Raw genomic sequence first — 72089 nt, forward strand, 5'->3', positions numbered from 1 at the left:
ACGTGCCCGAGCTTGCAGGGGCCGGGGTGAGCAATGATGGTGTTGCCAGCAGTTAGAAATATCAAGAAGCCCTTGCTTTAGACGCCTCCCCACTCTAGGTCCCCAGTCTCCTCCCTGGAGCCGCTAATGAATAACCCATCTTCACACCCAAGTTCAACCCCCTCCCTAGGCACCTCTCGGGCTGGGGTGCTGCTCGGGCCGAGGCCCCGGCTGCGGGACATTCCCAGCAGATGCTTAGCTGGGTGGTGGAGGCAACCTTGCAGCCTAATTGGTCGGTGGCCTTTTCTAGTGAATGAAGGAGGTTTCTGTTTTAAGAAATAAAGTGACTCCTCGGCTGTTGATTCACTGCCCACAGGGAGCCTTGAGAGCTGAGGCTTCCTAGCCCCGGTAGAAATTTGCATACAACTTCCACTTCCTGCTTCGGAGCCGGTTCCGCCGCTTACCTGGGCCTGGAGGGCGGCGGCGGCGGCGGGAGCGGCCCAGGTGCAGGCACCGGCAAGGAGAGCGCGACCACCTGCGGCAGGTCTGCCCGCCGCGGTCCGCAGGTAAGTGCTCCGACGGGGCGCTGCCCGGCCCGGCTCCGTCCCCACTGACCCACTTTCAAACGCCCGCGCCCTCCTGTCCTGAAGGTGCTGCCTTCCTCTCCCCTCCTCCCTCTCCCCACCTTGTGCTTGTGCTTGGAGACCAAGTCGCGCCGAGAGAAGGACCGTGACGTCTCTGCTGTGGAAAGGGCGGGGGGTGGGGGGGCTGGCACTCCAGACCGGCCCGGGAGATGAGGGCTGCGGCTGGAGGCTCGCACACGGGCGGTTCGAAGCTGCCCGCGACCCACTTGCGGGAGCACTTCGCGTCCCCACGAGTTTCCATGCAGAATGCAGGCCCCCTCCTCCCCCGAGAGCCCGGGCTGGCGGAGACTCTCCGTCATTGGCCTCCGGCCCCGGGAGGCGTCCGTGGCTGAGGTGGGAAGGGAACGCCCAAGTGTTCTTGATCCCTGTTTCCTGCAGGGGAGAGATCAGCGCTCCTTCTGGGCCTGAAATGCGGCTCCGCTCCGTGCTGGCTCCGGCCGCCCCCAGCCCCTCTCCCCCGCCCCCCTCCCCGCCAACCACCCAGACATCTGCTGGCCCTGGACAGAGCTCAGGGAGAAACAGCAGGAAATGCTATTACTTTATCTTAGAAGGTAATCAAGCTCCTGGTGTCTTTTAAGTTTAAGATGGTCTCTTAGAATAAGGGGTTATTTTTAAATGAGCAGGGGAAAAAGAGAGCAAATAAGAATGATAAAAAGAGGACAAAAAAAAACTTGGTTCCAAGTTCTCGCTCCGCATCCTGCCGGCTCTGAGTCTTCGGCAATTCCCTTCGGTTTCCCTAGGCCTGGATTTCTTCATCAATAAAATGTGTGGGGCTGAGGGGTGGTGGTGGTGAACTAACATGATTTCGTCTAAATTCCTCTCTAATAAAATAAAACTAGGGTAATGGGAGTCCCAGAGGGGAGCCGTGATGGGTGGTCTTAGAAGCCTTGTTTACGGCTTCTTCAAATATATTAATTTTTACCTCCTGCTGCTAGATGGTTAGTCCCTGGAGGACAAGGATGTTTCTTAATCCTTTTCGACCCCCTGGCCCCCATGATACTATCAAACAGCCCCTCCGTGCTCAGGATCCTTCCAGAGGAGCTGCTTTCATTTCTGTGTCGCTCGTCTGCTCTCAAGGCAAAAGGTAAACCCGTGGTCTGGCTGTAAGGCTTTGAGAAAGCTGGGCAGCCACAGGGCTCTGCGGGAGGGCTGCCTGGAATTTAGGCAGTCATCCTGGCTCTAGCTCCCTAGGAGAAAACAGGGGATTCCTGGAGTTAGTTCATATCCTGTTCGTTCGGGGTACGCAGGAAGAGCTGTCCTGTGCACTTGCCGAGAGTCAGGCAGGCCAGAGAGCTGGCAGAGGCGGCGTTGCTGGAAACACGCCTGGGGAGGCCAGTCACTGTGTGGGGGGCCTCTCCTGGGAGCCGAAAGGAAGCTGCAAAGCACATCCTGATACCATGTGAGGGTGATGACTATGACAGGACCCACAGAATCCTTACCCTTTCCAAACCACTCCTTTCTGTTGTCGTTTGTGTTTCTTTTGGGCAATGACTGTCAGACCAGTTCAGACGGGCCGTGGCTGACTGGGATGGCTGACTCAGGGCTTCTGGTATTGCTCCACCGTTTCTGTGAAATATCCAGGCCCCGGTATAGTCCTCATCATGTTTTCAAATGGCTCGCCCTATGCCCCTGGGATGAGAGGTCAGGAATTTCAAGATGTTTTCCTTGTGACGAGTGACTGATTTTATTTTCAAGTAATGATGCTCCATTATCTGAAATCAGGCTAACGGTTGTTCGGCCGCCAGCCAGCCTCGTTTTGATCCAGGGAGACCACCCACAGTTACTCTTAACCTGGCGTTGCAGCTCCAAGGCAGTCCGCGGGGGGAGCCTGCGGAGCTGGACAGTGCGTGGCTGCTCTGCTCATTTCGTGGGGCGGACTGACTAGAAGTGAGGTCTGGGCAGTGAACCAGCTTGTCCGGGAAAAGGTTCTTAACTCTGGGACACTCACTTCTGGAGGGTGCAAAGCCAGTTTCTCTTAGGATTAAGGAGTTGGTGACTTTAAAATGCCCTGAAAATGAAAGGATCCCTGGTTGGTGTGGCTCAGTTGGTTGGAGCTTCGTCCTGTGCACCAAAAGGTGGTGGTGGTTCTGGTCAGGGCACATACCTGGGTGTGTGCTGCAGGCAGCCAATGATGTTTCTCTCACATTGATGTTTCTCTCTCTCTCTCTCTCTCTCTCTCCCTCTCTCTCCCACTCTCCCTTCCTCTCTCTTAAATCAATCTTAAAATAAATAAAAGTGAAAAATTAAATTCATTAAAAAATAAAAGGAAGAGGAGAAGGCAGTCATGTTTGCAGGCTTTCTTTAATAGACACTCAGAAAGATAGATTAGGTGGGTAGTTTGTCTAAATGAAATCTATGTGTTTTTACACATTGTAGAATCGAAATCTCAGAAATATCTTGAATTCAAATCACTTTTCTGCTGTGGGCAATTTTAGATTGGTCTTAAAAAACATGACAACTGATGCAGAAAAGAACACCAATGAGGCACTTTACACTTTAAATTCCTTTCACATCCCAGGAAATGACCCCTAATGTTTGATCACATTTCCTTATCAAAACAATCCTGCAGTCTTTGGTGCAAAAGCATCTGAGGATCCGAATCAAGAAGCTCCCACCGCGGGCCTCTCTCATTTCTTCCCCGTGAATTGTCACAAGATATTTTTAGTTCGTGAAACCCAGGCTGTCCTTTCTCCCTCTGACATTCTTTGTGTCTCTGGCCCCGCAGGCCTCCTGCTCCGCCACACGTGCTTCTAGGTCTGAGTGCTCGGCTTGCTCTGTGCGTGCATGTGTGTATGTGCGTGTGAGTGCGCGCACGTGTGTGTGCCTGTGTGTGTGCCTGTGTGTGTGTGTGCACATGCGCAGATGTGTACACAGACCTTCCAGGAGACCAGAAGTTATGAACTGGCCAGGGGAGGTGAGTGGGCTCTCACCTGTGACCCTCTGAGCTGTGCCAGTTTGGCTGGGTTCCCTGATAAGGCAGCTGTAATCAAGCTGTTTGGGACTGACCAGGCCCCCAGCCCGTGTGTCCCCCTCCCTTCCAGTCCACAGGCCTGGCTGGCTGGCGTCTCAGCAGCTCCTTCGTGGGTGAAGGAAACTCGGCTCTTCTCTCCTCGCGGTTTTCCTGTGCTCAGGTTTCGGGTGTTTTTCCTTCTCCCCTCCCGGGGTCACCAGGTCTCTCTCAGTGCCTGAACTCGCTTCCCCCTCTGTGATGTCTGCTCAGGCTCTTCCTGGCTTACCAGCTTACCTCTAACACTCTTACCCTCGATTCCCTCTTTCCTTTCCTTCCCACTGCCACTTCTCACACCCACAAATACATAAAAATCGCAGTTAAGTGTCTCCTACACCAACAAAAGGCAAATTTTTACAAATGTCCTTCAAGGTTTCTCCACTGTCCTTGTTTCTCTTCTCTTCTGTTCTCCTTTCTTCCTTCCTCTCCCTTCCTCTTTCTCTCCTGATTTTTCCCTTCTGCCCCTTCTTCTTCACTCTGGGTCCTGGACTGAATTAAGAATCACAAATGTGTGGGTAGAGAAGTCTTATCTGAAACAAGCAAACAAACAAACAAACATCCCCTGGGCTGTTTCGAGGTTGTTCTCTAAATATTTATTATCAGTGTCCAACGTGGCGTAGACAGCCCGTTCCCATTAGCCCATCGCCTCCTTGTCTAACAGCTCAGGGGAGTTCCAGGGCGGACTTCTTCAAATCAGGCCTGGTCGCGCTGTGCTGCCCTTAGCCTGACGCTGAGGCGTACAGTGCTGGGTCTGAACAAGGGCCAGTAAATGTTCCCTGGTCTCCAGGGCTCACCACTGTTTCTAATCCTCTGGCAAACCAAGTGGAAGAACTGTTCTGTCTGGGAAATTCTGCAAGTAAACTTGGAAGTATTTTTTCACTGGAATTTGACCCTGAGCCAAACAGTTCACTCTAAACCAACTTCCACTAAGCAAGCCAATGTCATGAAAGTTTGCATGCATTTGGACAGTAAACAAAGAACATTAACGAGTTTAAATCTTTTTTGTTAAAATCCATGACTTTTAGACGTAAGAAAACTACTCCTTGGGAAGTAAGACCTGTAGTGTCTGTAATTAGAAGTATTTGTAATTGGATCCGAGGATCGTCCTAGCTATAAATTTATATATTTATTTTTGAAGCCCACCTGAAATATTCATGCTCTTTGACCCTATGGTTGACCCAAAGAATGCTTTAAAAAGATCCAAGCAGCTGGTGAACAGCCGCAAGCCTTGATTGTTTGGAGCTGCTGACGTGGTTTATTAGTTACTCAGGCAGCTCACTGCTGCCCTTCCTCTGTTCCTTGCTCTGCTATTTGTCTTCTTCCGGGGACATAACACCTTCATTAAATCCCATCCGTCCTCGCCTCAGAGGCGTCCCCTGGAAGGTATCCCCTCGCTAGATGCATCACCATTTATCATCACCCTTTGTTTGTGCTCTGTCAACCAGTTTTCAATTTATTTTGAATTCAGTTTATGATTAAAATTTAATGAGATCCAATCAAGTGCTTTTCCCCAATCAAGATGCCTGAGCAGTCTCGTCCAGACCCTCTACTGTCACGGCATGAAGGAAAGCCGCCACAGGTTTGCAGCCTGGCGATTCACCGTATCACACGGGTGGCCTGTATCCACACCTCCTCACCTTCAAGGTGAATGGCGCTAAAACACGTTCATTTCAGAAGCTCCCCCTGCCCCTTTCTCCCCACCAAATAGCTGTATAAATTAATGCTTCTAAATGAGAACATGCTTAAGTGCACAGGCTCTGATGCCGAACTGCTTGCATTTGAATCCTATCTCTGCTTCTTGCCATGTGACCTTAGGAAAGTTACTTAACCTCCCTGCACTTCAGTTTCCCCATCTGTAAAATGGGGCTGACAATAACGCCTACCAAATAGGGTGGCTGTGAGGATGAAATAGGTTAATACATGTAAAGCACTTGGAACAGTATTTGGTGCATAGTAAATATCCAGTGAATAGAAACAATTATGACTAACAAAGCGTAAGGTTTCTTAAGTATATCCATTACATTAGGTGCGTATTTTGATTTAACAGCCTAGACCAGTGGTCGGCAAACTGTGGCTCGCGAGCCACATGCGGCTCTTTGGCCCCTTGAGTGTGGCTCTTCCACAAAATACCATGTGCGGGTGTGCACGTACAGTGCGATTGAAACTTCGTGGCCCATGTGCAGAAGTCGGTTTTCGGCCTGGGCGAGTCTATTTTGAAGAAGTGGCGTTAGAAGAAGTGGGGGGTGTCGGTCGGTCGGTCGGTCGGGTCGGGTCGGGTCGGGCGACAGGAGACGCGGCGCAGGGGAGGCGCGCGCAATTCATGCCCGAGTTGAGTGAGCCCGTCAGTCAGCAGTCTCATTGTGCAGTGGTTAGTGCTAGTCGCGTCTGCAAATCGCGCGTGGGTGACAAAAGATATATGAAACAAGTATACAAGACGAGTGTGGATGGGAGAGTTGGAAGGGGTCGATCTCAGCGAATGTACTTTAATCAGATTGAGGACGTTTTTAGCAAAGGCCAGTTTAGGAGCACCCTAATTAAGTTAATAACAATGTACCTACCTATATAGTTTAAATTTAAAAAATTTGGCTCTCAAAAGAAATTTCAGTCATTGTACTGTTGATATTTGGCTCTGTTGACTAATGAGTTTGCCGACCACTGGCCTAGACTATATCAGAGTTTGGTAAACTACCACCTCAGGCCAAAAGTGGCCCATGGTCTTCTATGTACTAACTAAAATATTACTAAAAATGGTTTTCATATTTTCAAAGGGCTGTTTAAAAACAAACAAACCCTCAAAGGCAGAGTATGAGACATATATGGTCCACAAAGCATGAACTGTTTACTATCTGGACCCTAAGAGAAAAGCCCCAATCTCTATAACTCTAATGGGAAGAGTTAGGAGATGTATAGGCTACAGCTTTGACTAAGAAAGCTACTGAATGTGCCCCTCTCTGCGGCATAGGAATGGTAAAGCGATACCAAGTACACCGCTCGCCCATAATCCAGCTTGTTTTAAGGACCAAGCGAGATATGTATCAAATGTGCCCAAAATATACGTTAGTGAAAAAAGATACGTCTCCAGACATCATGTTTCTGTGCTATTGTGAGCACCCAAGTATAAAACCAGTGAACATAGTGTAGAAAGAGTTCCCAGACCAAAATAATAATTTTGCTGGCCATGTGACCTTAGGAAAGTTACTAAACCTCCCAGTGCCTCAGTTTCCCCATCTTTAAAATGTGACTGGCAATAGTTCCTATCAAATAGGGTGCCCGTGAAAGTGTTGTAAAAATAATAACAAAATAACTTTCTATTTTTTGAGAGTTTGATATGGTCCAGGCGCTGCAGTCAGCACTTTATTTACATCTTCTGTCCTCACAGACGCCTAGGGAGCAGGTGTTGCTAGTTTCCCCATTTGACAGAGGAGAAAAATGAGGCCCAGAGAAGTTAAGTAATTTTCACAAGTTCACACATCTAACCACGCAGCTGGCAGAGAAATAGTTTAAACCTAGGGGGTTTGACTCTGGGGCCCGCGCACTGAAACACACATATTTCCCCACATTCTAGAACCATGTGTTGACTCAGGGCAAGCCCATCTGGAAGACAGCAGGCACGGTTAACTGTGAATGTGCACGGCTTGTTTCCCACATGGGCCAAGCGGGGACTGGTGGGCATGCAGAAAGGGAGGTGGGGAGGATGTGAGGAAAGAAGCTTTTCGATGAACTGTGAGATCAGAAAGGTCATGTTGTGAAGACTAACCGGCTCCGTTTTAAGAAACGAATATAATTTAAGTCAGGGTGTCCTGAAGGAGAAAACGGGTGCTGGCAACAGACATCAGCAAAGAATTGGAGGCAGCTCAGGGGGTTTGACTGAGAGAATGGGGGAGGGAGAGAGGGAGGGAGGGAGGGAGGGAGGGAATGGAAAATTCTATGACGGGGACACTAAGGAGCAGTGTCACATGGGATGTTAAATTGGCTGCCATCTGGGGTAAGATCTTCTCCGCAAATCCAGGGTAGAGCAGAGGAGCTAAGAGGGAGGTCCTAGGCCTGAGGCCGAAAGGAAGCCACAGAGAGAGACCTGGGCAGAGAAAACAAGCAGAGGGATTTGCAGAAAGGTGGGGTCAGAATCCAAGGGCTAGAACCACAGCTCACAGACAAAGAGCAGTGGGTTCCAGAGAAGGAAAATAGCGTCTCTCAGGTCGGATCAAAGAGAGTCAGAACCAGACTGGCCACACAACTGTTTCAGCCTAGTTGTATGTACTTGGGACTGGCCTGCGTTCCTAGCTTGTGCCCACCCCATTCCCACCTGGGACATGCTCTCCCTCTCCTGGGTGGTCTCAGCAGTGCCTCATTCCCACCGGTTCTAATCTTTGTGAACATCAGAATCACTAGAAGAGCTTCTTTATTTTTCTTTCTCTTTTTTAATCCTTTAAGTAGATGCATAGGCACTTGGTACAAAATTTAAAAGGTATAAAATGCTCTGAGAAGCAAGACCCCACTCTGGCCCCTGTTCCCAGTCATCCAGGTCCTTTTCAGAGGCGACCGCTGTGCGGGTTTCTGAAGGGGTGGTGTGCGCACATACAGCTCAGAGGGTACAAAGGGGTGCATACTCTGCCTCCTGCTCGCTTTAACTTCACAATAAATCTTGGAGACAGTTCCACACCAGTTCACACAGCACTTCTTCAGTCTTTTTGAAAAGACACAGTGTTCATTGTACAGCTGGTCCACAGTTTAAAACATCAGACCCTTTTTGGGCATGTGGCTCGTTTCTACTCTTTGCTACTATACACACTGCTGCATCGCCTATCCTCATGGCCGCTTCATTTCACAGGACTTCATTTCACATATCACCGTAGAGGAAATTCTTAAAAGAGAAATTACTAGGTCAAAGGGCAACTGGTTACTGCCAAATTGTACAGATTACACTCCGTTGGCAAAGTCTGAAAGAACCCTTTTCCCAGTGGAACTCAAACAAAAACACACAGGAGCCCCGGCCCCATCTCAGAATCTGCGGGTGTGGAGCCTGGGCGCCTGTGCTGTGGCTCGGAAAGGGGATCTGAGCTGGAAGCCCCCTTGGGTTCCTGCGGACCTCCAGCCTCTCCCTTCCCGCAGGGATTTGCCGCGGTGACCTCTAGGCCCGACAGGCTCAGCGTCTCCCAGGCTTCGAAGCTCAGCATTCGTGTCGGGGTGATGCCAGTACGGGGCTCATGGGGTCCTGGCTGGCAGGTCTCCTGTCCCCCTCAGGGTCGAGCCTTCTAGGTCATAGGTCAGTGATGGCGAACCTATGACACACGAACTCATTTTTTTGGTTGATTTTTTCTTTGTTAAATGGCATTTAAGTATATAAAATAAATATCAAAAATATAAGTCTTTGTTTTACTATGGTTGCAGATATCAAAAAATTTCTATATGTGACATGGCACCAGAGTTAAGTTAGGGTTTTTCAAAATGCTGACACGCTGAGCTCAAAAGGTTCGCCATCACTGTCATAGGTAGAAGACAGGGTTTTCCACTGTAATCCAAGTGTCACCCTTGTTAGTTGGGGACTGGAGCACCGGCCTTGCAGGGTTACAACCATGTGGACATCATATGGAGAAGTCCTGGAATAAAACAGGGGGAAATGGAAATGGTTAGAAGTGGTGCTGTACTGAGTGACTTTTTTTAATATGAAGTCTTTTTACAATATTGACATTAAAGACCAACAAATAAAAGTGCCAAGAGCTAGAACCACAACACAACCCATTACCCTGCCAGGGTCCTCTGATGTGGCATTTTTGTGTAATTGTTCTCTGTGACACCCTCACAAGGGTCCAGGGCTGGGAGGCACCCACATGGGAGGTGCAGGCCTGCCCCACCCTCTGCTTTTCTGGGCGAAGCTCTGAGGACACATGACTAGACCAGCTGCCCTGCTGTCACATGTTCCTATCACACTGGGTGGTGGAATCACCTTTATTCTGTAAGAGCTATTGTGATCAACTCTACCCATGGGCGGGACCTCTTAGGCATGGCCCAGGGCCACCTTGGGGCCTGACACTGAGTGGGCTTAATACAATATTAGAGAGAAAGAAAGCGAGGGATAGGGAAGGGTACCCATGTGGTATAATTTAGCAAATTCTGAGGACTTGGTCCACCCCATACTCCCTGCTACCTCTCATGGAGCCTGACATTCTCATTGTTCGTGATACTGCCAGCTACATGGGTCTGTCACCTCTTCAAAACAGGCATCAATCATTGATTCATTCAACAAGTATTTATTGAGCACCTACGGGTGCCAGGTACAGTTCTAGGTACTGAGAGTATAGCTGTGAATAGAGCAGTCAAAAATCACACCTTTAAAGTGTGAGCTTTAAATTTGGGGGGGATGGGTGACAAACAAACAAAGAATGTATAAGACATGTGTATTTACAATACACATTTGTAGTACATAAGATGAGGATAACTGCTAGAGAGGACAGTACAGCAGGGAGGAGAGTGAAAGGGGCATGTGAAAAATTCAGAGAGGACAGCCAGGGAGACCTCACTGAGAAAGTGACAGCCGAGGAAAGACCTGAAGGGGAGAGAAGGAAAGCCACACAGATATGTGGGGGAAGAGTGTTCTGAGAAGCAGGAACAATAAGCGCAAAGGCCCTGAGGTAGTTTTGTCTCTTGATCTGGATCACAAGCAACTTAAAGGTAGAAAACATGTTTTATACGTCTCTAGAAATAATTTTGAATATCTTTTGCTCCATACCCATTTGTACTCTTGAATGTTGTATCACTTGTAGGTATTACCTATTGTAAAAAAAAAATTAAGTATGTGCCTAAGCATAGAGTTGGACGCAGCAGGTTTCACTAATTATTTGCTGTTTGGATATTTGATAGGCATATGTTTAAAACATCAGGGTCCTTTTTTTTTTTTAAGGATTATTAATCCCATAGCTTTACTGGGTGGCTGCTCATTACCATGCCAGGTTTATTGACTACCATCCGAGGGGCCCTTTGTGCCTTTCAGACCAGTTTGAACTGTAGAATTGTTGCCGTAAGTTGGGCCTCAGATTTCCAGTTATGTGAGATGTCGGCACTTGTCACCTTTTTTATTGGCTCCTCAGCTAGAAGAGCAGAATCTGCAGCTTTTGTTGTTGTTTAGGGAAGCACTTCTAAGGCTTTCACACTTAAAAACCCAGGGAGATCACCCACAGTGGTACCTGAAGTGTAGGTGATGGGAGAGAACCAAGTAACAAGAAAGGGTTGACAGAATCCTGTCCTCTTGCTGGCTGGCTCACTCGATGCCTCTGTGCCCTCCCATTTGGCTGCACCACAGATGCCAGCGGGAGGTTACACAACACTCAGCCAGCCCTTCAGAAAATGCTTGTGTTTCCTGACCAGCTGAAGAGCACATTGGATGGCATCTCCCATGTCATAGCTGTAGGAAAATTGTAAGAAAGAAAGGCAAGCCATGGTGAGCATTTACACATCACAGCCAGCTGAAATGTGTGTGCTTTGGGTAGGTCCCTAATCAGTTTGGGTGATGAGGTCTCTTTTCTGCAGAGCCGAGGGCGCAGGGACACACACAGCCTAGGCAGGGGTCCTCAAACTTTTTAAACAGGGGACCAGTTCACTGTCCCTCAGACCGTTGGAGGGCCAGACTGTAGTTTAAAAAAAAAACTACGAACAAATTCCTATGCACACTGCACATATCTTATTTTGAAATAAAAAAACAAAACGGGAACAAATACAATATTTGTATTTGCATGTGGCCCGCGGGCCGTAGTTTGAGGACCCTTGGCCTAGTGAGCAGCCTGGAAAGGGGACAGTAGGAAAGTGGAAACTGAGGCAGGAGGGAGGGCCGGCCAGGAAGGAGAGGCGGACGTTTTCAGCTGTGCCAGAACACAGGTCAGAGGTTGTTTGCAGCAGACGGGCACGTTTGTTACCAGGTGCGGGTACAGAGAAGTGCTAGCGTTCATTTGGCACTCAGTGGAGAAGCCAGCTGAGGTGTCTTCCCATAGGCAGTGAAGATACATGTGGTAGGAAGGCGCTGGCCCATCTCTGCTCCGAGGGGAAGCATTTTAAAGTGCATGTGTCTTGTTGCCATGGGGTTGGATACAAGGCTCCAGAGAAGGCAAATTCATATTTTTCAAAATTTGTCTTAGAACAATAGTTGTCTTAGAACAATCGTGGCTTTAGGCACAGTGAGCCCTCAGTAAATGTTTGCAGTTGAAATGCTACACAGATTCAAAATATGAATTTCAAAACCCACCCCTGCCGGCACCGCCCCTTTCTCTGCGTGGTATTTGAAGTACACCCTGTGCAAGGCCTGCATGGAGCAAACCTCTGAGATTTGTTGTTTTTCCTTCTCATTCCCTCACACTACACCTGCTCTGGAGCCTCCTACAGACCTCCTGTCACCCCCGGCTGCCTCCTTTCCCCTGGAGCCGAGGTGCCCGGGCCTCATCTCAGCCATAAGGCAGTGGTTCGCAACCTTGGCTGCACATTAGACTCACCTGGGAATCTTTTTAAGATCTGGAGGATGAGGCCCAGAACTCAGGATTTTAAAAAGATTCCCAGGTGATTCTAATGTGCAGCCAAGGTTGAGAACCACTGCCATAAGGGGAGGCTAATTGTCTTCCTCCTTCTGTTATGTTGATGAAGAGTTCTATTTCTCCAGATAAAACCAGTATTACCTGGCCCGAGGGCTAAAGGCCAGTTTAGCAAACCTTGCTGGTTCAGCCTGCACGTCACAACCCAGGTGGTCAGCTGGCTTCGTGACAGGCACAGTGCCCGAGGAAAGCAAATCCTCTAAACAACCTAAGTGGGAAATGTCACTGTGACCCTTTTGTCAGTGCTTTTAAACACAGGCTTTTTATTTCTTTATTATTTATTTATCTATTTATTTATTTAATTTATTTGTTATTGTTAGGCAACAGTCACACAGCAAAGTTTTAAAAGTTTAAAAGGTAAACGCTCTCCCTCTCACATCTCTTCTCAGCTGAGTTCCATCCTCAAAGACCACAGTGTAGCAATGTCCTGTGTTCCTGCCACACGTTTTAAACATGGAGCGGCCGCATCAGGGTTCAGTTCTCTTTCCTCGATCCTTGGCCTTTGATGTTCATGTGTGTCTTCCCCATGTGCTACCTGCCACATGACGGTCCAGTCACATTCTTTGAATCGCCTTCCAGATAAAAATATCTTAATAAGCGTGAGTGCCTTTGCCTGGAGGATCAGTAAACAACTGTGTGACTGGGGCTCTGCCAGCACAGTTGGTGTCACACTACTGTTAATCTAAACCATCCCCTCGGCGAGGTCCCTTAAGGTCATAAAGTGGGCACTCCAAAACAGGATCTGTCTTCTTAGGCTGCGGCATGTTTTCTCTTGTTTCAGAAACGACCATGAGCCGAAGCGTTCCTGTGGAGGTTGACGAATCGGAACCATACCCGAGTCAGTTATTGAACCCCATCCCAGAATATTCCCTGCAAGAGGGATCAGAACCCCCTGCTCCAAACATAAGGAACATGGCACCCAACGGCTCATCTGCACCCCAAACCCCTCACCATTCCTCGGAAGACTTTTCTCAGACTCCCCCTCGCCTGCAACTGGTAAATCACCAGCGACCTGTGTCCCGGCAGATCACCTGCCTGCGCGCCAAAGTCCTGGAGGAGAGCGAAGACAGCTTCTGGAGGAGACATCCGGACCCGGACAAAGATCTGCCCTCGGACTCCTTCGGGGCCAGTGAGCCTAAACCCGAGCCTGTGGTTGGTGCCTTCTCCCCAGAGCATCAGTTTTCATTTAGGGAAAAGCGTAATCAATGGCTGGGATCTCCGCTCTCAGCAGCTTCTCCTGACACTGGCCATGGCTCAGGCAAATCAGACCAAAATTTACCTAATGCCTTAGCAGACTCCTCAAGCAATAGCCAAGAGATGGTGCAACGGCCCCAGCCCCACAGGCACCGAGCAGCCCCAGACCTGCCTACCATAGACACGGGGTACAATTCCCAGCCCCAGGATGTCCTGGGCATCAGGCAGCTGGAAAGGCCCCTGCCCCTCACTTCCATGTGCTACCCTCAGGACCTCCCCAGACCTCTCAGGTCCAGGGAGTATCATCCGTTTGAACCTCAGAGGCACCCAGCGTGTGCACAGATGCCGCCTCCCCACCTTTCCCCACGGGCTCAGTGGAACCATCAGTACCATCGTCCTGGAGGTCCCATTCACCAGGTGCCATGTAAGTGAGATTTCCCTCCTCTGGACTTTGTGGGCTGGGCAACAAAGTAAACGAGGGCCCCAGGTCAGTGCCTCGTGTCGCAGATCAGCACAGACCGGTCAGGCAGCGTGCAGGGAGGGCATTTTGCTTCTCATAGGGCTTTCTGTGTGTGGTTGGATTTGCAAGAGGCTTTGGAAGAATGCTTTATCTTAGCCCAAAACCTGTCCCACATGGAACCGGCTTCTCTCGGTACCTTTAAGGACAGAAAAGATTCCTCTGTCTAGTTAATTTAACTGAAACCGGCCTAGAGGCAGGAGTATGAACTAATGGATTTCTATAAAATGTACTTGTTGCCCTGATTCTTGGGCATCTGGATTCTTCCTTCTCTGCATGCTTCCTCCCCATCTTAGATTTGGCAGAGAAAGGGGCCTTTAGTAAAAAAAAAATCAAGGTGCCAGAATGTCATTGAGACTCTGGATTCATGCCATTACATGAAGATCAAATTGCTCCTGTGATTCTGCTGCTTGAATCCCTTTGGAGACCTGAGCCATCTGCCTCTACCCTGCCTTCCAGCCACACCCCGGACGCAGTCCCCTGACTTGTCTAGCTGTTTCACATCCCAAGTATTTGCCTGTGCTCTTTGCTCTATCCAGGATGTTCTTTCCCTTCTTGTGCATGTGACCCAGCTCTATACCTCTTCTTTTTCTTTAACAGCTTTATTCAGATCAAATTTACATAACATAAAGTTCACCTTTTTAAGTGTACAATTCAATGGATTGTAGTCTGTTTGCAGAGTTATACGACCATCACCATATATTTCTTTTAAGACTTCGCTCAAGTGTTGCCTCTGGAAACCTCCCTAGACCAGTCCCTCCTTCAGGATCTCTGTTGCCTTCGTTTCTGCTTGTTAGGGCCCTAATAACCAGTCTCTCTACCTCTCTTTCCAAAATGCAAGCTTTTGCACATCAATAAAGATGTATTTTCAATCTATAATTCCCCAGGATTTAACACAGTGACTAGCATATCCTAGATTCTCAATAAGTTATTTCTGGATAAGTGAATGAGTGAATAATATGTATCAGTGCATTAAGCATCTCTGAAAGTGATAAAGTCTCAGACTGAGATGGAAGGTTCATCAAAATCCTTGGTATTCAATCTCCACCGAGGCCACTGGAAAATAAAGACAGGGCTTTACAGATCAAACACAGGCCTCTGAGATACGATACTTTTCTTAGCAAATAAACTGTACAAAAAGCAATTCAAGTAATAAAAGAAGAGTCTGTCCAAAGGCCTGACACCTAGCTTTAAAATAAATTATAGAAATAATTACAAATGCTGTAACCAATCAGAGTTTATATATTATACATGTGCACTTAGTATAAAGGTTCCTAAAGTGAATGGAACAGTACAGCAATTAATGATTTTTTTAAAGGAAGGAAGTAGAGGAATTTAAATTAGGAGAAACAGATGAGAAGGAACATGAGTTTCAGAATAAGGCCAGGAGATGCGAAAACAGCAGGGCTTGCGGAGGAAGAGCCTCTGAAGCCTAAAACTGAGACCCAGAGGGTTGGATGTTGAGAAGTCACCTGACTGGGAGCCTTGGACACCACTGCCTGCTTTGAGCGCCCAGTAATAGGATGTGTGTGGTGGCTGGGGTTCCTTAAGTAAGAGAAATGAACTTTGACAGGGTCAGGGTTGCATTTATTTCTCAGTGATTTCCAGGTTAAAAGGGAATACTTATGAGAATAATACCACAAACTGATCATAACAGTAATATTTATTCACTCTCAAAATGGAAATATGCCCAAAAGTTCAGCCATATTTCCATCACCCAAATATAATTCCTCACTGGGTTCTTTGACATATTTACTTCTGTTTCTTTTTTCTTTGTTTACACATTCAATGTAAACTCAAACTAGTTTCCAGTGACATTTAGTGCACTACTTTTAACATTTTAAAACACTGCATAGTATTTCATCTGATGAATCTACCAAATTGTTTTCTTCTCCATTGTGGGACATTTTAAATAGTTTCCAGTTTTTTATCCAATAAGCAATGACATGACAAACATGATGTACGTTAAGTTGTTATCTGCATTTCTGATGAATTCCTTAGATTAATGTGTAGATGTGTGAATACATCGTCCAGACAGGGGTCCTCAAACTACGGCCCACGGGCCACATGCAAATACAAATATTGTATTTGTTCCCATTTTGTTTTGTTTTTTACTTCAAAATAAGATATGTGCAGTGTGCATAGGAATTTATTCATAGTTTTTTTTTAAACTATAGTCCGGCCCTCCAATGGTCTGAGGGACAGTGAACTGGCCCCCTGTTTAAAAAGTTTGAGGACCCCTGGTCCAGGGCTTTGGGATAGTAAGTCCCAAGCAGTTGCTTTTATCTACTAACAGGATATGATGATAGACCAAGAAAGCATTGATTTGTTATCGTATGAGGGTTCCAGGAAGATATTCCTATTCAAAAATATTTCTCCTGTTGAAGCCTAAAGTGGCACCATAAGCAATCCAGTCTTTGGAGGCGAGCATTGCCCACTATGGGCAGGCTCTTTTCAAACACAAAACTCCTGACTGGGAATACTTTCAGCCTCCAGTACCTTGTGACCTGACTTCTTTCATCAGGTCCCTTCCCTTTGCTTTCTGCATTATTTCCTTCTATTGAAGGGGAGGGAGGAAGGGGACACCTAGGATCCTGGGAGTGAAGAGAGGTGATGAAAGGCAGAGAGGAGAGAATTAGGACAGGAAAGGGAAACAATTCACAGAAAATATACAAACGGCCAATAAGCATATGAAACCAAGCTTAACATTACTAAATTTAAGAAAAGTTTATATGTGCAAAAATTTTAAAGATACCTTTTCCCTAATGAGGTGTACATAATTCAAAAACCTTGAACACCATCCAGTGTTAGTGGGTTTTGGAGAAGGGAACACTCCCATCTGCTCTTGGTAGGAGCGTAATGGGTACAGTCTGCCTGAAGGCAGTCCCACAAAAGTTAAATGTGCTTCCTCTTTGGCCCAGCAGTCTCACTGTGGGAACCTACAGAAACACCGAGTGAGCAGGTAAAAATGGGTGCTCAAGGATGGTTAGTAAAGCCTTGTTGCATGAGAGTAAAAATAAAAACGAAAATGCCTATCAATAAGGGGACAGATAAGTAATCTGTGACTAACATACAGTGGACTAGTAGGCTCCTATTACAGAGTAAAATACACATTCTGACATTTTTTAAAAAAAAGAGCAAGTGGAAAAGCATGCAGTGTAGATTCTATACATGTTATTTTTAAAAACTGTATGTGTTTAAAAACTACATACTAAGAAATCTGGCCCCAATCGTTAACAGTGATCATGGGAGAAGGGGACAGGGAATTACGAAGAGAGGGGGAGATTTTCCTTCTAACTTCATGTACTTTTGCTACATTTGTTATAGCAAGCAAGTATTACTTTTATAATTAAAAATAAGTAAAAGAGAGAAAAAAGAAAAGTAAGGGAAAATGAGAGTAGACAGGCTCACCCTGATTCACCCTGCATTTGCCTTGGATCATGGGGAAGAGGGTCAGGGTTGGGTCCTTTTTGTCAAGGATGCCCAGGGCTTAGGGTTTTTCTGTGTGGCAATGCGAGCCCAGAATATTTTAGGAGACCCCCCCCCCCCCCCACAATAGCCAAGGCTTCCCGCCAGGTTGCTGTGAGGATTAAATGAGGTAATGTATTAAAGATACTAGGAGAGTGGCTGGCTTATAGTGAGCCCTGAATAACTAGCAGCTCTCAGTTACTGTTATTATTTAAATTAAAATCCTGCAGCACAGCTCTGCAGAGAGCTCCTCGACTTCCAGATCCCTTTTGCTGGTACAGATTTTAAGTAGTCGAAGCATGTGCACAATGCTTAGTTTCATGTCGGGGCTGTAACTGCACTTAATTGCCAACAAAACCACTTCAAAGGAGCTGTTCACCTAAGGGATGCTTGTGCAGTTGGAAACCATGGCTACGTGGTTCTACTCAGCTTTAGAAGAGCATTACTTCCTCATCCGTTAATGAAAATATAAATAAATAATGATCACCACGCAAATGGCATATCTTAGCCTTTGCAAGTTAAAGCAAAAATGGCTACTGGTCTCCCCTTTCATGTTAAAAAAAAAAAAAAGTTTTCAAAGCAAGTGGAGAAGTGGAAATAAGCCTGTCTCTCCACCCCTCCCCTCCACCCCCCCTTGGAGATGGTGGCCTGAGAATCCTTCCAGGGAAGGTCGCCAGAATAGAGATCATGACTGCAATCAAATGAAACCCATAATACAAATAAAGTAGAAAAACATAATGTATTAAATCTAAAGAGGCTTTATTTTACTATAAAATTCTTGCTTTCCCTACTAAGGAGACCGAATAAAATAAAACTGTGGACACATGCCTACTATTGCTCATGTGGACCCCAAAAATGTGATTATTTGCATGTTAGAATGCACGCACAAATACAAGTAAGGAAAAGACAAACCAGATGGAGAAATGATCAAGAAAGGAGTTGCCCTCCAGGAACCACAGCTGCTTATAGCTGGGAGCGTCCCTGTAACAGTTTATGTTGGCTCTTTTGTTTCCTGGCTAAACTGCATTATATCATGATGTTTTTTGACAACTTGAAAATCAGATTTTATTTTTTCTCTCATAAACTCTTCTAATCCATTCTTAATAAGGAAGAAAAATGTTGAATGTTTTGTCTGATAAGTGGAAAACCTCATTAGGATTTGGCTTAAAAATTCCAAGTGGTAAAAACCCAGGAACGTGAAGACCGTGTGTACTCTGACCAAGAGGGTCATAGGATTGACAGATAACCTACCATTCTGGGCGCCCACTTATGATTGTAAGATTTGTGATGTGTGTTGTGATTAAGACTGCCTCAGAATCGAGGCGTTGCCATGCTAACAAATCATTTGTCTATCACACCACCCACCACCTTCTATTCTTCATCTCGCACAGAATAAACTCTCTTGATGAAATTTTAGACTGGGGACAAGTTAGTGGGGGAGATATTTTGGGGCAGTAATTCTTAAGTCTACCATGTAGGTGGCTGCCGACTTGCACGCCTCTCCTCACACACTAACAAGTGTGGGTTTGTGTTTCAAAACAGACACCCACAGACACACAGATTTTCTTTCTCTACTTATTTTGAGCTACTTAAGGGAACTGTATCCTATTTATCTGTGTTCACTGAGGGTCTAGCCATAGAAAATCAATAAATATCTGTTGAATGAATACAAAGAAACCTGCTCCCTACTTCCTAGGGAAAGGAGCAAGACCTAAGCATGAGAGAGCCCCTGTGATATCAAGCCTTGAAAAGGCTGCCTCTAATTGTCTCATAGGGGAGGGGCGAAGGGAGGGAGGTCCTTGGGATTTGGAATCAGAACTTGTCCATTCACTTATTAATTTATTCAGCGAATATTTGCCAAGTACTCCGCTAGGCACTGAGTGTACGTTGGTAACTACAACACATGGGCCTGTCTTCCGCAGTCTACTGGGGAGATAGATAAATAGAAGTCAGCAAATAAAATAAGTGTAAGTGCTATGAGGGAAATAACCAGGTGTTAGAAGAGACATTAATAGACAGGATGGCAAGAATTTATTCTGAGAAGGACACATTTGAGTTGAAACCTAAAGGATGAAAAGGTCAAGGAAGTAGGAGCTTGCTAAGGTACCGAAAGCAGGGCTGCAGCGACGTGAGCAGGGAGAGACTTGATATGCTAGACAATGATGGATGCAAGGGCCATGTAAGGAATTTGGATTTGATTCTAAGTTAAACTTCATTAGGAAAACAGAAAATTAAACTCTGTAATCCTGAACAAAGAACTTAGAACAGTGCTTGGCATGTATCAAGTACTCAATAAATGTTAGGCGTTATTATATATATAGTACTCACCTAAACTAGTAAGCCTCTGTCAAAACAATATTATCAAAATTTGAGCAATGAAAGATATTCATCTATCTACTAAGCATAGTTTTTATTTAGCAACTTTCCTACACAACCAGCCAAATTCCAGACAAAACCAAATTCCACTTACAAGAGGGAAAGCTTGTATTTGCTATTCCCTCTCATATTCAATATTTCTTTGTTTTAAATAATCAAAGGGCAGCATGAAGGACTGTTCTGTCAGTACCCTCATTTAAAAACTAGATGAGGTGGATCATTTTGTCTGCTCACATAAACCAGTTTAAGTTTTTACTGTAGGTGGCCATTTCAGAAATGAAAGTTACAGCTAATCAAACACTTAGCCCACATGCCTTGGTGATTTTAATGATAAGATTTGTTGCTATGAGACAAAAACGTGTTGTGCAGGAAATAATCTGTCAGAGATCATATGACCTGGATTCGGAGGCTTTTGTTTAACAGCACTAACATCCGCCTTCTGGAAAAGAAACAAGCCTTATGATTAGAGCTGGGTAATCCTTTTAAAGCAAATAAAACATTATTAGCCACTTATTAATGGATATTAGAAGCAAACATTATTTCAAATATTAAAAATGTTCAAGCCCACTAATAAAGTTTCTCTTCTTTTTCTTTTTAATATTTTTATTGACTTCAGAGAGAAAGGGAGAGGGAGAGAGAGATAGAAACATCGATGATGAGAGAGAATCATTGATCGGCTGCCTCCTGCGCACCCCACACTGGGGATCGAGCCCACAACCTGGCATGTGTCCTGACTAAGGAATCAAACCATGATCTCCTGGTTCATTGGTCAGCACTTAACCACTGATCCACACCAGCTGGGCAATTTTTCTTTTTTTACCTGTCTTTCTTCTTCCTACTTTTAGAGAGAGACACTAAAACAAACAAACAAAAATAAAAGACAGCTAATGAGAGTGATCTAGATCAGTGGTCACCAACCTTTTGGACCTCATGGACCACCAGTGGTCCGCAGACCACCGGTTGGCGACCGCTGATCTAGATTACCCAAGACCTAGAAGGCAGAGGGTGAATGGCTTCTCTCAGTGTGTGTGTGTGTGGAGTTGGCTTTGTAACTGCTTAGTCTTCATTCATTCATTTATTGAGCATCTCCTAGTGCCAGCACTGTGCTTGGAGACGTGATGGCAAACAGACATAGTCCATGCTTTCACAGGATGCTAGGAGGGAAGGCAGACAAGAAGTTGACAACAATCATGCTTACTTACACAAACACATGCTAAGTGCTATGGAGAAAGTAAAATGGGTGGGGGTAGAGTAGGGTAACTGAGTGATATCCAAACCTCTGAGCCCTGAATAGCAAGAAGTGGATCTGTAAAGATACAAGGCAAAAACATTCTGGGCAGAGAGGATGCCAACTCAAGGGCCAAAGGTGGGGACAAGCTTGGGGTGTTTAAGTTGAAGCATGATGGCCACGATGGTAGTTGGGGCTTGGCGAGCGTGTGAGAGCGTTATAAGAGATAAGACCAAGAAGGACCGGGATCGGATCGTGCAGGGTGGATTTTAAGTGCAATGGGATCTCTGGACAGCCTGGTTGTACCTACAACTGGTTTTGTAAATGGTCCATTCATGCCAGATTCATCTACAAGCAGGGCAGGCTTTTACCTGGTGGCCTGATGGCAGGGATGCTTTCTCTAGCTGGGGAAAAGAGCAGCAGTCGTGACCTCCCTGTTGGCCTAAAACTCCAACTGGTCATCTGGACCCCTGGAATATATCTGACCTGCCCCAGAGAAGCTGTAAAAGCAAAACCTTCATAGTGTATCTTGTCCTAGAACACAGGGGTCTCTGTAGTCCCATCTCCCCATTCTTTTTTTTTTTTAAATATATTTTATTGATTTTTTACAGAGAGGAAGGGAGAGAGATAGAGAGTTAGAAACATCGATGAGAGAGAAACATCGATCAGCTGCCTCCTGCACATCTCCTACTGGGGATATGCCCGCAACCCAGGTACATGCCCTTGACCGGAATCGAACCTGGGACCTTTCAGTCCGCAGGCCGACACTCTATCCACTGAGCCAAACCGGTTTCGGCACCATCTCCCCATTCTTAGAGATGCTCTCAAATCATGGTCTCCTTTATTAGCTGGAGGCTGGGATACACCCTTTAATCCTATTCCTCTTTCTTAAGCCCCTAATGTCATGACCAGTCCTAAACAATTGTAGGGCAAAGGCTACAGTCAGGTCCAGGAGACAACCTGGGTTGGAGAATAGTCACTTTTGCCAGAGGACACATGACAGGAAGGATCTGCTAGTGTCACAGGCCAAAGCAGACAATAGATTGAATCCAGGGAATCTGACCACGAGTGACTGGCTTGGGCACATTTCCAGGGCCACACAGGCAAGTTTGCTGCATCCAGACAGCAGAGACCTGAAGGGAGCCACACTAGTGAACACACAGGTTGTTTGTCTTCTTTTCCATATTTGAGGACATTATTCCCCTGGATGTTCCCCTGGAAACTTGAATGGCTTCTGACTACCTACTGAACTAGGAATTCAATCATTAGCCACATTCTCACCCTCTACATTCTGGTTCCAACCTACCTTGTCTGTTACTGTATTGCTTGCTTGCAAATTTGATTTCACTTTACATCCCTGCGTGTATCCTACCTTCAGTGGGAAAACTCGATTATTACTTTTATTATCAGAAAATGAATAAAGATATAATTCATATATTCTGAGAAACAGGCTCCTTCTTACCCTAACTTGCTATGCCTCCTAGATATCCAACTTCTTACGAGGGCAGAGGTCGCAATGCTTGGCTCACAGGAGGCGTTCATGGTTAATTTTGCAGGGTTACCCACATAGCTCTCTCCAGTTCCCTCAGAGGCACATCCTCACCTCTCAGATTTCCCACACTTGAGCCCCTTTGGGCCTGGGCAGCTCCCTCAGACCTTTCCTCTCTCACCTGTACTGGCTTCCCTGCATCCCTCTTCTGGCCTTCCATGCTCTTCTCCCACCTGGACAGGCTGCCCTTCTTCCCTTGAGACTTGCTGCTCCTAAGCTGGGCTGGGACCAACTTTCTCCGAGGTTACACATTCACATAAGTAACCGCCAGCCCTGTCTGTGCTGAGCCCTGCCCTCTTCTAACCGCCCTGGCCTCAAGTGCACGTAAGCTTTAGCACGAAACGACCAAGAAAGTTGGGTGGTATTGCCAACTGGTTGGCTGCTTCCCAGAGATATGAGCCAAGTTTTCATTCATTTATTTCTTGGTAAGAGAAAGTGGTGTGTGTGTGTGTGTGTGTGTGTGTCCACTTAGGGAAAGAAAAGGAAAGAGTAGTGATTCTTTATCTATTATGGGGACACTTTCTCCTGGCTCTGGGTTCTGGTGATGTGGGGGAGGTTTTTCATCGTTGGATTATCCTAAGTAACTTATTAAAATGGGGGTCTGGATGGTGCTTTGCATTTTCCAACTAGAGTACCAGACTCATGATTTCACAGATGTTTTTATTTTGGAAAACAAAACCACAATGACTAAATTTAATGAAAACTATTGAGTAAATGATTGTACAGAAATATGACAAACGTTACAGAGGTGGTAACTGATATCTGGAACCCTCAGTTGGTATCAAGACAAAAATTTGCACTGAGCTTACCTCTCCTTTCACACGAAGGGACTAGAGTCAGTCTTCCCTGTTCTCTTGGCTGTCTTCTCCCACAGATGGCCAGGACTACCCTCGAGCAGCCTACCAGCAAGTGATCCAACCGGCCCTACCTGGAGCCAGTGTGCGAGGCCCGCACCCTGTGCAGAAGATCTTTCTGAATTATCCCAGCCCCTGGGACCAAGAAGAGAGGCCCGCACAAAGAGACCATTCCTCCCCAGGGCTCCTGAGATATCAGTGAGTATTACAGAACCAACTTGCAGATAGTTTTAAAATGAAAAAAATGCTGTCAATGCAATCGAGAGTATAAAACTCTGTTGGTTTACTACCCAGGTTAGTGGCCAAGCCACACAGTGGAACGCCCCACACAGACTTTTCGGGTTAGAAGGAAGCGGAGGCTGGTTGACAAGAATCTCTTTACCAGACATATAAAGCCACTGATGACTGTTCAAAATTTCTTGAAAGAAAGGCTCCTAAGATGCTAAGTCACACTTACTTCTTTTACCTTCAGTTCAAATAATAGTATTAAGTAAAATGTAGCTTTTAAAGCTACAAGCCCTCTGGCAGAAGACGTATCTAAAATTCTAAGGAAAATAAAATTTAAGCATCTTTATGAAACATATTTGGTGTTGATTAGGGGAAGAATAATAATTTCTAAAATAAACAATTATTTTGAAATAATTTTAGATTTATAGAAGAATTGCAAATATAGCACAGAGTAATTGCTTTTCTAACATCAATTTAAGCCTGCTATGGTCTCCTTGGATTTATTTTATCATTTTAGGGCAGCGGTTTTCAACCAGTGTGCCACAAGAGTTTTTAAAACATGCACAACCTGACTATTTACAGGGGCACAGACTTCTTTTCCTTTAGATTGTCAAATAAACCAATGACAACAGGCAACACAATAATAGCTGTCCAGTGTGAATGGATCAAAATTATACAATTTTTTTGTCAGATTGCTGCAGAATTTTAGTAATTAGTTTATGTGAGCCATGGGATGAAAAAGGTTTTTTTAAAAATATATTTTATTTTTTTACAGAGAGGAAGGAGAGGGATAGAGAGTTAGAAACATCAATGGGAGAGAAACATTGATCAGCTGTCTCCTGCACACCCCCCGATTGGGGATGTGCCTGCAACCAAGGTACATGCCCTTGACTGGAATCGAACCTGGGACCTTCCAGTCTGCAGGCTTGACGCTCTATCCACTGAGCCAAACCAGTTAGGGCGAGATGAAAAAGATTTAACATTGCTGTTCTGGGGTCATGGAGCATAAGCCTAGGTAATGAAGCTAATTCTCCTCTTCCTGATAATTTGAAAAAGAACATTAATACAGAATGTTTATTCTGTCATTATTCTTCAAGATTTTGTTTTTACATTGAAGTTTTTTTAATATTATCAAGGCCTTAAGATTTCTTTATCAAATGAGCATTTGTCTTTTATAACAACCAAACAACTTTGGGCATAAAGTTATTTAATGCAAAAGGGATATGGAATTAGATTCCCATTAGATGAAGGCATATTTTATAAGAATTTTTCTCTGGATGAATAAAAACAACTTCCTCAAATAGTCATATTTTAGGAATATAGTATAGTTTGGATTCTGTGTCATTTTCTTTAAAATTCTATTGTATAAACTCTCTTGCATATTTTATTCTTTTAGGTAAAAATATGAAAACATAAGCAATAAGCCATATAAAAAATGGCATATACACATAGACTTTGTAATCAAAACAAAAACATTTTAAAAATTTTAAAATAATCTCAAACACAAAACAAATAGAAACATATATGTTCCCACTACCTCAATTTTTAAATGTTAACATTTGAATCAGAGCTTTTTTAAAGGGAAAAAACTTAGTCCCCTTATCAGTTAGGATTCAGTTACAGAAAACAACTCTAGCAATTTTAAGCAGAAGGGCTTTACCTTGGGGACTGGGTGCTTACAACATTATTGGGTTGAAGGAGCAAACTTTAGGCTGGGCTTCCAGGAATGATCCCAGAGCAACACCGCAGACCAGGACACCAAAGGGGCTGCTTCCAGTGTGAGGGTCAGAGAGGCAGAGAACCAGAACGTCCCTGTGAAGCTCTCCACTCATGACCACACTGCACAGAACAATCCAGAACCAGGTAGCGGCCAGCACTGCAGCTACTGATGCGTTCAGTGCCCGCTAGATCTGCACTGGCCACACCGGACGCCCATGCCCTGGCCTTGACACTGCAGAGCACAAGCCACAGGAGTATAGCAGAAGCACAGCCTGCATTTCTTCTGCTTCCAAATCTCACATGAGTGTGTCTGATGGTTCTTCTCAACAGAATGTTTGTGGGAATATTGGCAACCAACACCAAGTGGTAGAAACTTTCTGGAAGGATCTTTAGGATCAGATTTTCATCCCTATGTTAACAACATTCATACTTTTAAAGCTACATGGCCTTTTCTACTTTTTGATACGTAATCAGATGTTATCTATCATGAGCTAAAAGTCCTTTTTATCAGAATGCCTGTAACACCAACCTTGCACCACCATTATATTATGTTTTACTGGTGACCTCCTCAGCCCTGTGCATGAGACTCATCTTCCCAATTAGACAGTCCTTGAATCGAGAAATCAAATTCTGCTTCCCTTATGCGACTCCTGGCACAGGCCCTTACAAATGGTAACCTGCCCTATAGCTTATTGACCGAAACTCCATGAGCAACCCTTGTCCCTCTGGCTCAGAAAAGAACTGGAAGCAGAGGAGAAAGATAACTCACTGGTATCTTCCCATAGTTCTTAAAGCCTTCCTGTTCCTCCAGGTGCACCTTAGTTGAAAATGAAAATTTTATTGTTGTACATGTATTCCTTTCCAGGGACCAGCCGTATAACCAGCCACTGAAACGAGCTGGAGCTCCTGAGGAGTCCTTGGAGTGTCCTGCCGAACTGAGACCACAGGGTCCCCAGGCTCCGTCTCCAGCTGCTGTCCCTAGACCCCCTAGTAACCCTCCAGCCAGAGGAACTCTGAAAATAAGCAATTTACCAGAAGAATTACGTAAGTTGTTTGCAATGGTTTCTCCTCCTCCTCCTCCTCCTCCTCCTCCTCCTCCTCCTCCTCCTCCTCCTCCGGTCTTATACTTTGAGAGTATTTCATGATTATTCATCCATTATCTTGAATATTTCTCAAGTAAATAAAATTTACTTTTTTGCTTTTTGCTAAGAAAGTGACCAACATTTTGTATGTATGTGTTTGGTGATTTCCACACTACCAGAGATACTCACTAAGTGCTTATCACTAGACTTTCTTAACCATACACTCCAACAACAAATAACCCCGATGCTTTTTCCTTCTTCTAAATGATGCTCTTGAGTGGACTTGTCCCTGGGTAAGTTGATTGGATGCCCACGTAGTATTGGTCAGGAACCTAACTTCTCACCATAAATTCGCAGCAGCCATCAAGAACGAGGTCGTTTCCTGTAGGAATGAGCAGTCTTGTTGGGAAAAAAAGGAGTCTCACATTCTCCATGCTGCCTTACAACCAAATGCAAACTAAACCTTTTTTTTTAAAGAAATATTTGACTACGTGTCAGGTGATAATTCTTTTTCCACATTTTGCAGTCAGAAACAAAAATGTTGAAATATCACCAAAATGTCCTCATATTAAGGTCAGTCAGGACAGTAAGTTCTACGAATCTTAGGAAAACAGCCACTATTTGTGAAATTGTTATATCCTGCAGTGCTTGCTAAGGAAGCTCAGGTAATTCTAGGAAGTCCTGTCTAAATCTAGGCACTTCTTTGAACCAAGCTTGAAAATTAAGCCTTTTGCATTGGTACTAATTCCTATTGGGGATCTATGCACTTTAGTCCTTTAGAAGTTGAATGATCTCTAATACAATGATCCAGTGTTGTTTTTCATTCAAAAAAACATTTTTAATCTCCTTAAAGTCTTACACATTATAATTTTGAGCATTTCTGGAGCATGGATGCTACCCTGCATAGGATATAGACCTGGTGTCAGTCTACAGATAACATATTAACTTTACCATAATTCATAAAGGGAGTCCTAAAATTATTACATAGGAATTTGTTGAATATAAAGTGTTGAGAAGAAAAGAAATTGAGTGCCATCAATATACCTGGCTGCTTAAAAGAGCCAATATGACCATTGTACACACTTCCATTTGAGAGGTGGGTTTCAGAAAACAAGAGCCTAAGCATAGATTAATATAAAAGACTCATATTTTCTCTCCAGCTCCACTTTCTTCTCCACCCTCTGCCCCAGGGGCTTCCTGAGATATAGCGGGTTCATTCCAGACTAGAAACCAACAGAGAGATTGTTCATCTCTCATATTAACGCGCTAGCCAGATAATTTCCCCAAGGCATAAGCCTGAGAAAACACTGGTTCTCACGCTGCCTGGGTCAAGTGTGTAGGCACAGTACTGTCTGCCGCCCTAGGCTGACCTAGTGAGGCGCGAGGGAGGCCGAGAGCTGGACCGCCTAGAGGCAGTGACTTTCTTTCAAGCTACTGAGATTTTACTAACATTTCTGAGTTGTGCTTTAGTCTACTTCAACTTCCTGGCCTTCCCCCCACCACTGAGTGGATGAGGAGGAAGGAGGGAGAGGGAACATCTTCCCTCTCCCCTCACTTGCTCTTGTCAAGCAAGAGTTCAAGGCAGCAGAGAGCATCACAAGATCAAAGGAGGACACCACAGGGTGGCCCCATAGCAAGACTCAGCTTCTTGGCCTGCTGTGAGAGTATTCCTTAGGCACAGTGCCAAGTGTCTCTAAGAAACCAGGTGGTGTCCTGATTTTAAGGACATACAGGTTCTGGGTGACGGATTTTCTGTTAATGCATCATGTGGTTTTTCAGAAGACCTCCTCGGCTTGGCTCAGCCTGCCCGCGCTCTCCCTGTGCCTCTGCTTTCCATGCACCATGAGCAGTCTGCACGCCCTGGGACAGACTCCCCTGCTCCTTTGGGCCTGCGATCTATGTCTTGAGGACAGCAGTCCACACTGCTGCAGACATAGACCCTTAGACCAACCCCCACCCAGAGGTTTCCCTTTATTATTCTAGAAGAACAAAAGACATTGCATACAATTTACATGTATTGTTCAAAATATACGTATTATTTGACTAGTTTGTAATAACTGTGAAAAATCTCTCTTAGGGAAAGTCTTTATCACTTATTCTGTGGACACAGCCATGGAGGTGGTGAAATTCGTGAACTTTTTGCTGGTAAATGGCTTTCAAACTGCAGTAAGTATTGTATCCAAAGAGGAGACTGAACAATTAAAGTGAGTACAGGAAAAGAAAAACACAAAAGGAGACAAATGATAAATAGCTGCCAATGTTTGATCTGATTTACGTGACTATGAACTAAATGCTTATGAATTTAGGTAATTATTTTCTGGATTTTAAAGTCTCCAGCATGTTTTCCCTGCGAGAACCTCTGAGCAGCCCGAAGGGTGTTAATGCCGAGCCCAGACGCAGCTGACCCCTGGCCTGAAGGAAACGCCAGCCTCTTGCTGCACTTTGTCCCTTTGCCCTCTTTCACCCGCTTTGGTTGTGCTTCCTGTTGCAGGAGGCGGCAGGCTTCACCCGCTTATTTTACAGGGTCCTTTGTTGTGCCGGGGGGTTTGAGGCAGAAGCCTGCAGCCTGGGCCCCCGCCGTGCACAGCTGCCATTCCACACCCGGATGCAGCGGCGATGCTTCTACCGCAGGGCCAGGTTCTCGGCTGGTCTAGTTCTAAGGCAGGGAGACAACCCAGCCCTGTGGTCCACTGTGATCTTGGCCTGAGAAATCTCTGTAAGCACACGCTCCTCAAGTCCCCCTGTAGTGCCTTGCCATCGCTTTAAGCCATGTAAGCTTTTCTTGACAGTAAATAAAACATTACAGGAGCCTGTGTGGAAGACTGGCTTTCCTCAAACACTGAGGCCACTTCTTTTCCTCCCCGCGGCCTGCTCTGGCTATGCAGTGACGGTGAATTCTAGAGCGTGGCAAAAAACTAAGGGGAATGTCTAAGGATAGGAAGGTTGATGGATAAAGAGGGAACACTTAGTAAATAAAAATGTCCATTTGCAAGATTATCTGACATCATTTAACAAGGGTTTTTACTTGAATTTTTTCTCTATTCTATGATTTTTTTAAAAATACAAGTGTTTGAGCCGAAACCGGTTTGGCTCAGTGGATAGAGCGTTGGCCTGCAGACTGAGAGGTCCCAGGTTCAATTCCGGTCAAGGGCATGTACCTGGGTTGCGGGCATATCCCCAGTAGGAGATGTGCAGGAGGCAGCTGATCCATGATTCTCTCTCATCGATGTTTCTAACTCTCTATCTCTCTCCCTTCCTCTCTGTAAAAAATCAATAAAATATATTTAAAAAAAAAAATACAAGTGTTTGAAAGTTTAAAAAAGCATACAATTTATACACTCCAACTTCATGACTATATTAGAGACCAACATTTCAATTTCTCATTTCTGGAATAAGCAAGTGCTGTGGCAACCGTGACATAAAGTCAAATTACAGGACATAAAGCCAACATGTCAGAAAAGATCTTACTTTTGGTCATTTCCAAATAAGCATACGGATTGCCCTGGGAGAAGAGGACAGGTTTTTGTTACCTAAACAACCAGAGGCTGCTGAGGCAGAATTCAAATCTCTCCTTGATTTCATCTCTGCGAAGCCCTGTGGTAGAATCACCAGCCCAGTCCTGGCGGCTCACTACTAGACTGATACACTAAGACCTCCTCAGTGGTGAGAAAACTTCATGGGTAATTTAAGGAGAGTTTTTTAAAGGGACTGTTGTGGGAATATCCTGGGACAGCAAAAGCAGGGACTTGCTACCACCCCTAGGTCTAAAGAGGCAAGGAGCAGTGGTTATAGCAATCTCAGCAAGGGTGGCTGTAGTGGTTTGCTAGGGCTGCTTTAGGGAAAGTGCCACAGACTGGGAGGCTTAAACAACAGAAATTTACTTCCTCACAGTTCTGGAGGCTAGAAGTTCAAGCTCAAGGTGTCAGCAGGATTGATTTCATGCTGAGGCTTCTTCCTTGGCCTGTAGTGGCCATCTCCTTCTGTCTTTGTGTCCTATTCTCCTCCAGTAAGGACGCCAGTCATATTGGACCAAAGACCACCCATGTGACCTCATTTACCTTGATTACCTCTGTAAAACCCCTATCTCCAAACACAGTCACATTCCGAGGCACTGGGGGTTAAGACTTCAACATGATCTCGGGGGAAGAGGGTATAATTTGGCCCATAACAGCGGCCATGTGGAAAAGTTGGCCTGACAGAGCTGTGGACTTTGGCAGAGATCTGGAGAGACAAATGGAAGATAGCCAGTACATTGTGCCTCCTGGAATGTCCAGCTCACAGCAGGGAATAATTTAAGTGCTGGGATAATCATTATCATCATTTATTGAGTATTTACATCACACCTGGCACTATGATATGCCTTTTCCATGTTAACTCATTTTAATCCTCACAACCACCCTAGGAAGTACATTTATTAACCACCTATTACAAATGAAGGTAATAAAACTTAGAGAATTTTAGTAATGTTTCCAAACTCATGCAAGTGGGAAGTGCAGAAGCCAGTCATAGAACCAAGAGTGGAGCCAAGTTGTCCGTCTATTGTCATTCCCAACATTTTGGGGCTTCTGTCCTGTAGAACAGAAATGGATTGCTGACACAGTAAGAGAGAGTCACAAAAGCTTTCTCAAGATTACTTAATGTAAGTCATTGGACAGCAGACATTCTAAAGCAGCAAATGGTCATTTTTAATGTGCCATCAGTAAAGAAACATTCTGAGCTCGCATTATGTACCATATGTATCTGCCAGTTTGGTGAACATGAAGCATTATCTCGTTCTAGGAAGCTTGGGACCAGGTTGAAGAAATAAATGAGACATTTAGTAAATGAAAGAATGTTACGATAATGTGTGTGTCACAATGAGGTAGAGTTTGGTGAGGTGAGGAGGAGGAAGTCGGTGTGTGGGGAGGACTCAGCAGGGAGGACTCAGAGAGCAGGGGGCTAGCACTGTGCTTTTTGGTACAGTGCCAGGGCAGGGCACTTGGGGAGGAGAGAGGTGAGACTAGATTGTAGATGCCGTGGACAGCTTGCTGACCCCATCCGTCCTAAATAGTGGAATGACATTTAAGACAACTGATCTGGGAGCAAGTGGTGTGGCTGAGTCAACTAACACCTCCTCAGGACACTGGGCCTGAGTCACCCATTCCAGCACATAATCCTCCTTCCAATCAAGAGCACCTTGTACACACTCACCACCCTCTGGCTGCAGGACAGATCTGAGCCCAAGAACGGCCTGACATTCAGGCCACGGTAAAACAGAAGACAACTAACTTTTCTCTCCTTCCAATACTCCTTCAGAGACTTTATATGTCTTTTCAAGGCCCAAGAGGTCTACTTCTTGATTTTCATCATAAACTGGTTCCCACCGTCTTAGTAATTGTTTTTGTGACTATTCCTTGGATTTGATCCAAGTTTCATGCAATCATTTTTAAACATATAGATTGAAACTGGACATAATACAGTAATGATGATCTGGCTAATGCAAGTAAAGCACCACATTTATATCTCAATACTTGCACACCATGTAGCCATTAAAATGTTCCAGAATCATGTTTTCCTTTCAAAATATATATATATATATATATAATTGGTTTGTGTGTTATTGGCTTACACCCAACTTGTTGCCCATGTCTCTCTGGTTTCTAAAACATAATTCTTGTGTAGGCAAAGACACATTTTGATGCATGCCTGTATATCCTAATTATGGGTATTAAATAGTTCAATGCCTACTAATGTTGAAATAGGGAACATTATTTTTAAATTGTATTTTCTTTAGACTTACATGTTCCTCCCTGCAAAAAGCATGAGTAACTTTTTCTATTTTAAATGCATATAGTCTCATGTTTTCTCTTGCTGTGCACCTAGATAAAGCTTCTCATTAAGAGCTGCTTCCCACATCTTTCCTTGCAGATTGACATTTTTGAGGATAGAATCCGAGGCATTGATATCATTAAGTGGATGGAACGCTACCTTAGAGATGTAAGTACATTTCAAAATCCTGAGTTTATTTTCTGGTGAGAAAGACAATTAGCTTGTGAAGTTATTTTATGAAAGAAGCTCTGGCACACCCACCAAGTCCAAAGCCGAGAAAGTCCCAACAAAGCCTCCCTTGTTGGCAGCCGTGCAAAGACTTGGAGAGGAAGGATGGGGTCGCCCTCCTGGACAGGCACAGGCAGGAAATAACAGCCCAACCAGACACAGGTGGTTGATAACAATCAGAACAAACAATTTTCTGACCATAAGAGGGAAGGAGGAAATGAAGGCGGGAGTGGGGAGGGAGAGGCAGAATTCAATTTAATCCAAGACCACCCCAAGTGTTGTGGAGGGCTGGGCTGAAGAGCTTTCCCGGCACTTTGTGCTTCAACAAGATAGAAATTGATTGCTGCCAGCATGTCCCTGTGGGCGCTTTAGCTGCTGCTTTAGGGGAGAGAGCGGGTGGGGAGGTCTCAGCAGGCGGGAGCTTTTGGCTTTCCTTTTGTGTGCAGCCTGGCATCTGCTTTGTGTGGAAGGCCTGGTCCTCCTGCTCACGGGCCCTGCCACTAGCAGGGCAGTCAGGGCGCAGTCACTGGCAGCTTCGATCGGCTGCGGGAGGGAGGGCGTTTCATCGTTGGGGCTGCAGAGTCTTTCCACCAAGATGCAGATCACTTAGTGGTTGGGGCTTTCATTAGCCATGGGTTAGTGATGGCTGTGGAAAATGGTGGGCAAAACCGCATCCATTTAGGAGAGCTCCACGCAGAGCCACTTGCTCCGGGTGTGTGCAGGGAGCCCGGCGGGAGGCAGAGGGGAGCAGGGAGACAGCCGTCTGCCTGAGCGGGGCCAGTGCTTTCACGGAGAATGAGCCCAGCCCTCCATCCCCACTGTGTCAGACAATGCACACAGCCTGCTGGCCGGGTTCCAGCCTGCCTTCACCAAATGGACCGCACGTTACACTTTCATAAACATGCTTTCTCCCTCTCATTAACAGAAGACAGTGATGATAATCGTAGCAATCAGCCCCAAATACAAACAGGATGTGGAAGGCGCTGAGTCGCAGCTGGACGAGGATGAGCACGGCTTACATACTAAGTACATCCATCGCATGGTGAGTGGTGACGGCCCGCAGCACCTCGCCAGTGCTGGAGACGGGCTCTTTCTTCTGTGAGGGCCTGGCCCGCACTAGAGACCAAGCGAAGGCGTGATGCCGGTGAAGAAGCCCAGGCAGGAGAGTGGGGGGCTGCTACCTTTGGGGCCTTGGGCAGTTCAGCACTCCTCTGAGACTCAGTGCTCTTGTCAGTAACAAGGGCAGAGGAATCCGTGATCCAAGTTCCACGATTCTGGAATCGGAACTCTGCTGGTTTGATTGTTTACCAAGTGTGAAGGCCTAGGACAGTGGTCGGCAAACTCATTAGTCAACAGAACCAAATATCAACAGTACAACATTGAAATTTCTTTTGAGAGCCAAATATTTTAAACTTAAACTATATAAGTAGGTACATTGTTATTAACTTAATTAGGGTACTCCTAAGGCTTAGGAAGAGCCACACTCAAGGGGCCAAAGAGCCGCATGTGGCTCGCGAGCCGCAGTTTGCCGACCACGGGCCTAGGAGGATTGACAGGCGGGGCAGTGAGGGGCGGGGCTCCTGTGGGGTGTCATATCCTGTCCCCCTCCTTTTCACAGAGGCAGAGTAGCCTGGCGAAAAGGACTCGTGTGCTTGGTTCAAAATCAGCTTCCTCACGTGTAGGTTGTGTGACCATGGGCCAACTGCTTGAACCTCTCTGTGCCTCCATGTCTCTATTCTTCATCGCTCATGAACTATGGGGTCCGGTCAAACCAAAACCAGGGGGAGACATTTATAGGGAGTTAACTTACTCAGCATCTGATGGAACGTTCTGACGGAAAATAACACCCAGCTTTACAACTGGCTGTTTTATGGGCGAGCAGTCTTCCTGCTTTCGGCAGTTACAGAGATACTGTGCAGACAGTCACGCTTGCCCAGGATGCCAAGACTCGACATGCTTGACCAGGATGTCACATGCTCCCATGGTCCCTACTGCGTGCTCATATGTGCTGGGGGTGTGGGTGTTCTGGGCCTCTCACCCCACCTCAGACACAGCTTGTCTGCCTTTCTCCGGCTTGTTTGTTTACCAAAGATTCTGAGATTTAAAAAGGCTTGAAGATCACTAGACTAGAACCTGTAAGCTCCATCTCAGTCCTAACATTCCCCAGGGGGCAAGCACCTGGAATGGGCACTGGCGAGGCCAGGAGGATGGGCAGGAAGCAGAAGTGGTCCCGATGGAACGGGTGAGCAGCCCAAGGCAGGAGGCAGGCAGGCCGGCAGGGGCCTTGCAGCTTTACCTCTGGGGACGCTGACTTAAATCAGGTCTGTCCTGCGGATCAGGAGCACAGGAAACAGGCAGGGTAGGTGGGTGTTCCCCATCTGGGTCTTCAGGGTCTCTGTCTCCTCTTCTACCAAGTGCCAGCCACATATTTGAGCTCAGAACCAACCCAAAGTAAACGCCAAGGCAAGGTGGTGCAGTCACAGAGTAAGGCCAAGGAGTCAGGGGGCACGTCTCCCTCCTGCTCTATTCTCTCCGGGTCTGACAGCCCACGGGCAGGGCCCAGAGAAGTATCGTTTCTGCCCTGAAAGGTCATGGCTGGCCTGGGAGCTGCCACCCCTTGGCTGTCTGCTGCTACTTGTCTGCGTGGCCTCCAAGCACTCAATGTCCTGTCTGTATCTCTAGGAACCGGGCAGTCCCGAGCGGACAGCTGGTGTGTGGGAAGGGCTCCAGGTCCCGCGAGGTCCCGAGGAAACCTGTGGAGCTCTGCTGGAGTGCTCCAGTGCCGGGCAGGAACACGGCTCAGCCCGGAGCTTGTCCGACCGCCCAGCTACGAGCCAGATTATCACACTCAGTGTCTTGGGCAACGATGTCCTGGGTCCTCCCTCATCAAGGAAGGGGCTGAAGAGGCCAGAGGCAGACGTGCCTTCTGTCCGCCTGGCAGCCTTCCTGGTCCCCTCCAGGCAGCAGCAAACTCCCGGACAGAGGGTGTGAAGAGGTGCCCAAGAGGGGCTGAGTAATAGAGCCAGGACAAAGCCAGTATCTGGAAATATGGGCGAAGAACATGCGCTCCTGCCGGTGGCCCCTCCACAGGCAGAGCAGCCTGGTGAACAGCTTTACAGTGTCCAGTGCCGTGGGAGTCAGGAACTGCTCCCAGTGCTTAACTTTTAACGCGTAAACTATGCCCTTCCTCTCACGTGTCTGCACTGATGTGGCTGGTGCTTTGAGTGGCGCAGTGCTTTGGCCACTTCCAGGGGTCCTCAAACTTTTTAAACAGGGGGCCAGTTCACTGTCCCTCAGACAGTGAGGGCCGGACTATAGTTTAAAAAAAAAAACTATGAACAAATTCCTATGCACACTGCACATATCTTATTTTGAAGTAAAGAAACAAAACGGGAACAAATACAATATTTGTATTTGCATGTGGCCCGCAGGCCGTAGTTTGAGGACCCCTGCGAAAACATGCTTTTGGCGTCGTCTGATTCTCAATGGGAGGTGGTTCTGAGAAAACACCTTGTGGATGACTTGTGTGTTGTGTGCTTGGGTGTGTACGCAAATAAGCATGCGTGTGGACGAGTGTGAGTTTAGGAGGGGTTTCTTTGGTGAATTCAGTAACGAGCCATCGCCACTGGCATGTCCTTCTCGGTTCTGTTTTTATTCCATGCACGACAAAGACTCCTCCATAATAAAGATCAATCGGAAGATGAAATAGTTGGAATGCATAATTCCTCTTCTCCTTGTCATCAGAAGCCTGCAAACTTGGTGCTGGTCACAGGATTTGGAAGACTCTGACTCCTCTCAGTTTGAAAATTCTGGTTTTGATGGAGCTCTGGCAGCTAAAGCTCTGTGGACCACTGCAGTGTCAGGACAAATGGGAACTGGTGTGGGCAGCCTAAGGCTTGGAAGTCAGACCTCTTCACAACTGACCCCCCCAGCCTGCCTTCCTCACCTCCAAGCCCATTCTGTGCTCTAGCTGCAGGGCATTACCTACTGGTCCCAACCCACTGACTGCTGCCACACGGGCATTTGCTCAGGCCCTTTTCTAGCTGAGAACGTCCTTCCCTTCTCCCCCTGCCTGACCACATTCTTCTTCCAGCATCCAAATGACACCTCCCTTGTAACTTTCCTTGTAACTGATGTAGAATGGATGGCCCCCATCTGGGGCTTCCACAGCAATTTGTTCACACTTTCCACACTGCACTGTGGTTGGTAATTTACCTTCTGACTGCTCACAAAACTGCTGGCTTTGTGCTGACAGGGTTTGTTTATATCAGCGGTATTCTGGTAAGCTGGTTCACCCTTAACACCCCCCCCCAAAAAAAAAAAAAACACACACACAAAACCCTGATTCATAGCATCTTCCCATTTCTGTGGTATAACTACTCTCACGATGGCCAATTTCAAGCTACCAATGTGAAGACACTGAACACAGAACTGGGAAGAGGCACACATCTGGCTTTTGTGAGCTGACGCCAACCAGCTCAGCAGACCCCAATCCTAATCCTTAAAACAAAGTCTAGCACAGAGCCTGACGCTGATTAGGCCTTCGATAAGTGATTGGTGAATGAGTAGATGGCATAGATGTGTGATGGGGAGAGCTTCAAATTACAAGGGCGAGGCACTCAAGGAAATCAGAATAAAGGCACTGTGGGCTCTCATGATTGTGAGTACTGTACATTAACTCCTCATCCTCGTTCCTGAAATTAAACCTTGAATTTGTTCTCTTCCAGATGCAGATCGAGTTTATAAAACAAGGAAGTATGAATTTCAGATTCATCCCTGTGCTCTTCCCAAATGCTAAGAAGGTAAGCAACAAACAAAAAAACCCTCAGAATTCAAGCTTTGCTTTGTTTGCTATCTGGGATTTTAAGTGGAAAACCTAGTCAACTCTATCACTCCTTAAAGAACAGTGTTAGAAAGATCAGCAAGTTGCACCACTCAGTTCAGCAGCACGAAGAGAGTATTATCTGATAGACCATCGCTGTCCTAATTGTTTGAACAGCTATTACATACAAAGAGGTAGTTTGTGTTTTAACTTATGAGCCAAAAAGAGACTGTTCATCTGATATTTCTTATCTCTTGTACATAAAAGTCAAGATGTGTACTTTTTTTGCTGGCTGTTCCACGGAAGTATTTTGTGGCACACAGTTCAGCTCTCAAAGCTGTAGAATACAGGAATTAAATCTACACAATTATCAAAGTGAACTTTGCTGTGGTTTATAGGAGGGCTTTTGCACCAGAAGGGCTTGCCAGCAGGTTTGGGGGATGGGGGCAAAACACACCTGAGGCCATGCCTTGGCAAAGGGAAGGCAGTGAGGTAGTCAAGTCTTGAAAGTGAGACTGCTGCACCCTGAGCTCAGGCCCAGCTGCACTCCTAGATGCCAGGACTGCATTGAGACTTCTGGATGAGGGAGGGCCCAGTTTATGTGAATGGGAACCCAGGGTTGCACAGCTCACAGCCTGCACAATAGCCTGCCTTTCCACCCCTTGCCCAGGCTCTCACTGCAAGATCTCCTTACTGGTCTCCCTGTCTCCACTCTGACCCTGTATTAGCCATCCTCTGCTCTGCCATCAAAGAGGGACACCCAGAATGTAGCTCTGATCTCTCTCCAGCTCAAAAGTTTCATAGTGGTTTCCTACAGACTACAAGATCATCTCCACCTTTCTTAGCGTGCCATGTGAGGCCCCTTCAACAGGCCTGTGCCCACATGCTCAGCCTTCCCTGTCACCATGTGCAGATGATTCTATGCTTTGGTCAAACTGGACTCTTTGAGCATGCCCTCCCGTGCACACATGCTTTCATTTTCTGTGCCTTTGCACTTTCTGTTCCCTCTACTAGCAGTGCCCTTCCCTGACTTGTCTGTCTAGTGAACTTCTGCTTATCCTCACGTTACCCAGTCTCTCTAGCCTCTCCTGATCTCTCTTCCCCTGTGCTGACCTTGATTCGTGGTGTGTGGTTGGGGTAAAGGCACTGGGAGTCACTGTTTAGAATTACTGAAGCAGGGTGATGGAAAAAGCTGACCAACTTTCAGTTGGTTTTATTAATGTTTTTAAAACTTCTTCAAACAATCCCTTTGTTGCCTGTGCTCAGGGCAGATTGCTCCCACCACCTGACCCCTGGGTATGCCGTTGCCTAGAAAACAGTTTCTTTTTCTTTATATTTTGACTCCCTCATAAGACTATTAACTCTTCAAGGCAGTACCTGTGTCTTTTTCATTTGGGTGTTATCAATACCCAGCATGATGCCTGACACACGGCAGGTGCTGCTTCTCAGCTCATCCTGCTGTCCCCAAAGGCCTGCCATCTCCTCAGAGAAAAACCTGCAAGGCTCTCTGTGACACGGCCCCCTCCACTTCCGGACCCTCACCTACTCTCTCTCACTCGCTCTTCTCTAGCCACACTGAGTTGCTCCTTGAACCAGCCAGGCGCACTCTTCTATCCGCCTGGACTCAGGTCTATATAAAGCTTTCTCCCTCCGCTCTTTTCTAAACACCCTGTTTAAAACTGCAAACCATTCATCCTGGCCCCAGCGCTGCTTATCCCCTTTCTCTGTTTTATTTTTCTCTACAGCATGTATCTCCATCGAACACACGAGATGTTTTTACTTATTCAATCTCTGTCTTTCCCCAACAGAATGCCCACTCCTTGAGGGTAGTCTGAAACTGCACCCCACAATCCCCGGCTCACAGTTTCTGCTTTTGCCTGCTAATGGAGGTCTGCTGGGATCCTTCTACTGCAGGCCAGACCTGTGGCTGGAGTGAAAGGATAATGAATTAGATTAAGTCTTGGCATACTTCTTACAAAATCACAGGGGAATTCGAATCACTCTGCATGACCTCGGTCCTACCCCTTTTATGTGAGGGTGGTGAAAAGCACATTGAAATGCAAAGGGCAGGTAGCCTGGGAGACTGACAGAAAATGCTGTGCACATGTGGTTTCCATAATGAGATATACAGCTTGCACCCAAAGCCAAGAGCACGTCACATGCTAACCCCTTCCAAAAGCAAAACACTGCAACTCCCAGGATGGCTTGGTGGGAAATGCCCCAGAAGGGAAAGCCATAGATGTTTGGGAACCGAGCCTGGGATCTGGAATCCAGGTTTTTCTCTAATGGCCTTTGCTCCTGTCATTCTCTCTCCATAGGAGCATGTGCCCACCTGGCTACAGAACACTCACGTCTATAGCTGGCCCAAGAATAAAAAAAACATCTTGCTGCGGCTGCTCAGAGAGGAAGAGTACGTGGCTCCCCCCCGGGGGCCTCTGCCCACGCTTCAGGTGGTGCCCTTGTGACACCCCAGCCGCAGCTCACTGGGGCTGGCCACATCTGGACCCTGTTCTGGCAGGCACTCCTCTAGCTGCGGCTGGCTGGCAGCATTCACAGCTGTTTGTGTTCAGTCCGTCCCTCAGGGGCCCTCCAACCCCAGAAAACCTGTTTTGCAGCCTATTCTTCCTCCTGAGACCTCTGCAGACCCTGTCTTTGGAATGGAGGCGTGGCTGCTCTGCATTCCCTGCTTCTTATCCCCACTGCCTGTTCCTCCGAACAGTCTGACTCGTCCATTCTGGGCCTCTCACTGCTTAGCAAGGAGATCATATAAGTGGCCACATGTAAATGACCACAAACACCCTCCCATTGCTTATGGCTACTTTTATGTGTTAGCCAGATGCTTGTGTGGCCTCGGACCAAAAGGATTCATGTACAAATAATAAAACATTTACTCTTTTGTAACATTGTGTTTCCCTTATCTCAAAGAAGACATATATATAAATTTATAATAATATGGACAGCTGCTTCAAGGACCATCAATAAAGCTTCTTAGCTATAATATTAGAGAGATGTAACAGACTATATTAAAAGATTCAAGCCAGATAAACAATCCCTTTAACATAATCGTGAAAATTTTATTCTTGCAGTAGAACTTTTAAACAAAACAACTTTGTACTACACATGACCATGATTCTAAACAGAATCATAGTTCTTAGGGTCTTAATATATATGTAAAAATATTTGTGTGTTATATGAAGTGACAGGGGGTGTATAGTGCAGGCTAGATTTGGGGTCTGGAAGATGTGTTCCAATCTCGGTGCTATCACGAACTAGCTGTGTGACCTTAAGCAAGTCCTTTCACTTTTCTGAAACTCTGGGGACTAGTTTATAAAATGACATGGACCAAAAAGTATTTCTAATGACCCTAAAAGGTTTAAGGTCTAGGACCTAAATTCTAAATACTCTGTTCAAGAATAACTAAGTTTTCATTTTCATAATTATATTCTCCCAGGGGATGAAATTACATTTTCTTAACAGATATTTTCTTATTTTTCTAAACAATACCTTCACATTCATAATTTTAGCGGAAAAATATATATCTTGTTCCTTTTGTCTACAAAAAAGAATAAACAAAATATATATTCTATATAGAACAAGGTGGAATAACTTTAATAATGGCCCAAGATGAATAATCCAATATGAAGACTTTTCAGCTATTTCTTCCCTTATCTGTCTGCCTAACCTCTTAAACTATGAGATAGTTCAACTTTATGTGTCACCATAGCAAAAACAATACTTATCAACTATAAATAATGAACTTTGCTAATGAAATGCAAAAAACACTTGTTTTATTTATATTATAACCTTGATGTCTACTGAGTAAGATGAATGACTTTATGTTTGGGGTTTTTTTTAAAGGAAAAGAAAGGCTAGTATACCTTAAATACTCATTTGTAAGACTCAATGACGAATACCTTTAGCTTCAAAGCATTTGAGACCTGGTAGAACTGACTTACTTGGTTTGGGGTGTTTTTGTTTCATTTTGTTTTAAATATTTCGGGAGAAGGAGAGAGAGAAACATCAATGTGAGAGAGAAACATCAATAGGCTGCCTCTGGGAATCCAACCGACTGCTTTTTGGTGCACGTGACGATGCTCAACCAACTGAGCCATACCGGCCAGGTGGACTTACTTGTTTGATTAACTCCAAATATGTAAAACACCCCAAACACAATCTTCAAATCTTCTTTCTCTCTTGTTATCTTTTTTGCCCAGGCGGAGTGGCATCATTCAGGATTATACATGGTTATAAATAGAATGGCATCAGCAATTAGTACTCTGAATGTTTCTAGTTAGCAAAGGTTTAATAATGTGATGTTATTAGCCCTCCCATCCTTCAGAGACCAGTCCTGAGTGCTCGGCCCCTATTCCTACCCCAGGTGAATGATGAGGGAAGGTCCCTGGAGTTCCACAAATAGTCATTAAACTGTTGCAGCTGGTTGCACTGGTAGCAGGAAAGAAAAGAAAAAAGCATGCGCATGCGTGCACACGCACACACAACACCTGGCCAAGTGATGAAAGTTTGACCCCTGAAGTTTCTATGCAATCTGATGACCACAAACATCAAAGGAATTTTAACAACAATTTTTGAGCACTGGCACTAAGATTAGCACTTGATTTATTTAGACATTATCCTGGTCCTTTTGCATTCATCTGTAGATATTTGGGGGATGGAGGTGGGTTATGGCGGACTGTAAAAATAATACCTTAGCCTCAGCTTTATTCAGACCTATACTGACTTTAGGGATGAGATGTGCAGAATGCAAGGTTAGGTTCTTGTCTAATATTTAGTGACTAACAAAATTTAAAATACAATTTTTAATTTCAGTGACTGGTTTCAAAATGTCTGCCTGTTTAATTTAATTTAACTTCTATATTGTTTAAAGACATCTCGGTCCATGGCTACAAAGTATCAGACTAGCTATTTCTCAGCTCAGTGCTCAGAAAAAATTACTATAGTTGATAAGCCTTTTCTTTTTTTCCTATTAAACAAATCTGTTTTGAACATTCCAGACATTGTTTCATGATGCCTTGCCAAGCATTCTTAACCTAAGCTATTCCATCAACCACCTCTTCCACTTTGCCCAACACCCCATTGTCACCCTCACCTTTGCCAATGGGTTACAAAGCCTATGATCATTGGGAAATGGTCCAGAAAGAGCCTCTCAAAACACAGAATCTTTCTGTTTCTTCTCAATGAACCAAGAAGAATCAGGGAGACCCACCTCCTAGGGGCAACTGAAAAGATACGGTTAGAGTGTGGGAGATTTTCACACAGTAGAAACGCTGCTCATCCTGAAGAATTATGCACTATATTTCAAGATAACTAGCTCTCTATGAGCCCACTGACGAAATAAACAAAAACCCAGGCAGGAAGAAAGAAAACACCAAAGTCACAGAGATCTGAAAGCCAGAGCAGTGTAGGAACTAAAAACACTTGTCACTCATACATAGGTGGACAGAGAAGGAATCCACCAAACACCACAAACAGCCAAGGTAATGAGGCAGCTCAGAAAGAAAAGAAAAAATCTCCAGAAAATAAACTTCTAAAGACATGGAAATGTGTGATTTGAATGACAGAATTCAAGATCACAGTTTTGCAAAAAAAACTCCGAGTTACAATACAAGAAAGAGAGGCAATTTGATGAACTCAGAAATAAAAACCAGTGAACAAAACGAATACTTACAATAGAGGTTAAAACTTTAAAAACGAACCAAATAGACATTTGTGGAGAGTGGCCACAGTGTTTGGACAGGTTCAAGCCTCAGACTAATGAGAGGGCACAGTCCTCTCATGGCCACGTGCAAGTCCCAGCTTGGAGGGCAGAGCCCTCCCAGCACAATTATAGCCAACAGCTGTAGTTGTAAGCTTGAACCTATGGTCCGAACATGTGGCCCCACGTGCCTGAGTGATGTGGGCTTGATAGAGTTCAGGTGCTGTAATTGAGTAGATTCGAAACCCACGAGAACGTTGTAACCACGCCCTTATTTTGCCTCGTGGAATCTGGCTATAAAATAAAGACACCGCTTGTAGTCCGTGGTGCTGTCACTAGCTCTCCATCAGAGAGGACACACCCAGACCCAGCTTTTTTTCTCTTGTCTGTCCTTTCTCAATCCTTCACCACCCCCACTCGGGCTCACCGAACCCAGCTGAGCTGGTGTGGCACATAAGGTGCCCAGCGTGGGGCCGAGTATGCCATGGCCATGCAGGCTCGCCACAGACATCCTGGAGATGGAGAACTCAATAAAAAAGATAAAGAATGAACTTGTGGGGGGAGGGGGGGGAGAAAAGAAAGCACCCAAATCAACTTAATTCTCATGTCATTTATTTCTGTCATAAAATTTTCAGACTTTAGAAATCCTGCACCTTTGCCATTTTGTCTTCTGCGTGAGAAAAGGGGGGCCCTCAGAAACCGTGGCTTGTCTAAGGCGTAGAACCTAGGTATCCCGATTTCCAGTCTGCAGACATTTACTTGGTGAACGTAGAAAGCTTTCTGGTGTTTGATGGCAGGTTTGTTCAACAACAGACCCAGTACCTCCCGGAGCCTCAAGAACATTGGAGGCCTGAGGGAAGATGCCCCTTGTCCTCTGGTGGCTGGAGGATTCAGCGATCATGTTGCAATTTGTTCTGTGGGAAATTCTTTGGGGAAGTAATTATTGCTCCGATTATATGGTGTGTGACTTTTCCCGAGGTAACTTGGTGTATTTATTTTATACCGGTATTATATGAAACGAAGGCACAATTTAAAAGACCTTGACACCTTCCTGAAGCTTACAGACAAAACCCACTACCCATCAGGTCAATGTCTTTTAGTTTTATGTGGCCAGTCTCCAAAACAAAAACATTGAAAAAGGTTTTTACTTTGAAATCTGTTCTATTCATCTTGTTGGAATAATACATAGCTGTTTGGAACATCTGCACTACCTTCCAGATGAAGAAATGAGACACATATGGGTCACGCAACCACTCCTTCGGGTGGGGAAGCTGCAGGAGGCCCATCCACGACACCGAGGAGCCTAGTTCAGTCAATGCAGCTGGCAGTCAGGGTGGCCTTGTGCCCAGGCAGGATGGCATGTGCCTAACTTCATACTTATCTGTTCCATTTTCTATCGGAAAAAGTTTTCCGATAGGATCACATGTCCCTTGGTGGGAGGCTTCCACAGACCCGGGGCAGTCACCTGCTGCTGGCTCCCCCACGTGTGCCACGGCCCCTCCATCTGTGATTGTGCACTTGCTCCCAAATTCTTAGCCTCCAGCCACACAGGCTGTAAGAGGAACACACAGTGTAGTTTAGTTCTCTGACTTTTAAGGAGTGTGCGAGTGTGGGTCTAGGGCACACCTCCCCGGTGTTTAAGGAACTGATGTTTGAGCCTTTGCCAAACAGTGAAAGTCTTAGAGCGAAGTGTACCTGGGCACAGGTGACCGTGTTCTGGGCCTGCCTGCTGTTTTCTGGACACATGCGTATGGAAGGAATAACTGCAGCCCCCAGATCTCCCAGGTCTTGCAAACTAAAACCTTAAGGACACACATTTCTTGTCCCTTGCCTGACCTCTCTTTGCTCTCTTCACCAGGAAGGCTCTGATGGCAGCTGGGGAGAGGGACAGAGGGAGAGAGTGGGAGGGAGAGAGAACTCATGCCTGATGGATCCCATTAGGCTTAGTGTGCAAAGCAAGTTGAGATGAAGTAGCTGCTCTGGTATGCGTCCAAACTGCTGTTCTATTTTTAGTTTCTCCCACGTGCTTCTTAGCCCCACAATGTCCGCCTGGGCACCTGGATCGGCAGCAAAACGTGGAACTGAGCCACTCATTTGTAAGTCTGGAAGGAAGGAGGCCATTGATGCAGGGCTTGTTTATCGCTGACAGGGAAGGGGGACCTGGAATGTTAATGAGGACGGCTCTCTGAAGCATGCCTTCGTGGTTAGCATGGAGTTCAAAGGAGGAGGCAGCCTCAGTCCTGCACCGAACAAATGGAAACCGTTGATAGAGGGAAGGAGAAATCAATTATGCTGTCGCAGGCTTCCATGTCATTGTGCTGGAGTTGTTAGAAAAGGTAGGACAAGGACCAGATCTCAAAAGGAAACAAAGCCACATGGCCTTGAAGTATAACCAGTTTGCCATGGCAACTGATGGAAATGAGCCTCCCGGGCACTGAGCAGGTGTGTTATCTACAGAATAAACACACTTCTCTCACTCCCTGGTTTTTATAATAAAACCTGTGTTTGGATTACTTTCCCCTCCTCTTTGTTACCCAGAGAAGTTGGCTGTTGCTCAATCAGCCCAAGGCTCTAGCGAGGCAAATGTAATCAGTGTTATCAAAGAGCTGCTTTCAAAAAGCTGGCATTGGGCTTGGCTGCCAGCCTTGTCACTGAGCAGCAGCTGGGCCGCAGGTACCTGTCTGGCCTTTGCACCTTCTGGGCGATGTCCTCCACAGAAAGCCTCTTGTTCACTCATTCATCCAGGCTTAACGGTGCGGCCGGCTCCCACTGGCGGTGGTCAAAAGCTGCAGTCTTCCAAGGGGAGGACAATCAATCGTGTTTAGGTGAGACTGGGACCTGCCCAATTTTCAGCATCCGTGTTATCTGAGATATGGGCCAAGGGCTCCTTGAGTTCAGGAATTAACTGATTCTATCTTCCGATCTGTTGTCAACTTCAAAGTTCTTGTGTAGCCAGGGCCAGCCAGCTCAACGCAGAACTGGCAAGCAGTTCAGCAAACCTCTCCACTGCTTCTGTCTGCGCTTCTTTCCTCCAGCAAGATGCCTAGCACCACCCTCCTGCCCCTCTCATGGAGCCCTGGCCCCCCAAGATGATGCCTGCATGCCTCTTCACACATCACCAGACCTTTGGTCTTAATAGGGGGGAAAATGGCCACTGAAGAATTAACTGAAGCTCCGGGGTCACGGGTGGAAAGGTTTCTGTGCACTAACCCAACTGGGAAAAACAGTACCACAAAGTTCAAGCATGAAACCGTGCTGTGAGTCCACCTCAAAGTGGGGGCCTTCGATAGTGGGTGGGCAGGGCCTTTTCTTTTTTTAAAAAAATTAAATCTTTATTGTTCAGATTATTACAGTTTTTCCTCTTTTTCCCCCCATAGCTCCCCTCCACCCGTTTCCCACCCCACCCTCCACCCTCACCCCCCCCCCCCCCACTGTCCTCATCCATAGGTGCACAATTTTTGTTCAGTCAGGGCCTTTTCATATTCAGGTTTTTTAAGCCCAGGTTTTTAAATTCAGGTCTTTGGATATCAGACACATGAAGCAGAAGTCCCTGACACTCCAGTGTAAGCACAAAAGTTCTGGTCCCATCACGCTCCCACTTGTAATAATACTGCCATTCAAAAGCTACTCTCAGAAAGGTTACACTGTGAGAGTTAAGCAGCAGATCAGCAACCAATCTCCAATTACTTATAAAATGCCTACAGTGTGCCAGATATTATGCTTTGCACAAAGAGGAGTGATACATGCTGTTGCCCTCCAATTACTTAAACTCTAGCTGAGGAGATAGGACACAACCTGTGAAAGGATCCAACCCAAGGCAGCATCAGTCAGTGCTAAGCAAACGGGCCAGCTGATCCCTTTTCCCTGACCCTCAGGGTGACTCAGGACCAAGCTCACAATGATGCAGTTTCAAGGTCAGATCTTCAGAGAGGCAGATGACTGGAGGTTTTTGCCAATAAACAGAAGACCTGCTCACTCCTTTTTCCTACATACACGTTTAGATTATAAATCACCATGTAAATGAGATCTGAGATTAGGAGACGATGTACGAAATGGGAAAGTATGAAAGAGCCCACAGAGTATGCATATTAAACAGTAAATGACAATGCAGCCTACAGGGCACACCTCAGCAGCCTAGCTCCATTAGAGCCAGACAGCATAGCGGGAAGTGGGAAGGTGAGGACATACTCATTACACCGCAACCTCCACATCTGGAGAAGCAGAAACCTGGCTGGTGCCGGGATCTGCTGGGAGAGCAAATGGGTTTCTGCACTCTGCTAAGTAGGGTGTGGAGGATGTTTGAAGTTGAGCCTGTCAGCTAAATATACAACTAACTGAGTGAGAAAGCAGAAAATGATAATCTGCTGGAATGAATGGGCAAAGAAACACTCTCTATGAATGAATATTGGATTGTCCAATTTCCCCAAACAAAATCTGTGGCAGAAAACTCTGACCAAACTGAGTCAGATGCACTGACCTGTGTCTGAATCCCAGTTCACTTACTTACAAGTTGTGTGGCCTGAGGCTCACTCTTTTACCTCCCAGAGTGGCAGACATGAAACAGAGGGCAGAGCTGCCTCCCAGGCAGGTTGTCAGGATAAGGTAAGATATATGACAAAAGCCGGGATAGTGCCGGGCATGCAGGGAATACTCAATAAATGTTCCTCTCTTACCGTTTCCTTCTTGCTTTCTTCCTCATAATTAATGATTATTTATGGGGACTTTGAACGTTTTCTTATTTCCAAAAAGGCAAGTAGCAAGTCCTAACAAGAAAAAGTCTTTCATTTTAAAAACGAACCCTTAGGAGAGGTCAACACATAAGCTTTTAAGCTTAAAACTTCCATCTCATTTTTCAGAAGAGCTGACCTGGGAGAGGCCATGGCTGACACACAGAACAATCCCAGAGTCTGGAGACAGCCTTCTTTCCTCCAACACCTTGCAAGGAAGTGAGAACCCCAGCAGCACTGGCTGGAATGATCAAAGGTAGAATATAACAAAACCTGGCAATGATGTTTGACTTTAAAGGAAACTAACTTTCGTGATTCACAATGGGGCCTCAAAAATAGGATAATGGATTGAAAGTATTTTGAAGAGTAATTTGAAAAGCAGTATTGTGTTCATATTATACTGTTATTTAAAAGGAAATTTTGACTTCAGGCTGGAAAAACTTATTTGCTCTGCTCTGGCTCTGCTTTTCCAAAAAAGCAGGTATCATTATCACCTGCAACGCAGCCTACCTGGAACTATCCAGCCACAGAAGAAAGGGAGGGAGGGGTCTGGTTAAGCAAGCATTTAAATTGAAAGACAAATGTAACATTATCTCGCTTATTTGTGGAATCTAATGAACAGAATGAATTGACCAACAAAGTAAGACCTGAAAAATGGAGGCAGGGAACAGACTGATATACCTCAATGTAGGGTTGGGGGGGATGAGAAGAGAAAAACCAAAGAACTTATATACTTACTAGAGGCCCGGTGCATGAAATTTGTGCACCAGGGGTGGAGGGTCCCTCAGCCTGGCCAGTGCTGCAGAGTAGGGAGAGGCTCCCACTGTGGCAGCTGCACTCGCCAGCCATGAGCCCGACTTCTGGCTGAGTGGCGCTCCCCCTGTGGGAGCGCACTGACCACCAGGAGGAAGCTCCTGCATTGAGCTTTTCCCCCTTGGTGGTCAATGCACATCATAGTGACTGATCATTCCAGTCGTTCCACCATAACAGTCACTTAGGCATTTATTATATAGCTATGCATAGCCCATGGACACAGGCAATAGAGTAGTGAAAACATGGGGGGGGGGGGTAGAGGCTAAGAGGAGGGGGGTAAAAGAGGGCAAATTGAAGATATCTGTAATAAAATAAATTGAGAGTTACCATACCAGTTGAAATTAGGGGGAAAAAGAGAAAGTTGTCATTTAAAAAGTAAACCATTTGTTGCAGAGCAGTGTTGTAAAAATATGCTGATTATTCAAAACCCTACTGAACAACACAAACTATTAATAGTGATACTACTGCTAAGAAGTGATATTATTGCTGATTTTCATTAAAAAATTTTTTGCTTCTCTATAATTTATTAAGTTTCTATAATTAATTATTCCATTGATTTAACAAATATTACTGAGCATCTGCTGTGATTTATTTTTATAAGAAAAATTTATAAAGAAAAAATGTATAGTATAAGTCCAAAGGTGTAAATTATATTCAAAAATCAGGAAGGAAGAATATGTATTTTTTAGAAAAAGACTGGGCAGATGAGACAATAAAAAAATAAAAATTAAAAAAAAAAATACTGGGCAGAAAAAGGTTACCAGCAGTTATGTTTCAGTGTTGAGTTAGTGGAAATTTTATCTCCCTCTAATACTTTCTATGCTTTCCCAGTTTTCAACAATATGTATTACTTATTTATTCTATGCATAGCTGAATCCAGTGCTTAAAGAGTACCTGACACATACTAGGAGTTTAAGATTTGTTGAATGCATGAATGCTTCTGAGTATAAATGACCCCAAAATATGGGGTTTAAAAGCAGCACTGACCTTTATTTATTCATTATCTTATGGTAGTTGGCAAATTTTTCATTCACCTCTGCTCTACTATGCTGGAGAGGACTTAAGGGAAGGCCCAGGTGTAGTAGGGAGTTCTAGTTGTCATTTCCTAGGTGTTGGTGATGGGGAGAGCGATGTTACAAAAAGACAGGTGAGCAGACAGAGGGGACACAATGTTGTTTTATTTTATTTGCTAAAATTTCTATTCAACCAATTTCTAGGTGATAGACTTTGTGCTGTAATAGTTGGGTCTCTTGGGAGTGACATCTGAGGTTCACAAATGAATGCAAGGGTGGGATGAGTTTGGGATGACTCAGTGATAGCTCCTATTTTGCTTGTAATTTTGAAGCTAATTTCTCTGGTGATATAAATTAACTTGGATCACAAACCCTGAGAGACCAGACATGAGGCCAATGTGGGGACAGAAGTTCCTAGGCTGGTACATGAATCAAGCTGACTCCCCAGCATCCACATCTCCCCTTGGCTGATCAACTCTGCACTCATTTATGGGGAGGTTATTACTATGACGTTATTGCCAAATTTGAGGATTCTCAAACATCACATGAAGTAGTCCTTCGACATATCCAGGGATTACCAGAAGAAACAAACATTGGAAGTCATCCTTGAATCCTCTCTTTCTCTTACATATATACATTGGCAAACTATATCCAGAATCTGACCACTGCCCCCTCTTTTACCTCACTTGGATTATTGAAAGAGCCTCTTAAGTACTCCCTGCTTCAACCCTTGATCCTCTGGTTTATTTCCCATACAGCACTCAGAAGGATCCTTTGAAAATCTAACTCAGAGCATGTTTATACCGGAAACCTACAATGGCCACAGCCCTTAATATAAGATGCTACCTTGTGTCCCACAACTGTTATCTCTCTGACCTAATTTTCTACAGCTTTCCCCTTGCTCACTCCAGTTCCTTGCTGTTCCTCAACCATGCCAGGCACGCTTTGCCCTTGCTCTATCCTCTGCAGGAAGCTGCCCTGCCCCCATCCAATGGCCTTCTCTTTCACCCCTGAAATCTCTTCTCAAATGTCACCTTACTAGAGAGACCACTCCTGTTCATCAATGCCAAGTAGAAACCACCTACCTGGACATCATCTCCTGAACCTGGCTTTTTTTCTTCATAGCAATTGTCATCATCTGTGACAGCTCTATCCACTAAATGTGTCCAGTTTCCCCAAACACATGAGTGCACTTCCTCACTTTCTGAAGTTGGGAGCAGCCATGCGACTTGCTTTGTCCCGTGAGTAGAAGTGTCCAGTGTCACTTTCAGGTGTAAGCTTTAAGAGCCAGTGTGCAGTTCCCCACTCTCTCTTCTCCCTCTGCCACGGAGATGAGCCATACTCCGGAGGATCTGCATCAAGGGGGAAGCTGCACAGAGCACAGCCCCCACTGACCCGCAATGAGCGTGTAGTGTAAGTGAGACACAAACTTTGTTGTCTTAAGCCGCTGAAATATTGGGTTGTTCATTGCTGCAAATAACCTAGCCTATCCTGACTGACATATTGCATACTTACTTGTTTACTGTCTCCCCTGTTCCCATCCAGAATGTAATTCTATGATGGTAGGCCTCTGTTCACTGTTAATCTCCAGTGCCTAAAACAATGCCTGGCCCATGGTAAGTATGCAGTAAATATCTGTTGGGTGACTGAATGATAAGTTGATCACACCAACTGAAATAGAAAGACTTAACAATGGCAGGTGAATCTAATCCTGGACTCGCCTACAAAAACATTCATTCTACCTGATCTGAATGTGAACCAAATAGTTCCTGATTCAAGATCAGAAGCGTGGCTGCGTATCTCACCTGACACAGTCTGAAAGCACAAATCGCCTATGGGTATGTAGCATAGGCAGTCATGAAAGCACATAAAGCAGCTAAAGTTACAGCACAGACAGAGCTGGCACACGGCTGAGGGGACTCAGTGACAACCATAAATAAAAGCGTGAGCAGGGTTAGCGTGGATGCTGAATGCTGATGTGGTTTCCTCTCCCTGTGTGGACATTAGCATTTGTAATGAACTGAGCTTCAGAGGCCTGGGATTTTATCTGTCGTTATCATAAATTGGTGGACAAGCCCCTCTCAGGATTCCTGCAAAAGCTGTTGTGTGCTTTTGTAAGCTGCTTTCTTTTCGTGTGCTTCCTCCTGGTAGTCTGAATTTGGAGGGGAACAATGCATTTCCTGTATCGTGTGGCACCATACAAGGAAACTCATTGTACCCCTTCAGAGGAAGGGTACATCTGTAAGTAGTTTTTAAGAGTGTACTGAAGGATCTTGTTAGGGTGACTTATTCCCCCAGTTCCATTTGGTTGATGAAGTGGGTCACGTGACAGATGTGCATAATGAACTGCTTCAGTCGCTGCCAGTGGGAAGCTCAGCCTACAAAATGCAAAATCTCATGGACTTATTGAGGGCATAGCAAGCTGATCACAGAAGAGAGACGTCTATCTCATTCTGAGTTGTCATTTCTTACTGCTGCATACAATGTGCCAGTGTTGCTAGGCTTTTCCTTTCCTCCAAAGTAACTGCCTTTCCAGTTTATTCCTGATTCAAATGGGAAAGGTGGTTGTTTCTGCATACAATTCCCGAAAGAGCAAGCATTCATAGGATGTGCAAGAATCATCCATTAAATGCACTTGCAAAGAGTCTTTATGTTCTGTCATTTAAAGAGGAAACATATTTACATCAGAGAACAGGATTGCTGGGTTTTGTTTTTTTGCCTCTTCACCATCTCTTTTCCTTTCACCTTTTACATTTCTGGTCTTTCTCTGTTTCATTGGCTTAGCTTTTCTCTTTATATTCATTGGTAATCCCCCCCCAATGACTACAGTCATAAGAAACAGAATTTGTCTCCCATTTTCTATGGGTGGTGCAGAATAGTGATGTCCAAGCCAAAAGACACAAGTGACAAACCTGTTCCAGGAGGAGGTAACTCGCAGCTCACTCTGGATGCTTACGAGTCACTAAAGAACAGATAGGGAACCAAGAAATAAAAGGCAATAATGCAAACACTAGCCCTAGATATGAAAATAGGGGAAATGATGAAAAAGGCTACACGTCAATTCAATTCACTTCTACCATGGAGCATCCACATGTGCTCAACACTATGCTAGGCACTGTGTAGGGAGCTGAAGAGACAGAGCACATGGCCCTTGACTCGGAAAAAAAACAATCGAGGAATAAATAAGGGTTCATAATAATTTATCTAAACACCATAATAGCTGCCCAGAAAATCAGGCTTTAGGTGTTCCCAGAGGAAAAATCTCAGTGAGAACTTAAATTGTCAGGCAAGCCTTGGGTAGGAAGCAGGAACTGAGCTAAACCCTGAAGGACAGGTAGGTTTTAGATGCTGTCAAAAGAGCAAAATAGGTACTATTAAAAAGGCCGAGAGTGCATGGCATTTCATCAAAGTCAGCTGTTTGGGGCACCTCACTTCGTAGCCCCAGTTTCCCAACTAACCACACGTGCCTAAAGGGCATTTAAAAAAATTAATCAAATGTTAGCATAAGGCAATTAATCACAATGTAAAGTGCCAAGATGTCATAGCTGTAAGCTTTAAACTATGAGAAAAGCAAAACATTTTTTAAAAAATATGTTTTTATTGATTTTTAGAGGATGAGGAAGGGAGATGGAGAGAGAAACATCAACAAGAAACATTGACCAGCTGCCTCCTGCACGCGCCCTACTGGGGATTGGGCCTGCAACCCAGGCATGTGCCCTGACTGGGAATCTAACCGGTGACCTCTTGGTTCCGGGGTCAATGCTCAACCACTTAGCCACACCAGCTGGGCCAGAATTGTTTTTTTGTACACCGTGGCTGTCATGGATTAAAAGTGCTGCTGCATTGCCCTAGCCAGTTGAGTGTTGACCCTCAGACTAAAGGGATACAGGTTCAATTCCAGGCTCCATCCCCGGCCCAGTAAGGGCATGTGAGAAAGGCAACCAATCGATGTGTTTCTCTCACATCAATGTTTCTCTCTCTGTGTCACTCCCCCTCTCTTCTACTGTCTCTCAAAATCAATGGAAAGACCGTTCAACCTCAGAGGGAAGGCAGGGGAGGGTGGGGGTGGGGATAAGAGATCAACCAAAGGACTTGTATGCATGCATATTAGCATAACCAATGGACTCAGACACTGGGGAGGTGGGGGCTTGTCTTGGGGGGTGAGAGTGGCCGGGGAGGGGTCAATGGGGGGGCGGGGAGACATGTAATACTTTAAACAATAAAAAAAAATCAATGGAAAAAATATCCTTGGGTGAAGATTAACAAACAAACAGTGCTGCTGAATTTTAGGAAAATAAAAAATATATAATCTGGGAAACAAGAGCTTAATCTTCTAGTAGCAAAACTGCTTGTGAAACTCCTTTTGGAGACTTAGACATATGCCAGACTTGGCTTTAGTGAGTGTAGTGAACTTTCTGTTGTAGACAGAAAGCTGGCATTGGGGCAGCATAGAGAGCCCTTGGCACCTCGGCAACCTCCTTCTGCTGCTGAGGCTGGCCGGCAGCCTCTGGTGAAAACCCCTGGCTCTTCTCTGCAGAGGAATGGCAAGACTTGGTAGCAACTGTTGAGTTCCCACAGAGACAGAGTGACTTGTTCTCGGGGTCAGCAGGGGTGGAGGTGAGAGGCAGCTCAAGACCAAGCGTTTGACTTCCTGACCTTCCGGGAAAGTGTAGCACTCTCGAATTTATTTCTAATTGGAATTCTTTGCTGTGGTTTTCCTGGCCATGAAGCATGCCCTTTCAACCATTTCCTCTCCAAAGACCTTCTTTAGATTTGATTTGGTTGTTTTGAGTCAAGGGCCATGTGCTCTGTCTCTTCAGCTCCCGGCACAGTGCCTAGCATAATGCTGAGCACATCTGGATGCTCCTGGTAGAAGTGAATTGAATTGACCTGTAGCCTTTTTCTACCCAAATAGCTACCACATAAAATTTGTTACCCCAAAATTCCTCTTTCTCAAAACTCAGTAACATGGTTTCCGAGTCTTGAGCCCAGAACTATTAGTCCTTTTGGTGATGCGGGGTTGGAAGGAAAAACTAGGGTTTATGAAAAATAGAAAGAACCCCTTTTGGAGCATCTCTCTTATACTGAATGCCATGAATACTTGTGTACATGCACATGGTTTGCATGCGTGTGCACATACACACATTCTCAAACATAACCTATTTTACTGAAAAAATATTACAATAGAAACCTTTATTATATCCTGGTTGTAGTCCTTTAACGACGAGCACCTGAGAGGTATATGTTTGCCGGTAGCTGAAGGTACAGCTAAGTGGTCTGCCTGAAGCCTAAAATTAGAATGAGTTAATGGTTCTACTGGGAGAGATCTGTTTTCCCTCAATGTTTTCATTCCAAACTCTGCTACCCCCACTTCCTGCAGGGACTGAAGTCGTGGTAGATACTACTCAAAAGTAGTAACTCCTGAGAGACTCTCTGGAAAATCAGCATGCAAAAGGCAGTTGGCCCCAGAAACGAGGACTCGGCTACAGCAGTAGAATGCTAAAGCCACACAACAGTAAAAGGATCTGAGCTCCCTGTATTTTAAAATGTCTATTGTTTCAGCTTCAGCTTTCATGAAATTAAGAGAAATGAATTAAAGATTTAGCTTTTAGAATTTTTACATAAATAAGGTACTACTGTTGTGATTCTTCAAAAGAGGATGAAAATTAGGTGCTCAAATGCAGATGACTTCTAAAAATGACTTGGAATAATCATCCTTGTTCAACTGGGCAGCCCTGATATTGGATGCTATATAAATCAGCTTTCATGATTCTTTAATGACTCTGCAATTCTTTTTTCTAGAACTTTGCAAGCTTGACTTGTGTTCACCTTGCTGTGGAATGCTTTAAAGGACATTTCATTTAATAGCAGAGGAAAGTGATAAATTATAGATGCCAAATCATATAATAGTGATTTAGGTAGCACTAAGGTAAGATTGTAAGCAATAAAATAAAAATTTTCCCAATCAACCTCTATATTAGAAACAAAACAAAAAAACACCTGTCTGAATAATTAAAGAGAGACATGTTAACATGCTTGTTAATATGCTATTCTGAGGGCTTAAAAAAAAACAACACTTAAAATCACAAAGCAAAACACTGGGTGGAGAGTATTATGCTAAGTAAAATAAGCCAGGCAGAGAAAAGATAAATACCATATGATTTCACTTATATCTGGAATCTAATAAACAAAATAAACTAAAAAAAAAGAAGGAAAATACTGGAAATACTTGTCAGTTTAACTGAAAAAAGTTCTGTATTCATGACTAGGTATGAAGTAAATTCATTATAACTGTACTCTAGAAACATAGATATTAAGAAAGAAAAAAATGTCTGTCTCACTCTCTTAAGCATCTGAGAAGTCAGGACAATAAGAGTTCATCTGGGTCTAAGTTTTGGCCAAGACCCTACTAACCATGTGACCTCAGGCAAGTTATTTAACCTCGGTTGTAAGTGGGGAAAATCATGAGACCTGGCTCATAAGGTTCTGTGAGGACTGCAAATAAAGCATTTAAAATAGACTCTAACAGAGTAAGCACTCAATAAAAATGGGCCACACAATTTCTTATCATTCCTCTGCCCCAACTCCCTGGTGGCTTCTCTTCTTACTCTGAGTGAAAACCAAAGTCCTTACCATGTCCTATAAGGCCCCACACAACCACCTGTTTCCTCTCTGACCCGATATCATGGACTTTTTTCTCCCTCCCCAGTCAACATACTGGCCTCCTGGCTGTTCCTCAGACACACTAGGCACCTTCCCATCTCAATGGCAGCTGTCAATAAATATTTAGAGGTTGGGAGAATGGATGATTTTCCTTAATTTTTAAAAAGTAATGATATCCTACACATAGATTTCCTCATCCCAAAGTTTAATGAAATGTAATTTTTTGCCGCATAAGTCTTTCTCGGTTGCCACAATGATGGTGAACTATAGATACAACAAGGACTCCTTAAAAGCCTAACAAGCCTATAATGCAGCGGTTCTCAACCTGTGGGTCGCGACCCTTTTGGTGGTCGAACGACCCTTTCACAGGGGTCGCCTAGGACCATCCTGCATATCAGATATTTACATTACAATTCATAACAGTAGCAACATTACAGTTATGAAGTAGCAACGGAAATAATTTATGGTTGGGTCACAACATGAGGAACTGTATTTAAAGGGCCAGAAGGTTGAGAACCACTACAGGCTACCCTGGCCTTGACGTAGCTGCTTCCTCTAAGTCTGCATCAATTCACCTGCAGAAAGAAGTAATGCTACATGCTGGACCTCCCGACGTCTTCCTTCAGCCACAGATAAACCAGGGACAACTTCTGATTTGCCCTTTCCACCCTGTCCTTTCAATCACTAGAAAAGGATAGGAAAGCTTCTTCAATAAACATGGCACATAATTTCCAAAATTTAAATGTATGCAAAGGCAGAGTATATAGAATACTATATGTAATTACTGTGGAAGGATCTGTCTATCTATCTATCTGTCTGTCTATCTTTATCTGTCCCCAACCCAAAGGGATTTTACAAGGCTGTTTCTACACATGGACATGTTTAGAGGGCCAGGAAGCAAGATGGAAGATAAATTTCCTGAATGCCTACTGTGCTTCAGGCTTTACACTAGGTGCCGGGAGCCGGTCCATGCTTGCTGTTTCAAGGGACCTGGCATATATGGCATACTGTTCTTAATATGTTTGCTCACCTTCTTGGCACTATGTGTTTTAACCAAGGTCTCTGAGAAAGGTTGTTTCCCCAGGTAGGGATTTTCCCCTGAAGTTAGGGAGGGAATAAAACCTCTTAACTAAGTGCCAGGCGGGTAATTAATCACTTTAACTATGAACAATCATACTTAAGCTACATAATCTTTACTCCCTGGAATGGAGATAAGAAACGCCCTAACCTTTGTAATAGAGATTGATAGGATTGGAATCAACTGGTATAAATACAGATGTAAGAAGACAGAACCTACACTCAGAACCTAGACATAGAACCTACACAGAATCTAGAGACAGAACCTAGCGAGAGAACATGGCAAAAGATCCTGGACTGAACCTGACTACAGAAATTGGCAAGAGAACCTGACTAGAACCTAGTGACAGAACCTGGCTGGAGAACCTAGCGAGGGAACATGGCTACAGAACCTGGCTGGAGAACCTGGAGAACCTAGCAAGAGAACATGGACACAGAACCTGGCTGGATATCCATACCAGAACTTCGCTGGAGATCCTGAAAGACTTGGCTGGAGATCCTGGCTAGAGATCCTGGCTAGGCTGCTGATCAACTGAACGCTGTCTCCATGTCATTCCTTCTTCGCTGACTCCGTCCACACCTTTGGGGACCCCTGGACCCGCTGGGGTTGGAGCCCAGCAACTAGGCCCTAGTGACTAGGGACACATACTCCATCCAACTGATTTCTCACAACGATCCTACGTTGTCGATATTATTGTCACAATCTCTAGAGGAGGAACTGAGGTGAAACCAAGGCTCAGAGAAGTGGCCTGCCCGAGGCCACCTGGCTAATCACTGGCAGGCCAAGACATGAGCGTTTGTCAGGAACCTGACAACCATTTTCATTTTGTCTTTACCCCTGTAAGCAGTTTCCAAGCATTAGGCCAATTTCTGTGTCTTGAGCCAACAACTTCCGAATTAGACAGTTAATGTTCATGATGGGTTTCTACAACACCTTAAAGCTATGGGGGTCTCAGCAGCTTCTCCTCCTCTCATCAATGAGTGGGGACATGCACATTAGGGATGGGCTGACCCTCAGTGTGCCCCCACCCACAATCCCCCTCATCAGTAAACAGACGTGATCTCTCACTAAACAGTCATAGCTCCTCCTTTTATTCCTTTAAACAAACTTATACTGTTCTGCCTTGTTTGATAAATGTATATATTCATCTTATTCTAAACCCCTTGAGGACACAACTGCCCTTTCTTCCTGAGTCCAGGTGGGATTCCACTGACAGGGTTAACAACCCCTGCATCTGACCACCAGCCAATGTTAGAGTGGGAAAAGATCACCCAGTCCCACTTCCTACTGTTATTAATGGGGAGACTGAAGTTTAAGCAGGATCCGTGACTTGTCCTAGGCCACAGAATCAAGACCAGAACCTACTCCCAGAATCTCTGAGGGTATGGCCCAGCAATCTGTATTTTCACAGGCACCCAGATGATTCTCTGATGTACACTAAAGTTTGAGAAGTACTGAGCCAGACTGCTGAGCTAAGAAATATCTTTCTAGCTGGAGGCCTCCAGCCTCCCTTGTCCTCCTTCCAATGTGTATCTCCCTTGATTGCCTCTGTATTTATTTATTTTCAGTTTTTTTGTATGCTTGGTTGTTGTTTTTAAATACTGTGAAGTGGAGAAATAATAAATACTAAGGTGTGGTAGGGGCTTGAGTCAAAGAAAACCCTGAACTTTATCCTTTCACTCAAAATCTGACAAAAAGTTTACATACAAATATTTGTCCCTATCATGTTCATTAGTAAGATGCTTCTGATTTATCAGTCTTTTCTGTAGGACTATGAACAGGATCAAATTGGGCCTTAAGCCCAATATGAATTAAAGGAATTGTGGATGATGATGATGATGATAATAGTAACAGCTATAATTGAACATTCACTATGTCGTAGGCACACCATTGTATTTCATGCCTGGGTTCCAACCCCAGAGAGTCTGATTTAATTGGTCTGGGTTGAAGCCCAGGCAGGCATACCTTTTAAAAGCATCTAGATGGGGCGGGCTGGTGTGGCTCAGTGGTGCATGCACCAAGAGGTCACCAGTTTGATTCCTGGTCAGGGCACATGCCTGGGTTGCGGGCTTGATTTCCAGTGTGGGGCGTGCAGAAGGCAGTTGATCAATATTTCTCTCTTGTTGATGTTTCTATCTCTCTCTCCCTCCCCCTTCCTCTTTCTAAAAACAAAACAAACAATAAAAACATATTTAAAATATTTTTTAAATAAAATAAAAGCATCCAGGTGGTTCTACCATAGCCAGGTTGAAAACTCCTATATGTAACACAGCCTCTGATTAAGTACACTACCTAAGGTCAGCTGTTAGTAAGTGGTGGAGCTTGGTTCTGAATTCAAATCTGTATGGGTCCAGAGTTTGGTTCAATCAACACCATCTCCTTGACCATGAGTTCTACCATTTCTATTCCAGTACCACCTTACATATGAACTAGTTTTACAACTTACACAGCATATTCAAAGACATAGAAAAAGGACGGTTCTTGCCCTGACCGGTTTGGCTCAGTGGATAGAGCGTCAGCCTGCAGACTCAAGGGTCCCAGGTTCGATTCCGGTCAAGGGAATGTACCTTGGTTGTGGGCACATCCCCAGTAAGGAGTGTACAGGAGGCAGCTGATTGATGTTTCTCTCTCATCGATGTTTCTAACTCCCTATCCCTCTCCTTCCTCTCTGTAAAAAAATCAATAAAATATATTTTAAAAAATAAATAAATAAAATAAAACTGCTTGTTATAATAACATTAAAAAAAAAAGGATGGTTCTTCAGTCAGCATATCTTATGAATACTGTTGCTTTCGAGAAACATTTCATGACTTCTTAAATAATCCTCCTACTCCTCCTAGATTTGGCCTCTGAAAAGTATTCTAAGTATAATGGCAAAACATCCAGTTTTCCTATGAGCTTATAATTGAAGTGGTTCTATGGGGCAAACAAAATATCATTTCATCTAAAATTTTAATTGAGACAAATTCAGTGTCCTGGGAATCAGTTCCAGTGTTTGGCTCAGATTTCTGGCACTGAGCACTGGGCCCTAGCCTCAAGCCTGCACTGGGTCACCTTACAGCTGCACCTCAGGGCTGCTCGCCAAGAAGCCGGCCTCATGGCAGCACTCCCCTCTGGCTTAACACCAGAACACTGAGCCTGAATACCCAACCTGGCAGAAAGCAATTCACATGACTGCAACTCACAAGAAGCAAACAACTTACAGGAGTCACCTCCGGTGGCATTGTAGCACACTGACATTTCTGGAAGAAGAGAGAAGGGTGTTTCTCAAAGTTTAATTTACAGCCACAAAGTTGTGGATCGATATAACCATCACATAAAAGGGAAAAACATCTGTCACTTCCATTTGTAGCCAAGTTTGTAGCAGCTCTTTCAAAAAGGGAGAAGACTAGAGATTAGCTATCCTGGTTTAGGGGCAAGAGAGAGAAGAGCTTAAAATCTGGTCTTCTTGCTAACAGGATGGGTTTGAATATATGACTTCATTTCATTGTGCCTCAGTTTACTCATATATAAAATAAGGTTTGGGTTTATTAAGTGAACTGTAAATCTCAGTCCTAAAATTATATGTATGAGTGCGTATTTATAGTTTTCCTACTTTGGTATAACCACTTGAAATGCATTCTCTTATTAGAGAAAACTTGAATTTCTGAAAGTCTGAGGTTGACATTAAAGATGGAACTTAAGAACACAGGATTGTAGAGTTTTAGCTGTTAGAGACTATTTTGATCATGTACTTCAATTTCCTAATTTTATCTTCTCCCTTTTGTCTTCTCTTTCCTCTCTTCCTTTTATCAACAAATATTTTCTGAGTTCTGGTATGCACCACGCATGAGTGAGCTAAGTGCTGGGGACCAAGACTGAGTCCTCGCCTTAAAGAACTCCCAGTACAGCAGAGATAGACAAGTGAATGGCTGATTGAAACACAGCGAAGAGCTACAGTAGAGGTGACCATAGGGTACTGTGGGTGGGGATGGGAGTCATGGAAGCATTCCTGGAGAAATTACATGGAAGCTGAAGCCAGGAGAGGAGACCACCTTTCTAAGTAGAAAAGCAGCGTGTGTCTTTGATTATCACGGGAGGGGGGCGGGGGGTACTCTGGAATGGTGGGGAGGATTGCCCAAAGGCATGCAACTGGCCAGTGGAAGAGGTAGTGGTGGAACTGGAGCTCCAAAAATTACAGGCTTTGTTGAATGTCAGTGACATGAATTACTAGTTTTGTTTTCGTTTTGGTATAGGTGAAGCATTGCAGTTCCTGTCTTTGCTACCACCAACTTAATTAAGACTCAGAGCCCTTTTATGGGGCTCTCTGGGCTTTGGATCTCCCCTCTCAGGCTCCAGTGTCTTCAGCAGTAGCTCATTAACACGGCACAACCACATCACAGGCGCCTCATCTGAGAAGCACCACTACCAATCTCCTATGGATGAGCATCTTTCAGCTGCTGAGTGATGTGGACAGATAAAGATCCCAGCTCTGACTGGTTTAGGAGATGAGTCTTGGTTAGTGACAGCTCAGTTATAGGACAGTTATAAATCATGATCATTGTTTTCGAATATTTGAAGGGTTATAAGAAGGGGTTAGATTTATTCTGTATGGGTTGAAGGGGAAGAAAAAGAACCAAATGAATATATAGGTACAGATAAGCATATCTTCCCTAAATAAGAAGGACCTGCCTGGCCAGCATGGCTCAGTGGTTGAGCATCAATCTATGAACCGGGAGGCTGTGGTTCAATTCCTGGTCAGGGCACATGCCCAGGTTGTAGGCTCGATCCCCAGTGTGGGGCATGCAGGAAGCAACAAATTGATGATTCTCTCTCATCACTGATATCTCTCTCTCTCTCCCTCTCTGAAATCAATAAAAATATATTTTTAAAAAACAAAGAAGGACTTGATGGTATTTGCATTGGTAGTGAGTATCATTACACCAAAATTTCGTTAATATTAATAACTAGCTAATTGTGGTGATAACAAAAAGTATTCAAAACCAGGGCAAAACGACCACTTCACTGGGATGTGACAGAGGGGATTCATGCCTCTAATAAGATTTGGATGATAGAGACCTGATCAAATCTTTCCAGCTCAGAACTTCTTTGATTTTGTATTTTCACAGTTGGCCTGGCCACCTGAGGTCTAATTCCTCTAGTTTGTTATGTATTCTTCACAAAGTATGTACTTTAAATTCTAGTTAATTAGCACTCCCAAGCATACTGTTTTTACATTTCTAAGCAAAGATATACATATTGTATGTTGAGTTGTGAGGGGGTTTTAATATATATTTATATATATAAACATTAATATATTTACTGAGGTTCTGAAACTGCCATATTTATGTGATAAAATGGGCAATTTGGCATGTACACACATGCACACTCAACACCCACACATCTAGTCTGGCGCATGTGTACTGCCTCACTTTAGTTATACTCTGTGTACTTACACGCTGTTTGCTGGGACTCATCTGCTTACAGACCCGAAAGAAATGTGATAAACTTCCTTTGCTTTCTTAGACTTTTATTGTGGAAACTGCTGCCGTTCCATTACTCTAAACATGCAGAGGGAGAAGGAAGAGTAGAGTCGGTGAAAACTGAGGATATGACTGGCAGTTCTGACAGGTGTGATTTAGATTTTGTTAACCCCGAATTATTTTCAGAGGACAGTAGTAAAGATGATTTATATTGTTTTTTAAAGTAGACTATTCTGTTGCCAACATATTAAAATGAAACATAAACTTTTTTTTTACCTGCTCTCTATGCTTGGGGTATGTAATATGTTATAAATCAAATATATTAAATAATACTCTGTTTTAAATTAGTATTTGGATAATATATTACCTGAGGTCTAAAATATGTATTTTAAAAACAACATAATAGCTTCTTCAAACAGAGAAAAAGAATGCAAGCCCATTTTTAAAGTGTTCAAATGAAAACAACATTAAAAGGACCAGTTCAAATGAACTGCCTCTTCCCTAAAATCCGTGGAACAGAAATGCCTTTAACATATTGTGCAAAGGAATTTGTCCTGTACTAGCTCCCCTAATCTACCTGAGAGAGAAGCTTATGTTCAACTGCACATTAAAAGAAGAGGGAGGAGGAGGAGGAGGAGGAGGAGGAGGAGGAGGAGGAGGAGGAGGAGGAGGAGGAGGAGGAGGAGGAGAGTGCATAGCTGCTGGTTGTAACAGTTCATTGTATGTGAAGAGTAATGCTGGGAGTGGCTCAGCCAGTCCCTAAGCACTGTGTGTGAAGTTACGGGGAACAGTCTCTGGGATAGCTGCTTACTGTGAATAGGATGAGTAAATCATTTCTCTCAAGGTAATCCTGTGCAGGGCTTCTCTTCAAAGAGTCATAATCGTCAGGTCTCTCGTGCAAATGTATAATTATAGCTTTACAATGTACTGATAGGGTAGCATATTGAAAAGGGCACCACCAAAAACCCTCAGCATAACTTGCGGGGACAGCAGCAAGCAAGCTGTATATTGGCTGGTAAACTTTTCCCCTTCCAGCTGTTTTTCATAAGATAAAAATGTTTTTGCTAATGATTTCTTTTAACCACAAAGAATGGCAAAAACAAGAGGCTACCAGGCAAAATTCCCTGACATCACTGCAGGGACAAAGCCAGAGCCCAGGCGGGGCACTGGCAGAAGAGGACAGTGGGCATTCTGAAAGGAAGACAGGACAACCGGGAGCAGAGGAAGGGGCAAAGTCTGCAAAGCAGAGGAGCAGATGACAGAAGATTCCACAGCTGCTCGCTGCAGCTGCTCTGATAGTCTCCTCTGTTTCGGGGAGAAGCAAATGTGTTTAGAAATGAAAGGCAAGGGGGGATAGGAAGAAACGTACCTCCCCTTTCTAACCAACTGGAATATAATCTTCACAAAGCTTACCCTGTTCTCATGAGATGGTTATTTTTAGGATTCAAATATAGGCAAACTACTAACCAGCAAACCCTATGTGCTTCTTAGCTGCAAGCACATGGGTACTCCATTACTGAGAGCAGGTTGCAATTTCTGAGGACGAAGCTATGGTTGGAGCCTTGAACATTAGAAATGGTAGCAATTTAGGAATATGATAGTTTATGGCCTTGCCCGCCTGTTTCTGAACTCATAAATGCTTTGTCACATGTAACCTTAACTTTTATATGCTTTAAGTCACATAATGGCTTTAAGTCATATTTTTTGTTTTAAACTCAGTACAAACAAGGGCAATTTATTCCTCTGCTCTGAGATGATTTCCTAGAACTCTGGGCCTATTGAACTCTGTACTACCCTGAGGATTTGCTCTCGTTGACTTGAAATCCTATCCTGAGGAAATCAATCCATGGTTGGGGAAGGAGAGGACAAGGGCAGGCCAACTCCCTCGACCCCATGTTTTCTTCAGGATCCTCAGGGATCCAAAGCAGAATAGTTTTGATCTCCTGACAGAGGGACCATTTATGATGAGAAAAAGGTGTTCTTCAGAAATGTCAGGGACTGAGAGAAATCACAGAAGTAGAGGAAGAGAATGAACAGTAACTACATAGTAACTGGGCTGCTTTACAAAGTAAAAAAATAAAATAGGCTTAAAAAGATTAAAAAGTCACACAGGAGGGTCAGAAGTCAAATAAAGGTCTATTATATTCCAAAACTTCTTTCTACTCCCACAAGACACGCTGGAGGTCTCATAATGCTAGAAACCTCTCCCCTCTTAAGGTTTATAGAATGCAAACAAAGAAGGTATGTTCCATTGATTCAAAAAGTTGAAGCCATTTCTCAGGCTATATACGCCTTCGCGGAGCAGTGGCTCTCTCCTCAACTCCAGTCAGGCACTTGCAACCACTTAAGCTTGCTCCAAGGCCTCCAGCCAGGATGAGTCTATGGAGGCTTAGGGCTAGCAGTTGTATGATCTCCCAGCTCAATTAGGCATGACACACTTCTGGAAGGGACTGTGGTCCACAGAGTATGTTGTTGTCTTCTGAACAGCCTTAAGGACAACAAACATGCTACTAGATGCAGAGAACTTAGTTGAGATGTGTTCTTACGAGCATGTTTAGAGAACTGAGGTAATTTCAATGAGCAAATCAACTGACAGAGTAATAATGCTGACCTCTTGCATGAAGCCATATTCATCATCTCATCCCATTCTATCTAATCCTAAAATATATCATACTAGGGCCCGGTGCACGAAATTTGTGCACTGGGGGGGGGAGGGCAGTCCCTCAGCCCAGCCTGCCCCCTCCCACATATTGGGAGCCCTCAGGGGATGTCCTACTGACGGCTTAGGCCCGCTCCCTGCTCCCCTTGGGGAGCGGGCCTAAGCTGCAGTCTGGCCTCCCTTTGTGGGAGGCGACCAGGCTGATCAGGGGAAGGCACCAGCCCATCACCCCGCTGCTGCAGCCACTGCCAGTTATCGCAGCCACCAAGGTGTTTTCATCAACACAAACTCTAGTTCCTTCACCATGAAAAAAATGACAACTTTCTTTAGGCATTTTCAAGATGTGTCTTTCATAGGCTATGGCATTTCTTTCTTTATTATTATTATTTTTAATCCTCACCTGAGGATATGTTTCCATTGATTTTTAGAGAATGTGGAAGAGAAAGGGAAAGACAGAGAGAAACATCAAAGTGAGAGGAACACTTTGATTGGTTGCCTCCTGCATGAGCCCTGACCTGGACCCCGGCCAGGGAGGAGCCTGCAACCTAGGTACATGCCCTTGGTCAGAATTGAACCCAGACCCTGCAGTCAGCAGGCCAAGACTCTATCCACTGAGCCAAACTGGCTAGGGCAGGGTATGACATTTCTTAGCCCTCCAGCAGCGGACCTCTGTTTTTTTCTCCAGGAGTGTGGTGTAAAAACCCTAGGTCACCTTCTTGGATTCTTATTACCCAAGTTACTAAGAATATTACCAGTGGCATACAGGGAGCTTAGCCAATGAGCGGTCAGAAAAGGTGTTTCCTCTGTAGTTCACACCGATCCCTGGCTCGGCCCCTGCCCAGGCCTAAAGCCTCAGGGCCTGGGCAGGGGACCCCCAGCTCCCTCCCATCAGCCCCTGCCCAGGCCTAAGGCCTCTGGCCAGGGCTTTAGACCTGGGGTAGGGAACCCCCAGCTCCCTGTGATCACCGGCTCCACCCCTGCTCCTTCCGATTGCCGATTCTGCCCCTGCTCCCTCTAATCGCGGGCTCTGCCCCTGCCCAGGCCTAATGCTTCTGGCGGAGTCTTTAGGCCTGGGCAGGGGACCCCTCAGCTCTGATCGCAGGCTCAGGCCCTGCCCAGGAGCGCCCCTGGCTCAGGCCCTTCCTAGGCTGCTCAGGGCCCACACGGGGTCTACCTAGGAGTGACCTGGGTGCCTGATGATGTTCCTGGGACCCAGGCCGCTGGGTGCCTACATATGCAAATTAACTGCCATCTTTATTGGGTTAATTTGCATACTCTCCTGATTGGCTGGTGAGTGTAGCAGAGGGACGATCAATTTACATGTTTGTCTATTATTAGGTAAGACTGCTACTCCCCAAGTCTGTCTGTTCCAGAGAGGATGCCTCATCATTGTTCCCACGTGCTTCCCTCATTCTTCCCTTCATGCCCAGATGCTACTGAACCTTCTGTCTAAAAAGCCTTCACTTCTCCACACCCAGCGAATCCCACCCCATCTCTCAAGGCCCTTCTCAAAACCCAACTTTTCTCCACTGAACGTGCTTATAACTCCAGTCAGCAGTGGCCTCTAAAATCCTGAACAGCCCTAGAGTGTCTCCAGCTTCACTCTCATATTTTATTATGTTCAACTTGAAACTTGACTGTGAGTGCTCTGTAAACTCTCATTTGTAAATCCCCCAGTCGCTAAATTAAGCATCTTGAAGGCAGAGGCTCTGTTGATGTACTAAAATGACTGGCAATGAGAGAGCACAACAGTATTATTCCCTAACACAAAATCTATCTATCTATCTTTCTTTCTCTTTCTTTCTTTCTTTTTATTTTATTTCTTTATTTTATTTATTTTCTTTCCTTTTATTTTATTTTTTACTTTGGGTTTAAACCAGATCTGAGCAGAGGAACACTGCCCTTTGAGAGTCATCTAAATTGGCTCAGCTCCCATTCCTGCGTGCAGTGGGAGCCCTACATTCCTTCCTAACTGGGGATTCTGGAAGAGGTTTACTGGTGGTTTACTGGTACAGTTTCTTTTCCTAGTTGCCTCTGGCTCCAATTTCTTGCATCTGTAGACTCGGTTCAGTGGATGGAAAGAACATATTGCTAACTCTGAGCCCAACTCCAGACACAGAACTTGGCTCCTTTTTCTGCTTCAGTAAAATGGGCTGAAGCAGAAGTGATGTCCACCTAGGAGAAGAACCTGAAGGGGAGCGTGTATGCCCTAGATCTTCAACCATTCATTCTTCACTGGGCTACTATTTGCTTTTGAAGACTTAGAAGAAAAATACTTTGTGTTAACTCTTACTGCATAGAGTAGAATGCTAGAAATTTACTTAGAATTTCTTTGCCATTTTCTAAATGTCTCTGATGTATTACTTGTGCCATAATAAAGAAAGGAATGAAAGTGGCTTTATCATTTTTCATGTATAACAGCCTAGTAACTGCTAATCAAAATACTTTTGAAGTTAATCATAGTTTTACCTCAAATAGATATTACTGTGTTTTCTGTTTCTTTGGTCCAAGTGGGATGCTTCTGTTGTGAGGGGCAGTATAATATAGTGGATGACTACAGACTATGGTGTCAGTCTGTAAACTGTTCAAACCCTATCTCACCAGCTCCTAGTTATGGGCCTCTAACAAACTACTTAACCTCTCAGTATCAAAGGGGGATAAGAATAATACATAGCTCATGTGGATTAATTAAATAAATATGTGTACAGTGTTTTGAACAAGTTAACACATAGTGAACACTCTATAGGGGTTATTTAATAGTACCCACATGAAGTATTGACAGTTTAAGACCTAAGACATGCATGCTTCACTTTTGCTTTTTCTCCTAAGCAGACATCACATAGTTTATGCTGCATATGCATTGTTTGGGGCTGAACTGTGTCTCCTCAAATCCATATGTTGAAGCCTTAACCTTCAAGACCTCAGAATACGGCTATATTTAAAGATAGGGCCTTTAAAGAAGCAATTAAACGATAATGAGGTCATTCATCTAAAATGACTAGTATCCTTACAAAAAGAGGAGGTACTGATACAACAGAATAGAAAGAGGGATAATCATGTGAGGACCCAGAGAGAAGGCAGCCAACTGCGAGCCAAGGAGGGGGACTCAGAAGAAACCAAACCTGCTTACATCTTCATCTTGGGCTTCCAGAATTGTGGGAAGATAATCCTCTACTGTTTAAGCCACCCAGTATGTGGTATTTTGTTATGGCAACCCTAACAAACTAATACATGCATCAAAATTAAATTTTGTTTAAAAAATTAAATATGGTGGCACGCTAATGGTTTGTCATTACATTCCTGACAGCACTAAATTAGTAGGATGTCTCTAAGAGGCTTTGATTTTTGTGAGGCTGAAATCAGAATGGTTAAGAGCATTGTTCTCTAGTCCTGGTTCTGCCACTTTTGAGTCAAGCAAGCAAAACCTAAGGACATATATAAGGCCTGAATAAGTGCCAGTACTTCATGGGTGTGTCAAGACTAAATGAGATAATGTGTAGCACAATGCTGGGTACATAATAAACATTAAGCTAATAAAATTCTGTCTATCTATCTATCTAAATGTCTTTTGATGGTGGTGGTGGGGACAGCAGGGGAGAGACATTTTTTTAGTATCTGATGTATTCTACTTTGTTTTTTGTTTTAACTAGATTAGGAAACTGAGGCCTATAGAAGTTAAATAATTTTGCCAAGTTATAGAGAGAATGATGAAACTGGGATTCACAGGAGAGTCTGTCTGATTCCAAGACCCATTCTCTTTCCACTAGACCACTACCTTTCCCATTAATTTTCTAAAACTTACATTGGTTCTACTATGCTGTCCACAGTACTCACCTTACATGCTTCCATATGGAGCCAGAGCATTAGGAAATTAAATACCATTTTAAAAGAGTTTTCCCAAATATAAAAGAAAAGCAAAAAAAAAGAAAAATAAGTAAAACAAAACCCAATCTTTAGGTAGAAGTAATACCAGTTTTGGTAACTTTGCTGTTCTATAATAGAGACAGCTGTGGTATAATGGCTTCATAAGAGCATGGCATAAGTGATTTATATTTTCACAACACAGTGTCCTGATTTGAACCAACAGACTCTGCTTTCTAAAGGATTATATCTTGTGCTGCTATTGGACCTACCCCCAGTGTCTAATTTTAGCACAAAATTGCTTTGGCAGTATTTAGTCCTCGTTAAATAAACAAAGTGTGTTCTCAATTACTAAATGATAGCTCTCCAGTTCATTTTGTAACTTTTCCACACCCCAAGTCAGGAATCACCAACCAGCTACCTATAGAGTTATTTTAAGATACCCCAATAAGGTGTTTTTCGACCTAGTTTCTTCAACAAAACAAGCAAATAAAATAGTAAGATAATAATTTTTTTCTGCAGACAGAAATGAAGTAGGTTTTTATTTTATTTTATTTTTATTGACTTTATTGGGGTGACATTGGTTCACAAATCCATACGGGTTTCAAGTGTACAACTCAAGGAAACATCATCTGCACTTTGCATCGCCCCAAGCATAGTCTCTTTTTGTTCCCATTTGCCCCCCCTTGCCCACCTCCACCTACCCCCACTGCATTTTCCCTCTGCTATCAGCACACTGTTGTCTGTGTCTGTGTTATATATGTATGTGTTTAAGATAATCATTTATTGAATCATTTGTTTTTACTAAATTATTTCCCCCTAAATAATTCCATCATGTGAACAGTTAACTCACATATTTATTTTATTTTTGTTAAAAACAGACAGGCTCTTAAAGATGATACCATGCAACAGCCATTTTTTAAGTGGCTAAATGAGAATGGCCATTTTACTACTTCAATTAAAAACAAAGCTGAGTGATGGGAGGATTTTTTCTAAGATCATGTGAACTACTTTGTTCTGGGAACCATTTTTACTTCTTCACTAGTTTACACTATGACAGAAGCTTGGTTTGCATGATATTTAGATTCTTGGCTTTGAAATGTGAAAAACCCTATGTTCAAAAGTTCTTTAATCCAATAGAAATATTTAAGATGCTTACTATAAGTTACAATGAAAATCTGCAAGACAATTAATTGGATTGTTATTGTCAACAGAACGGAGGAGCAAAGACTGAAAATGGGTGTTTAAAAAAAATCATATCTAAAAAATATAAATAGAGCATAATTTAAGGCAAAAAACAAAACAAAACCAAAACACTCGGGAGTATAAAGGCTTTCCTGCTCCTTTTGCCCTCTTTGAGAGGGCTCCAAAGTTATTACAAAGGGTCTGAAAATTCACATGTTCTCCAAAACCATTAAAGATGTAGTCTGGAGCAAAGCTAGGATGCCATTTCTCCTTTGTCCTATTCTAACTCAAGCACTGAGTTATGATGTCCTCAGAAAAAGAATGGAACCACTCTATGGACAGTGACTACATTTCACTTGAGTTTCTGTGATTTGGGGGCTCTCAGAATGTCCAGAAGAGCTGAGAAGGTTCCAAAATAATGCAAGCTTTTAAATGACATTATTTCCTAAACCAGGACAATATCAAATTGAAAAAGAATCTGTAGAATTTCCAGTCAAGTGGCACAGTGAGTTCATGCTTCAAGTTATCCTATATGCTCTAAACACATAATAATGACAGATAAAACAAAAAAGAGAAAACCAAAAGGTCATTGCTGGGTTCAAAAAAAGAAGGTAAATATCTTTGTGGACAAGAAACACAACAGAAATGAAGTGAGCTGGGCTAAAGCTGAGACATATCAGGGTCTGGTTCTTGAAGCAGCTAGTGGTAACTGGAAATTCAGCTCTTGTGGAATACTGGGACTAAATAACTCTACTCAATCTGTGGCCAAAGCCAGCACTCAAAGCCAGGACCTGGGGCAGACCACCTGACCTGATTTTCCCAGGAGTCTCTTTCTGTTTTAGCGCTGAAAACCCCGTCCTTGGAAACGCCTTAATTCCAGACAAACAGCAATGGTTGATCAACTCACTTTCCCCAGCCCCATAAAAAGAAGCTGAATAAAACTGCTGCCAATATTCTGCCTAAAGCTGTGAATTTATGGGAAGCAGTGGACCCTGGAAAGCAAAAGGACAAAAGAAAAACATCACTACAGCAACTGAACTGAGATATCAGCTGGCTCAACTACTAACCTGGCCATATTCCCAGTATTAATAAGCAGTATTTTAATATGTTGTTCTGGATTGGGGTGTGGGTTGGGGATAAAGGGAAGATGGAAATATTCATCAAATTGGAGATGGGTAAGAAAAGAAGACAACAAAAATATCTCCCACTCAAAGTGATTGTGCAAATCAAAATTCCAAAACATATAAAGAAGTTTTAGTGCTAAAAAGGGCAGTTGGGCAATGATGGAGTAAGTGGTACCAGACTAGCTCTCCTATAAAAAACAAACAAAACCCTTTTAAATGGGCAAAGGATATAAAACAACCATCTTCAGAATTTGAACCACTAGCTATGATCCCTGGGAGAAAGAACACAAATGAGATGAGTCCCACAAATGCCCCAGCTTTTGCCTAAGACTCTCTGTGGACTGACATACCAAAGAGAGAGAACTCAAACAGGGCAGAGGAGTTTTGCTGAGCGTAAGAAACACTGAAACTAGGAAGGTGACTAATTTGGGAAACAGAGTACCAAGAAGGAGAAAGATGTACAGAGACAGAGCTCCAAAAATCTGCATAAGGGTCATGTTGAGTGTTGGAATACT

At 44.4% G+C, this 72089-nt stretch overlaps 1 protein-coding gene across 3 annotated transcripts; it reads left to right on the forward strand.

Annotated features, from left to right (window-relative positions):
* Positions 1-245: 245 nt before the first annotated feature.
* Positions 246-47972, forward strand: TRAF3IP2 (TRAF3 interacting protein 2). 3 transcript variants are annotated; one of them, XM_036318177.1, is made up of 9 exons: positions 246-545; positions 12985-13821; positions 23410-23587; positions 26202-26380; positions 28496-28584; positions 32326-32394; positions 33380-33496; positions 37182-37256; positions 39595-40177. In XM_036318177.1, exons 2-9 carry the CDS (start codon positions 12993-12995, stop codon positions 39739-39741), a joined length of 1683 nt encoding a protein of 560 aa, XP_036174070.1. In that variant the 5' UTR covers positions 246-545; positions 12985-12992; the 3' UTR covers positions 39742-40177. The 3 variants fall into 3 exon arrangements, with proteins under 3 accessions (XP_036174070.1, XP_036174069.1, XP_036174071.1); XM_036318176.1 differs by lacking the exons at positions 246-545; positions 39595-40177 and adding an exon at positions 47846-47972; XM_036318178.1 differs by lacking the exons at positions 246-545; positions 12985-13821; positions 23410-23587; positions 28496-28584 and having other exon boundaries at positions 26242-26380.
* The last annotated feature ends 24117 nt before the right edge of the window (positions 47973-72089 follow it).

The sequence above is a fragment of the Myotis myotis genome, unplaced genomic scaffold (genome assembly GCF_014108235.1).
Source record: "Myotis myotis isolate mMyoMyo1 unplaced genomic scaffold, mMyoMyo1.p scaffold_m19_p_7, whole genome shotgun sequence".
Taxonomy (NCBI): Eukaryota; Metazoa; Chordata; class Mammalia; order Chiroptera; family Vespertilionidae; genus Myotis; species Myotis myotis.

Coding starts and splice junctions, on each gene's coding strand:
- TRAF3IP2 (XM_036318177.1), top strand. CDS start 12,993: ATGAGCCGAAGCGTTCCTGTGGAGGTTGACGAATCGGAACCATACCCG. Junction 32,395..33,379: donor TGGAACGCTACCTTAGAGAT/GTAAGTACATTT, acceptor TCTCATTAACAG/AAGACAGTGATGATAATCGT. Junction 33,497..37,181: donor CTAAGTACATCCATCGCATG/GTGAGTGGTGAC, acceptor GTTCTCTTCCAG/ATGCAGATCGAGTTTATAAA.